The sequence below is a fragment of the Triticum urartu genome, chromosome 2A (genome assembly GCF_056163025.1).
Source record: "Triticum urartu cultivar PI428250 chromosome 2A, HENAU_Tu73, whole genome shotgun sequence".
NCBI classification, from domain to species: domain Eukaryota; kingdom Viridiplantae; phylum Streptophyta; class Magnoliopsida; order Poales; family Poaceae; genus Triticum; species Triticum urartu.
In genome coordinates, this window is record NC_141874.1 from 106,900,283 (window position 1) to 106,972,371 (window position 72,089).

At 44.3% G+C, this 72,089-nt stretch overlaps 2 protein-coding genes across 2 annotated transcripts; both read right to left on the reverse strand.

Moving 5' to 3' along the window:
* Positions 1-27,512: 27,512 nt before the first annotated feature.
* Positions 27,513-28,693, reverse strand: LOC125541168 (uncharacterized). Its single transcript, XM_048704632.2, has one exon. The coding sequence runs from the start codon at positions 28,629-28,631 to the stop codon at positions 27,753-27,755; it is 879 nt and encodes a 292-aa protein (XP_048560589.1). The 5' UTR covers positions 28,632-28,693; the 3' UTR covers positions 27,513-27,752.
* A 6,618-nt stretch (positions 28,694-35,311) lies between these two features.
* Positions 35,312-36,453, reverse strand: LOC125541169 (uncharacterized). The gene has a single exon (XM_048704633.2). It carries the CDS (start codon positions 36,391-36,393, stop codon positions 35,512-35,514), a length of 882 nt encoding a protein of 293 aa, XP_048560590.2. The 5' UTR covers positions 36,394-36,453; the 3' UTR covers positions 35,312-35,511.
* Between the last annotated feature and the right edge of the window lie 35,636 nt (positions 36,454-72,089).

Genomic DNA, 72,089 nt, shown 5'->3' on the forward strand with positions numbered 1-72,089 from the left:
GAATGACTTGGAGATGGGAAAACGCAGCAGTGGAGTCGCAGATTGAGAGGAGGAGAAGGGTTATAACTGGTTCTGTTGTGGTGTGGGGCTTTAGTCTGTGGAGAATAACATGAGGTGTTGAGGGGTGGAGGGATAGCCTGGCCGGCGGTGGGGTAGCGCTTCGCAGCGATGCGTGCTAAGCAGAGCCGCTAGCCGCCGGAGGCCGGACCAGGCGGTCCCGGCGACGCTGGAGGAAGAAGACGAGAGATTGAAGGTGCATGCCGGCCGTTGGATATAAATCCAATGGCTGTGGATGACACAATCATTTGTTGACCAAGTTGACAATGCCCTGCGTAGACTTCGACCTATTGGCCCACATGTCAGCCTGCAAAAATGTGGCATATATTTAACCCATGTTTTCTAGAATGTACAGTCCATTTGCTGGGCTGGGTGAACAAATAATTTCGTGTCAATCAGGCCCATTTATATTTTCTAAGAAATCCCAGCCCATTTGCACTTCCTTGAAATACACGTATTAGGTGGGCTCGTTATATATACTCCCTCCGTCAGGAAATACTTGTTATCAAAATGGATAAAAGGGATGTATCTAGATGTATTTTAGTTTTAGATACATCCCTTCTTGTCCATTTTGATGACAAGTATTTTCGGACAGAGGGAGTATAATGTTATGTTAGAAGGAGCAATTAATATCAAAGAATAAACCGGAGAGGCACATTTTTTATATATATAATTAAGAAATTAGCGAGTTATTGCTCAAAATAAAAATGAGCGCGTTATTATTAAATTGGTCCTTAAAATCTTCGCAAGCTTTTGTACGCAATCACCAGGATTTTCCTTGCCTGTGAGTCAAAAATAACCAGGATTTTCCTTGCCAACTTCCGTTAAACATTTACTTTTATAAGTTGGGATGTTTTTATAATGTATATATAATCCCCTATAAAATATATGATAATAGTAATAATATAAATATATATAATGTGGTTAGAAGGGAAAACATAAATTTTGACACAACATTACTTTTATAAGAGACCTGTGTTTTATACCCCATGGTAGGCATACTAACAAGTTCACACATAAATACAACGGAAAAGGTAAACATTCATATCAAACTCAGGTTCACAAGGCATGTTCATATCCATAGCCAACATTCACAATCAACAACTCAAAAGATTCATATATACACAAGCTCAGCATATCTATGCATCCAAATGATTGATAGATCACCCGACAATATTCATACATAATTTACAAAAAGATTCAGACATACACATGTTTAGTATGTTTATGCATCCAAATGATTGAGATCACAGCCAATATGATCCATGGACGAACTTTAATTACCTAGGGTACAGACTGGTAAATGGTGTTCAATCGGAGGTACTTCTTGCTAAAATTAGTTCTTATACGAGTAAACTTTCGAGTACATAAGAGGTAGCACAGACAATCTGAATTTTTCTTGTAGGTTTATCCTCAAATAGTGGCCTCGTACCGAGGGAGGTTTGAGCAACTTGGCCACTACTTTCATCCAACCAGTTTACCGGGTCATCTTGGTCCTGCATCTCGCCAAAATTCTACATTGAAGACGAGAAAGGAGGCGGTTGAGAAAATGAACCACCCAAATTTTTTGTGCAGTTCAACTGAAATGGAGCATCTTTAGCATGCAGACTGATTAAGTGCCAGATGAATATACGCGTCAACCAACTTGTCTGGAATATTTAGACTCCATGTCATATAGTTCGCTACCATATGTGCCGATAACCAAAAGGCACAAGTTGGGACCAAAGATTGGACTACGTTTTTCTGGGCTATGCACCAAGCAATATTTTTGGCGTTCACTCTCCTAACACTTGGAGTTTGACAATTGGTTGACGCCGGTTGATACTCGAATGAATATAGGCACTTCTTGTCAACATCGATGCTTTTCTGAGTGAACTTTGGAGTACATAGCAGCAGCATAAGTACCTGTCCATCTGATCATTTTGTGCAGTTCTACTGAAATCACCTGATGTAATGATTTGCCTGCGAGTTCAGGCTCCAAACTACTCCTTTATGAAATCGGTAAATAGTAGCACAATACCAAATTACCAATACATATGAATAGGAAGACATTAGCATATTACCCAACCAGTAGCATCAAATTCATGATGGACAATACGCAAAACATTGCCTCATTGAACCAATGGCAATAAATTGACATGCAAAACAATAGCACTATTATGTCATGACACTAATAATATTCCCTCCCTGCTCCACCACATGATTCACCTCCATAGACAAACATACACACGTACATGATTCAGCATAGGGTCCTACTAAAGATTTGTTTAACTCCAATAGGAAAATTAGGTAGTAATAAATTAGTGGTACTTAAGTACTCCTAATTAATTAAGTGAGACAGCAGAAGTGGAAGGCTCCCTGGAGGATTGTTTCACATGTAAGGTAGTCGTTTCCGAAGCCCTTGAATGGCCTCGACTGAGGCCTCTGGCTTCAGCAAGATCGCCTTGGCACTGTTTATTCTTCTTCTTCTTCCTCTTCATGCTCTGTTTCTCTTTCTCCTCACCAGTTGGTGAAACCAAGTACATGATTGGCCTTCTAATTCAGAATTGGTTTTGTCAGTGAGGGAGTACAAGTGTACTAGTAAAAAACAGCATTATTTTCTCATGGCAGTCGGAAAATAGAGATGAACACATGCATTAAATATCATTCTTACCTAAAGGAAGGTTATGGCACCAATATGGATGATGAGGATTGGAACACAGATCTCCCTTTGTGTAGTTCCACCAAAATGAACCAACTGTTCCATTCTGACATTCCAGTTAAACAGCACAAAAGTCACTTCTTTTAAGAAGAGTTTTGTGCAGTGCACCAAAAGGTCACAACAGCAACCAGGTGAATTGGATATCCCTGTTTACACAAAAAGGCATAGAGGAAATAGTCAGAGTCTCAAACAATTACAGGCAAAAACATTTGGCTAAACTTGTCATGGCTTATAACAGTGGGTGCACCAGCAGTCCAGCACCATGTACGTAAACAGGGGCATAAAGTGGTGATTCATAGTTTGTTGCCCTGAGAAACAAACATCCAAGAAACATATCTGGGTTGGTCCCATTTTTATTCACTCTAGCCACCTAATCCTATGTGTGGATAGCAAATCTAGTCCTGGTCATACCACTGTGTACAGCGTTACCCCTATATTTCCCTTTTCGACCAAGAGACTGGTTGGATGACCAGTTTGTACTACTTTCATCCCCTTTCCTTCATGTTTGTACCAAGTCCGATGTACATACTAAATTCCCCCACCCCCACTTTATTTCTTGTTTGAACCAAGTACTACAAGATTCGACTCCATGACATAGCTTTACCTCTAATAATAGAAGAAAAAAATTATGTGACGTTGGACCATCCGATCGAGAGGGGCTGAGAGGTAGAAAATGATGCACATGCAGCGACGTAGCGAGCTGGGGAAGTAGAGCTAAGGCGGTTTGGAATGAAGATATACCTGAAGGTCGTCGGGATGTGGATAGGTGGGCAGCGGGAGGCCGGATCTGCCCATAGGCAACGACGAAGGGATCGGAGGACCTCCCGCGTCGGCACTCGGCCAGAGATAACGGTGCGGTCGGCAGTGGGTCTCCTCCCTCACTGTCGACGACGGCCTAAACACTTCCCCTCCTCCCCTTCACCGGCGCAGGGGGATACGTCCGGATCTGTAACCAGCGGTGAGGATAGAAAGCCGGTGTTTTTTGAAGGGAGAAAGACAGTGTTACTACCCCTATCTTGTTTAAATCTGGAGAGGATGAGGGTGTGTGAATAGAGCAACCCTATCAAGCAAGCGCGGAGGCTCCGGCCTATAGATACGTAGTGAGCAACCCTAGCAAGCAAGCAACCCCTATCTTCGTCAACTCGTACAAGACCGAGAAATTTGATTACTACAACGCCCTCTCCCTCGCGGACTGAGCTCCGGTGCCTTAATGGCACCTGCCTTTAGCTGCATGACAGGAGGGCCAACCACCTATTGGTCCCACCTGTCATGGACGCAAAGGCAGGAGCAGTAAGTTGAAGCTTTCGCTATCCCTCCCGCACGAGGTGGACAGACATGCAACAATGGATTCGATATTGTAGAAGTAGGAGTAACATCATTATTGTTCGTCTTCTCGAAGAGGCGAAGAGCCAAGCGCAACCCGAACGTGGCAGTTGCGAACGCTCGCGTGGTGCGGTTCCTTGGAGTACTAGCCAGGCTCTTGCATGAGACAAAATAGCTATTTTTTAACAATTAAACTCCATTATCCATTGGTTGATACTCATTCTGCATAGGTCCACGCGCTTAGCACCGTTTCCTCCTGGGGTCACCAGTGTTTATTTGCTAATTAATAACATTGCATGCAATGAACTAGCCATTGCAAGTCATTAAAAGCATGCACACCTCTCATCTCTTATTGGTTGATATGTCAAGAAACAAGAAACAAGGTAGAAGTTAATGCACCGCGCCTAAGTATTTTGGGACTATTTGGTTTTCGTAAGATGACTTACACACCTAGACGGAGGGTGTAGTATAGCCCTGTAAACCAGAAAGGAGTATTTGCCTTTCTAGAGATTTCAACAAGTGGCTAGACTACACCGTGTGCAGTACTCCCTCCATTCCGGTTTATAGGGCTCAAATCTCAAATCTCATGAACCAAGGCATTCTGCGATTGGAGGAATGTATCTCGTACTTTACAAAACTACCCTAATTTAACTCATGCATTAATTACGTAGTTCTCTCATTTTCCTCTCCGCCTTGGTCGCGGTGCACAATATTGAGCACTCCTATATGACTATCCACTCTATCTACATGTAGGACATTTCAAAGCATCCGAGCCCGCGTGCCATCCACCAAATCACAGCGAGGTGCTACAGTCGAGATGTAGGATCGAAAGTATGTCTAGAGGGGGGGTGATTAGACTACTTGACCAAATAAAAACTTAACCTTTTCCCAATTTTAGTTCTTGGCAGATTTTAGCTATTGTAGGACAAGTCAAGCAATCATCACACAATTCAAGCAAGCATGCAAAGAGTATATTGGCAGCGGAAAGTAAAGCATGCAACTTGCAAGAATGTAAAGGGAAGGGTTTGGAGAATTCAAACGCAATTGGAGACACGGATGTTTTTCCCGTGGTTCAGATAGGTGGTGCTATCCTACATCCACGTTGATGGAGACTTCAACCCACGAAGGGTAACGGTTGCGCGAGTCCACGGAGGGCTCCACCCACGAAGGGTAATGGTTGCGCGAGTCCACGGAGGGCTCCACCCACGAAGGGTCCACGAAGAAGCAACCACCCACGAAGGGTCCACGAAGAAGCAACCTTGTCTATCCCACCATGGCCATCGCCCACGAAGGACTTGCCTCACTAGCGGTAGATCTTCACGAAGTAGGCGATCTCCTTGCCCTTACAAACTCCTTGGTTCAACTCCACAATCTTGTCGGAGGCTCCCAAGTGACACCTAGCCAATCTAGGAGACACCACTCTCCAAGAAGTAACAAATGGTGTGTTGATGATGAACTCCTTGCTCTTGTGCTTCAAATGATAGTCTCCCCAACACTCAACTCTCTCTCATAGGATTTGGATTTTGTGGAAAGAAGATTTGAGTGGAAAGCAACTTGGGGAAGGCTAGAGATCAAGATTCATATGGTAGGAATGGAATATCTTGGTCTCAACACATGAGTTGGTGGTTCTCTCTCAGAACATATGAGTTGGAATTGTGTATGTGTTCTGATGGCTCTCTCCATGAATGAAGAGGAGGTGGAGGGGTATATATAGCCTCCACACAAAATCCAACTGTTACACACAGTTTTCCAATCTCGGTGGGACCGAATCAACAAACTCGGTCGGACCGAAAAGGTAAACCTAGTGACCGTTAGAGATTTTCGGTGGGACTGACATGCAACTCGGTAGGACTGATATGGTTAGGGTTTGGGCATAACGTAATCTCGGTGAGACCGATTACACAAACTCGGTGAGAACGAGTTTGGTAATAAGCTAACCAGAGAGTTGGTCAGGCAAACTCGGTGGGACCGATTTGCTCTTTCGGTGAGACCGAAAAGTTACAAAAGGGAAACAAAGAGTTTACATTGCAATCTCGGTGGGACCGATTTGCTCTTTCGGTGAGACCGAAAAGTTACGAAAGGGAAACAGAGAGTTTGCAATCCCATCTCGGTGAGACTGAGATCCCTATCGGTAGAACCGAATTGCTACGGTTTGGCAGTGGCTTATGACAAGTGAAACTCGGTGGTGCCGGATAGAAAGAATCGGTAGGACCGAGTTTGGCTTAGGGTTTAGGTCATATGTGGATATGGGAAAGTAGTTGAGGGTTTTGGAGCATATCACTAAGCACATGAAGCAAGAGGCTCATTAAGCAACACCTCATCCCTCCTTGATAGTATTGGCTTCTCCTAATGACTCAATGTGATCTTGGATCACTAAAATATAAAATGAAGAGTCTTGAGCTTTTGAGCTTGAGCCAATCCTTTGTCCTTAGCATTTTGAGGGTTCCACTTTCACATCCATGCCATGCCAATCATTGAGCTTTCCTGAAATAGTCATCTTGGAATAGCATTAGCTCAATGAGCTATATGTTGTTATGAATTACCAAAACAACCTAGGGATAGTTGCACTTTCAATCTCCCCCTTTTTGGTAATTGATGACAACATATAGATCAAAGCTTCGACAAATGATAATAAGCATGAAATATATCGTCGCTTTGAGAAGTATGTGACAAGTAAGAGCTCCCCCTAAATTTGTGCATATTTAAAATTTGCTTTGGACTGCAAATGCACAAAGAGTTAGAGTCATGGGTTACTCTTCCATGTCACATACATCTTGGTGGAGCGCTTAAAATGATAAGAATGAAATACATGCACTCATCACCAAGAATAGTGAATGATCACATAAGATAGATAAGATGGTAATATTAAGCAAACATTAAGTGTAGCTTATGATCAAACACATGATCATCAATGTCTCACGAGCAATGACATAGTATCTCACACAAAAGCAAACAAAGTTCGAAAAACCACCAAATAAAACAAGAGAGAATAAAAGCAACACTCTCTCTCGAAGCCTATGATCTATACATTTTCTCCCCCTTTGGCAACAAGTTACCAAAAAGTTCCTAGAAAATGCATAGTGCTAAGTCAACACTCAGGCTTGATCTTCAGGTAGTGGTGGAGTCCGGAGCACTCCGAGGACGAAGCCTTCTGTAGACGTGGTCGGAGTCGAGGCTGAAATGGACGCTGGAGCTGGTGGTACTGAGGCTGTAGCTGGTGCAGACGTGGTGGCTCTGGGGTCAGCAACTGGCACTGCAGACGACCTCGGACCTCGTGGCACTCTGGCAAAGGCATCAGTTGTAGTCTTGCCTCTCCTCTCCTGCATGTCATCCTGGAGCTGCTCCACTGCAGTCTGAATCTCTGTCACTTTGACATCCAAGTCATAGAACTTTTGTTCCATGATCCTCTCTAAGCTCTGCTGATTCTGAGTGAGGGTGGCCAGTCCTTGCTCAATCCTCAGTGTGGATGCAATCAAGTAACCAAGCTGCTCTTGTTTGGTTTTCAAGAAATACTCAGATGCATCCTCTTGAGTTGGCATCTTGGCAGCTTTCTCCTTCCTTGCCTTCTCCTTCTTTTCTTGTGCTTGTGCAGATGATGGTTCATTCTCATTCATGACAACTTGATTATCTTCAAAATCTGGACGGATGGGCAGGTGTTCCTTGTCCAATAAGTATATGCCTGTGCCCATCTTGGAGTTGATTAACTCCTGAATTTGTGGGGCATATCCACAACTCCTCTTCTGATCAGCTGCTGTCCTCTTAATGGTATCTACCATGAGGCTCATCACTTTGAACTTCTGTGGCACATCAAATATATGAAGCAAATTGATCGCATGGCCTCTGATCATCTTGTGATCACCTGACTTGGGCAACAAGGTGTGCCTAAGGATCCAGTTGATAGTTGGCAGCCCTGATAGAAGATAATGCACTGAGCCAAACTTGAAAGTATCAAGTGCTTCATTTGGAATTTCCTTGTACATGTTGGACATAGAGTTGTGGTCCATCTTCTTCTTGGCATAAATGTCCAAGTCATCGTCATGCTCTTCTGGGGCATTGATCAGCTGAGCCCATTCAACAACTGTAGATTGGTACCTCGTACCTTCAGACATCCAAGTTATCCTACCATCTGGATAGAAGTGTGCCGTGGAGTAGAATTGCATAATAAGTACCTCGTTCCACTTTGTGAGCTTCTGCCCAACAAAGTCTGCTACTCCACAAGCATTGAAGCTGTCTTGCACTCCAGGATAGTGCTCTTCATTGTCCTTGATGTACTCCCAATCAACCCATCTCATGTCACAAACTATGGGCTTCTTGTCCAACAAAACTGTCTCATAGAAGTCTTGCTGTTCCTTAGTGTGAAACCTGTAATCAACAGCAGTTCTTCTCCTTGAAGCATACGGATCTGCTTCTCTCCACTTCCTCAGCCCTGAGTCTCTTCTGTTCATGTCCTCAGCCACAGGATGAGCATCATTGTGGTCTGGGATCTTGGGCTTGAGCTTTCTCAGAACATGCTCTTCATCATCTTCTTCAGCAGCTTCAGGCACTGGGGCCTTGTTCTTTTCAGTTGCAGGTATGCTCCTCGTATTTCTCTTTGGAGCTGTCTTGACCTTTGATGCAGCCTTGGGTGCTTCCTTGGTCTTAGATGCAGTAGCCCCTGATTTGATAGCATCACCCATTAGCTTGGGTGCCTTAGGTGCTGGTGCAGCAACCTCTTCTTCTTCCTCTTCTTCCATGATGGAAGCCTTTCCAAGCACTCTGGCTACGGTCTTCTTGACCCTTTCCTTCCTTTTCTTTCCTTCAGCAGCAACTGGCTCTATGGTTGCAGGCTTTTTAGGAATCTGAGTTGAGGCTCTGGCCTTTGGCATAGGCTGCCTACCTGCTGGCCTATTGATTTTCAATCCTGGCTTTGTGCCTTGAGCTGAGGCATGTTCCTTCTTGAGCACTACTCTCTTTGAAGTTGCTTCCTCTTCTGCCACATAGTCCTCATCCTCTGATTCTGAGGTTCTCTTCTTCCTTTGTCTTGTGGCAGCTTTAGGCAGATTGCTAGGGGTGCTCCTGCTGCCATCATCTGAGGAACTTGAGGGACTAGTGCCCTCACTCATCTGCACTTGCTGCTCTGACAAGTTCTGGCTATCACTTTGGTCTGACATGATGCAAACTCTGACTGCTGACCCTGTGAATAGGTTATAGATGAGATAGAGTGGATAAGCATCACAAAATGTAGAGATTTTTGCAAAAGAATAATTCAAAAACTTAGTTTTAGTTTCCCACTGAAAGCATCTCGGATCTACCGATTTCTAAACTCGGTGATACCGAAGCAGTTTTGGCACCAAAACTAGTGAACTCGGTCAGACCGAGTCACAGTTCGGTGGCACCGAGACTGCTAGGGTTTCACAGTGTTCCAAAATGGGTCACACCGATAAGTAATTCTCGGTCAGACCGAGTCTCACTTGTGCAATGGCATAAGCCAAATCGGTGGGACCGAGTTTTTCAACTCGGTGGGTCCGAGATGGTTTCGGCGGAAACATAACCCTAAAATTTTTGAATTAAACCTAATCTATGAGTTCATTGACTGGATAGAAGTTTAACAAACGTGGCAAGAATCATGATGATCACAATGTGCTAAGAATCGGATTGGGGAATAGCACAAAGATCGAGTCCATACCCTAGTTCGGCGGAGACTCGCTACGGCAGCAACGGCGGGGTTGAATTTCCGTTGACGGCGACGGAGACCAGCGACTGGAGGCGGCTGGCGGCGAGGAGACGATCAGGAGACCAAGTTGGCAGAGCAGGCTATCGCGCGGGTGAAGGGGTTCGGAGAAATTTCCAAATTTTTGCTCGTGACTATATATAGCCCGACCCTGTCGGTGTGACCGAATGGTTCAAATCGGTTGCACCGAGATCGAAAACCTAGATCAACTTAATGATCTCGGTAGGACCGAAAGTAGGGTATCGGTCAGACCGAGAATCATAAAGAGGTTTTGGAAGTTTAAGTCTATGACGAATCGGGGACTCCGAGCGCTCCTCACACAGAGTGGTTCGAATCTGACTTGATCAAATTTTGTGATGCAGCATGAATAGAGTTTGAGACGAGAAAAGCATAGATAGCTAGAGGAGGTTCTTAAGCATTCTTGTCCATCCACTTGGCAAAAGGAAATAAAACCCAACAATCAAAACAACAAGTGGATGTCCTCGAATGAGTAAAATATGCAACCAGCATGCTCACACAATAAGATGGCAAATGAAATATGTGACAAGGCATGCACAACCAATTCTAGCATCTATCAAGCAATTTGTGATGACAAGGTCATCTATATATGAGTATATTGACTTAGGAGTCAAGTGAGAACACTTGATCATAGGTCATACTCATCATTTAAGCTCAAGTGGGGTTACCACTTTTACATAAAGCATTGTTGTGTTCACATCTTTAGAGTTGCTTTAGTTCAAGTCTTAGAGTAAAGCTCCCCCTAGATGTGATATCCCCCCTTAGAGTGATGAACTAACCTTGGGTTTTGTCGATGATGACTTCATGTAGATGTTGAAGATGTGGATGCTCAATGTTGATGTAGATCACTTGGAGCTATCCATTTGAGTGAATTGCACTTTCAATACCTACATGGGTTAGTCCCACAAGCAACAAACAAGGATATCCATAGACATAGAGTGATGCACACACAAGATGATGTCCATGAAAACTTTTAGGTTACCTTGTCCCTTGTCTTACCAACAAGAGGGTTTGTGACTCCTTGAACTAGTGCAAGATGTGGAAGTTGATTGCACTTGTTCTTGCCAAAATGATAAGAGTGAAGTATGTTGGCGGAGTCACCCTCAAGAACTCTCTAGTTCTTCTTCTTTTGGATCCACACCATCTAGATGGGAATCCTTGGAGTTGTAGTCGTACTTGATGAAGTGGAACTTGAAGTAGTCTTGGGAATCCACTTGACTAAGGTCTTAGGAGCTTCTTCAAATGCATCAATTTCCTCTTGAAGCTTGTCCTTGCCTTTTTGCTTGTAGTCTTGTGGTGGAAGATCATCTTGAGCTTGTGTCCCCTTGAAAGAAGTATCATACTTCTCTTGTTGAGGAACAAACTTTGTCTTGGGGTATTGATCTTCTTCCCACTCAACTCCATTGGAATTGAACTTTCGTTCAAAACCAACACCTTGATTCTTCCGGTGCATTCCTTGCTTGCGCACAATTTCCTCGAATTGCTTACTCCCGGCAAGGCTTTTGTACACTCCTTTCTCTATAATTCCCTTCAATAAGCTATTTTCTTGCTCAAGTGTAACTTGGCTAAGAGAATCATTAGTGGAATCAAGAGAACTACTAGAAGCAACAATATTGGATTTAGCATGATCATTGTTACTGCTAGAGGAAGAATCTTTCTTGTTCTTGTTACTAGACTTGACTTGAGGCATGTAAGTGGATAAGAGTAAACGCTTGGCAATGTAAGAAGAACTTTTCTTGCGGAGATCATCATTGATTGCTTTTAAGAACTCATGCTCTTGCTCAAGATTGAGCTTTTCAAAGCGTAATTTCTCATGAGCTCTTAAAAGTTCTCAATGATCTTCGAAGATAGTTTCATGAGCTAACTTAAGAGTGTTTAGTTCTTTAGTTAGAGCCTCAATCTTCTCCTTATCATTGTCATTCGTTTTATCTTGATTAGCATGATTAATTGACGTTTCATCATAGTATTCATCACTAGAGTTGTCAACAAGCAAATCATCACCTAACAAGTCATCTTCATCACTATTGAAATCAACATACTCGGGGTGTGTTACCTTAGGACCTTTGGCCATGAAGCATCTTCCAATTCCTTCATTTGGTGAGTCAAATATGTCGTAGGAGTTGGTTGACACAAGTGCTAGACTGGCAACACCTTCATCTTGAGTATCTTCGGAGTCGGAGTGATAACTTCTCTCGGAGTGGCTGTCGGAGTCGGAGCCGGATACCCATTCACCAACATGAGCTTGATGTCTTCGTTGTGTGTAGCTCCTTGATGATTTTTCCTTCCTTTCCGAATCCTTGCTTCTCCGTGAGTATCTTCGTTCATAACGATCATCTCAACTCCTTCTCTCTCTTGGTGGTGATTCTTTGCTTCTTCTTTTTGGCGAATCTTCTCTTCTCTTGTAGGGAGCCGTACACTCATTGGAATAGTGTCTGGGTCTTCCACAACTGTAGCAGTTTCTCTCTCGACTAGAAGATCTTTTGTCATTGTAGGACCTTGACTTGAAGCTTCTATCTTTGCTTCTACTCTTGTAGAACTTGTTGAAGTTCTTCACCATTAAGCTCAATTCTTCATTGAAGTTTTGTTTCTCACTTGATGATGTAGGGGCTTCACATGAGGCGTTGTAGGCACCACTTGATTTGTTGTGAAGTTCCTCTTTATCCTTAAGTGACATCTCATGAGCAACAATTCTTCCAATCACCTCCGTTGGCTTGAGATCTTTGTAATTGGGCATCATTTGGATCAATGTGCACACGGTATCATATTTTCCATCCAAGGCTCTTAGAATCTTCTTGATGATGAATCTATCGGTCATCTCTTCACTTCCTAAGCCGGCAATCTCATTTGTGATGAGAGCAAGCCTAGAGTACATTTCAGCGACACCTTCACCATCCTTCATTTTGAACTTGTCAAGTTGACTTTGAAGCACATCCAACTTGGATTCCTTGATGGAGTCGGTACCTTCGTGCATATCAATCAAAGTGTCCCAAATTTCCTTTGCATTCTCAAGACGGCTGATTTTGTTGAATTCTTCGGGGCACAATCCGTTGAAGAGAATATCACAAGCTTGAGCATTGTATTGCAACATCTTCAACTCATCCGCGGTAGCTTCACGGTTTGGTTCTTTCCCATCAAAGAAGTCACCTTGCAAAACAACACACACAATAGCCCAAACGGTGGGGTTATGTCCAAGAATATGCATTTTCATTTTATGCTTCCAACTAGCAAAATTAGTACCATCAAAGTAAGGACCTCTACGATGATAATTTCCCTCGCTAGACGCCATACTCTCCTAGGTTGTGAAACCAAGGCTATGACCACCAAAAGCTATGGAGATCAAAGCAAATGGAGACCAAAGCTCTGATACCACTTGTAGGATCGAAAGTATGTCTAGAGGGGGGGTGATTAGACTACTTGACCAAATAAAAACTTAACCTTTTCCCAATTTTAGTTCTTGGCAGATTTTAGCTATTGTAGGACAAGTCAAGCAATCATCACACAATTCAAGCAAGCATGCAAAGAGTATATTGGCAGCGGAAAGTAAAGCATGCAACTTGCAAGAATGTAAAGGGAAGGGTTTGGAGAATTCAAACGCAATTGGAGACACGGATGTTTTTCCCGTGGTTCGGATAGGTGGTGCTATCCTACATCCACGTTGATGGAGACTTCAACCCACGAAGGGTAACGGTTGCGCGAGTCCACGGAGGGCCCCACCCACGAAGGGTAATGGTTGTGCGAGTCCACGGAGGGCTCCACCCACGAAGGGTCCATGAAGAAGCAACCACCCACGAAGGGTCCACGAAGAAGCAACCTTGTCTATCCCACCATGGCCATCGCCCACGAAGGACTTGCCTCACTAGCGGTAGATCTTCATGAAGTAGGCGATCTCCTTGCCCTTACAAACTCCTTGGTTCAACTCCACAATCTTGTCGGAGGCTCCCAAGTGACACCTAGCCAATCTAGGAGACACCACTCTCCAAGAAGTAACAAATGGTGTGTTGATGATGAACTCCTTGCTCTTGTGCTTCAAATGATAGTCTCCCCAACACTCAACTCTCTCTCATAGGATTTGGATTTTGTGGAAAGAAGATATGAGTGGAAAGCAACTTGGGGAAGGCTAGAGATCAAGATTCATATGGTAGGAATGGAATATCTTGGTCTCAACACATGAGTAGGTGGTTCTCTCTCAGAACATATGAGTTGGAATTGTGTATGTGTTCTGATGGCTCTCTCCACGAATGAAGAGGAGGTGGAGGGGTATATATAGCCTCCACACAAAATCCAACCGTTACACACAGTTTTCCAATCTCGGTGGGACCGAATCAACAAACTTGGTCGGACCGAAAAGGTAAACCTAGTGACCATTAGAGATTTTCGGTGGGACTGACATGCAACTCGGTAGGACCGATATGGTTAGGGTTTGGGCATAACGTAATCTCTGTGAGACCGATTACACAAACTCGGTGAGACCGAGTTTGTTAATAAGCTAACCAGAGAGTTGGTCAGGGAAACTCGGTGGGACCGATTTGCTCTTTCGATGAGACCGAAAAGTTACATAAGGGAAACAAAGAGTTTACATTGCAATCTCGGTGGGACCGATTCGCTCTTTCGGTGAGACCGAAAAGTTACGAAAGGGAAACAGAGAGTTTGCAATCCCATCTCGGTGAGACCGAGATCCCTATCGGTAGAACCGAATTGCTAGGGGTTTGGCAGTGGCTTATGACAAGTGAAACTCGGTGGCGCCGGATAGAAAGAATCGGTAGGACCGAGTTTGGCTTAGGGTTTAGGTCATATGTGGATATGGGAAAGTAGTTGAGGGTTTTGGAGCATATCACTAAGCACATGAAGCAAGAGGCTCATTAAGCAACACCTCATCCCTCCTTGATAGTATTGGCTTTTCCTAAAGACTCAATGTGATCTTGGATCACTAAAATATAAAATGAAGAGTCTTGAGCTTTTGAGCTTGAGCCAATCCTTTGTCCTTAGCATTTTGAGGGTTCCACTTTCACATCCATGCCATGCCAATCATTGAGCTTTCCTAAAATAGTCATCTTGGAATAGCATTAGCTCAATGAGCTATATGTTGTTATGAATTACCAAAACCACCTAGGGATAGTTGCACTTTCACGAGACTCACCTGTAACCCCGGTGTGGCCGTCATGACCCGTCATATCACAAAACCCACACATTTAACAGCAGTGGTAAGGTGGCCTCCAAGTTGGACTGGACGAAGCAACCATCATTTCACTAGAATGCTCGTTCAAGCCCTTTCTTCCCTTTCTTGAAGAAAACCTCACTCTAGGCTACTCACTTCTGCCATTTTTCTTCTGTACCAACGAAGGAAAGGTGGGCGAATCAGTTATGCTGCTATATTTTCATTCCAAGAATCTTCTTTTTGCAAAGCACCGGCCGATTCTCACATCCTATTCTTTTCCCGTTTTCATTGCGATTGTGGTTTCCTTTCGATTGTTTTTTGTTTGTCAGTTCATTGATGGATCCTGGAGCACTAGGCAAAGAGTTGCCGACGGATAACCCACTGGAGACAGCGATCTCCAGGAAGCGAACACCGACCAACGAGTTGACCATGTTGGCAGGCCAACCCATGGAGACGAAGAACTCCAAGAAACAAGCATTGGCCAAAGAGTTGAGGACGTTGGCGGACGAACTCCTCAAAGGAAGTTGGAAGAACGGCAAGGGCCCCACCGTGCCTACCCCAAGAACTCTGATTGCCACCTATGTGAGGCTCAAGACCGAGTTTGAGGAGATAGTCACCGTTGAGAAGCAGTATTCCCCTGGCAGGGTGATGGCCCCCATCGAGGACGAGGAGATGGCCCCCGGAGGGATGAGATCCCCCGGTGAGCCGCACAAGGTAAAAAATAATGGCTCATTACCATAGTTGTGGTTTTTGATTATTTGCAATGTGCTTGATAATATGTTAGGGTTGTGCAGGTGCCGGTGGACGTCCTTGATGATTCCGATGTCGTGGCCCGTCCTGTTAGCATCGCCCCGGAGATCGATTCCGATGCCGCTGTCCATCCCGTGGACATCGCCCCAGAGATCGATTCCGATGTCGCGGTCAGTCCTATGGACATCGGCCCAGAAATCGATTCCCATGTCGATGTCCGTGCTGTGGTCATTGCCCGAGAGATCGATGACAAGAAATAGTTGGCCGCGCTAATCCTTCCGGGTAGTTTGCATTGCCCTGTGTTTAATTACCAGAACAATGCGTGTTATCAAACCATCTTAGGGCTAGTGCACTGTCTTGTGTGGGAGGATCTTGCTACTTTTCTTTGATAGTGAATCATGCGATGAATCATGCGAACCCTCTCCGAGTTATGGAAATAGATGTATCCTCACCAGCTTTTGATGTAATATATGGCATGATTAATGTAAGTTTGAAGTGTTTATCATATCAGCAGGGCTTGTTTGATGATTCTTGGTGTTGGTAGGCTAGCTACTGTGCGAGCTATAGTACTTGCAAAACACTCACTGAAGTAAAACGTTGGGGCTGATGAGCTCGTGGTACGCTTATACTTATCCCTCGTCGATCGACCAATAGCCCTAGCTCCTAAAATTGTAGGCTAGCGTTCGATGACCTAGGCGGGCTAGTTTGTCCTAGTGGGTTTTAGTGATATGACGTGCAACACAAAATCATAGCAGTGCAGAGACGTACTCCCTCCGTTCCAAAATAGATGACCTAGGCGGGCTAGTTTGCCCTAGTGGGTTTCACTGATATGACGTGGTACAGTGATGTCCAGTCTTCGCGTGTGGTAGCAGTATTGCGAGTACAGTAAGTTTTCTTGAAGAAGCGGAATTCAACGAAGTCATGATGGTTCCTTCGTCCGAACAACTTACAGTGGGAAAGGTTGGGCCTGCGATACGACTGGGGTAGACCAGTATAATTTTGTGCATGGCAGGTGGACCAGGATGGTCGACGTCCCACATGTCGGCGAATGAAAGTATTCTTTCCGATATAGCGAACGAGCAACGAGTATTCATTGTTTATTTTTGATTAAAGCTATTGTCTCCACTGTTACGACGGAGGAGTGTGAAACACGTCAGCCCAGTGAACTTGGCATGTGCACCACTCCCTCCTTCCTCATGTAATGCCCAGGTTACAGCTTTTTCTCACTTTCTCTCTATCTATTTCCTCTCAAATGTTGTTTACCTTTCTTTTTTTAAGACACAATTGTTTTTATGCCTTTTTCAGAATCATTTTTTATACCTAGGAGCACGTGTAGAGGCGGGCTCTTGTAGAGCCCACTCCTTGACTTTGTCAATGCCTCTCTCTCCTCCACATAAGGAGTACTACTTGCTATGCATGCATGCGGCGGGCAGCTGGCGTCTTGAGGGGCCAGGGCGGTGAGAGCGGGCTCCGAAAGCGGTTCAGACTCTAACATAATTTTGGTTTTTACAGTATTTCTTTGTCCATTGACAGGTAGGCCCGCGTAGATAGATAAAGAACACGAGCTAATGAGGCGCATGCGGACTGTTTGACTGGTCAACCAGACAAATACGGAGCTATACGCTGAGCCAGTGACCATATAATCACCATATCTCGTATACAATGATCAAAGTGAGCTATCAAGACAAGTTCGATGACAGCCAATGCATTTTACTCGGTAATAAATGACCAGGATTGAAGGGGAATCCAAATTTGCTTCGTCTTCTGTCCTTGAGCTCTTGACAAACCAATGCACTATACGGTTGTCCGGCCACTCCACCCCAGAGCTCTCACCAAGCGTCATTCATGCCACCGTGCCACACACTAACCGGTAAGGAAGCGATGGCATCCCGCCGTGCCGAGTTCATCGCCGCTCGCGACATCACAACTATGTGGGAGGAATTTGAAGATGTCAAGGCCGAATGGGCGGTAGAGCAAGAGGCGGCCAAAGCCGCACAGAGGGAGAGGAAAAGTCAGAAAGCACTCAAGAAAAGAGAGGCATGCTGCCGCAAGAAAGAAAAGGACGCACGCGTTGCTGCGGAGAGGTCGGCGGAGATCCAAGCACGGTGGGGTGTCGCCGACAAAGCCGGGAAGGAGAACGACGGCGTCTGGCCAGCATGTGAGAAGTAGTAGTACTAGTAGTTAGTGTGTGTGTGTGTGTGTGTGTGTGTGTGAGTACGAGCATGTACCAGTACTACTAGTTACTACTGTAGTTTTTAGAGCAAATTACCAGTACATTAGCCTAGACTAAATGGAAAAATTCCTATGCTAAGAATCAAATAGCATATCTTTCTCTATAGGAATTGAGATTCATGTCATCTCACTTCCTATGATTTTCATATTCCTATCCTATGAACGAAAGGAGGCCTCTGTTGGAGTAACTACTGTAGCTAGCAGTACTGCTGGTACAGTAGTTTTCTTCAAGAAGCGGAATTCAACGAAGTCATGATGGTTCCTTCGTCCAAGCAACTTCAAAGTGGGAAGTGGGCCTGTCATTTGACGGCTCATTAGTCATTGTTACTGCGGCACGACGACCTGGGTGACTCCCTTGGAGTTCTGCGTGCATGGCAAGTGGACTAGGATGGTCGACGTCCCACATGTTGGCAAACGAAAGTATTCTTTCCGATATCGAGGAGCAAGGAAACCGCGTGGTATAGTATCACTGCTGATTGGTTCGCAAAAAATAGTATCACTGTCGATTTATAATTATTTTTTATTTCTGATGAATGCTAGCGTTTCAACTCTTATGACGAAGGGTGCCAAACACGACACGTGCTGGATGTCCCACACGTCAGCGAAAGGAGTGGGACATGAACAGCGTGGTAGAGCCCAGCGTAAAAAATAGCGTGGTAGAGCATCTCCACTTCTTCCACTTCTGGGTCGGAGACCACACGTAGTAGTACTTAGTGGTATGAACGATACAAAGTGCGACCTGGAGACAAAGACATGTCTAGTTGGAAGGTCTCGGGGCACATACACGTAAACAAATATAAAAGTTAATATGTGCCTCCAACTAATATAGTAGTAGTAGAGTACTTAGGCACGTACTCCATAACATCACCATGCATTGCACGTACAACATTTAGTGGTAGTACGTAGTAAGAGACAAATGCCGCCCAAGAGTTCCCTTCTCGACCTACTTTTGGGTGTTTGGTAGAGTGTATGGTGGGTGCATGAGTCCACACTAGTTTAGCACAAATACACTAGAAGCATGCATGAAGAGAGCATGCATGAAGAGAGCATGCATGAAGAGGGGTGTTGAGTTGAGCATGCATGAAGAGGGAACAACTATGCTGAGACGAGAACGCAACCAAACACACCCTATATGCCACGCATGTTCATACCATTTGTGCCTTTCTACTTCACTTACTGCGCTACATTACTCAAGTTCGTACGTCCACTCCTAGGCGCGCCCCCACCCTCGTGGGCCCCTCGTAGCTCCATCAATGTACTTCTTTCGCCTATATATACTCTTATACCCTAAACACATCCAGGGGAGCCACGAAAACACTTTTCCACCGCCGCAACCTTCTGTACCCGTGAGATCCCATCTAGGGACCTTTTCCGGCGATCTGCCGGAGGGGGATTCGATCACGGAGGCTTCTACATCAACACCATAGCCTCTCCGATGATGTGTGAGTAGTTTACCATAGACCTTCGGGTCCATAGTTTTTAGCTAGATGGCTTCTTCTCTCTCTTTGGATCTTAATACAAAGTTCTCCTCGATGTTCTTGGAGATCTATTCGATGTAATACTTTTTGTGGTGTGTTTGCTGAGATCAGATGAATTGTGGATTTATGATCAAGTTTATCTATGAACAATATTTGGTTCTTCACTGAATTCTTATATGCATGATTTGATATCTTTGCAAGTCTCTTCGAATTATCGGTTAGTTTGGCCTACTAGATTGATCTTTCTTGCAATGGGAGAAGTGCTTAGCTTTGGGTTCAATCTTGCGGTGTCCTTTCCCAGTGATAGTAGGGGCAGCAAGGCACGTATTGTGTTGTTGCCATCAAGGATAAAAAGATGGGGTTTATATCATATTGCTTGAGTTTATCCCTCTACATCATGTCATCTTGCCTAAAGCATTACTCTATTCTTATGAACTTAATACTCTAGATGCATGCTGGATAGCGGTCGATGTGTGGAGTAATAGTAGTAGATGCATAATCGTTTTGGTCTACTTAACACGGACGTGATGCCTATATTTCATAATCATTGCCTAGATATTCTCATAACTATGCGCTCTTCTATCAATTGCTCGGTAGTAATTTGTTCACCCACCGTAATACTTGCTATCATGAGAGTTGCCACTAGTGAAACCTATGGCCCCCGGGTCTCTTACTTATTATATTGCATCTCTTTTATTATCGCATCTTGTTTACTATTTTGCAATCTATACAACAAAAATACCAAAAATATTTATCTTATTATCTTTATCAGATCTCACTTTCGTAAGTGACCGTGAAGGGATTGACAACCCCTTTATCGCATTGGTTGGGAGGTTCTTGATTGTTTGTGCAGGTACTAGGTGACTTGCGTGTTATCTCCTACTGGATTGATACCTTGGTTCTCAAAAACTGATGGAAATACTTACGCTACTTTGTTGCATCACCCTTTCCTCTTCAAGGGAGAACCAACGCATGCTCAAGAGGTAGCACCAACCAAGATCACGATTAACCCATAGGACAAAACAGATCTACTCGAACATCAGAGGATAACCATAGATCATTGGGAAATAATATATGGAGTTGAGCACCATGTTTAATTAGAGATTACCGCGGGGAGAAGGGAGGTTATACTGCTGTATAGAGGGGGAGAGAGTTGGTGTTGACGGTAGCAAGATTGTTGATGTAGATCGTCGTCACGATCCTTGGCCCGGCGGCACTCCGGTGCCACCGGGAGAGAGGGGGAGAACCCCCCTTCTTCTTCCTTGGCCTCCCTCCTAGATGGGAGGAGAGTTCCCCTTCTGGTCCATGGCCTACATGGCGGCGGAGGGTCCGGAGCCCCTCCGAGATTGGATATGTCCCTCTGTTCCCTTCTGTTTCATGCCCCCCAGATCTGGCCGAAAACCGTTTCTTATATTCTCGGAGATCCGTAACTCCGATTGCGCTAAAATTTTAACACGATGTTTTCCCCAGATATATGCTTCCTTGCACCCGAAGTAGAGATCCAACCGACGTACAAGGTGAGCATAAGACACCTGGGCGCGCCTAGGTGTAACTTGGGGCCTATGGGCCCATGTTTGCATTGATTCCACCTCCCAAAATTCACAGATATTCCAAAAAAATTCACTGTAAAATTTTATTGCATTTGGACTTCGTTTGATATGGATATTCTGCGAAACAAAAAACATGCAAAAAACAAGAACTGGCACTGGGCACTGGATTAATAGGTTAGTCCAATAAATCACATAAAATGTTGTCAAAAGTAGGTGAAAGTTGTATAATATTGGCATGAAACAATCAAAAATTATAGATACGACGGAGACGTGTCATTCACCTTGATGGTTACGCAAGTGGATTCCATCGAGGGTGATTCATTGGATTCCCCCTTGATGTTTTGGACACACGGTTACTTTGACTTTACCACAAAACCATGATGACGTCGGGTCGGCCCCGAGAGGTACCCACGAGAGTTACTGAAGTCAGGTTGATCTGGAGGGTACCCACGAGATAATTACAAGGCACGGCCAGGCAGGTAGACCGCCCTGGAGTGGGAAGGGCCTCACCCTTGCCGTAAGTCCTAGAGACGAGGCGACAAGAGCACTGAATGTCACCGCGCGCTCCCAAGACACTAACAAGATTGGGTATTTGATCTGAGTTGGTCATTGAACTATACGCACTAACCGCCACGCGGGAACAGTTATGGGCACTCGGCGTCGTATGTATCAGTCGAAGCTCTCCAGACGTCAGCGGCTGAGCGGCGCGCGCCCGGGTGGTCCATGTAAGCACCTGCCTTGTAAAAGGAGGTTGTCAGGACTGATCCCGGTCGCCCTCGCAATGTGCAGGCGATGGGCCCAAGACCCTCGGGCGCTTAGGATGTAGAACGGCGTGCTGACCTATTTGTTGAGGCTATGTAGGGCTACGACGTGTTGATCTTCCGAGGCCAGGCGTGACCCAGGAAAGTGTGTCCTTCCAGAGTGATCAAGCGTGTTGGGTAATGTGGTGCACCCCCGCAGAGAAGTTTATATATTCGAATAGCCATGTCCATGGTAACAGGACGACTTGGAGTTGTATCCCGATCTATACAACTAGAACTGGATACTGAGATGTGAAATGCATATGATGGCTCCGGGATTGCTTTGTCGCAGGGAGTCAAGAAAGGATCACTGGGCGCTAATGCTACAACATACTTGTTAAATATAATATGCTATTCTATACTCTTCGAGATGTTGCAAGATGCTTGAGGATGCTAGTCTTTGATAGGCTAGGCCTTTCCCTCTATTATGGCATTTCTGCAGTCTAGTCCACAGATACAGGCTCATTCCTTTGATACTGACGCATACTTAGAATAGATCTGATGTAAGTCTTGTGAGTACTTGGGATGAGTACTCACGATTGCTTTGCTAACTCTTTTCCCCACACTTGATTGTTGTGATCAGATGACGGATCCCACGAGCCAGATTCCGCCACCGACGACTACTACTACCCCGAGGGTGCCTACTACTACGTGGATTAGTCGACGACCAGGAGTTGTTAGGAGGCTCCCAGGCAGAACGTCTTGCCTTTTCGGTCGTTGATGTTATTTGTGCTAGCCTTCTTAAGGAAGACTTGTTTAACTTATGTTTGTACTTAGATATTCTTGCTTCTGCTGACTCATTTGTATTCGAGCCCTTGAGGCCCCTGGCTTGTAATATGAAGCTTGTATGACTTTAATTTGTATCTAGAGTTGTGTTGTGATATCTTCCTGTCAGTCCTTGATCTTGATCGTACACATTTGCGTGTATGATTAGTGTACGATTGAATCGGGGGCGTCACACCTAAAGAGCCCTGAGGTCGGAAGCCGGACACCTGGAAGACCCAAAAACCCTTCGAAGTCGGACTCACGGGACATTCCACGGTATTCATCAAGACAAGAGGTGCCCGCCCATGTTCTCATTCCCGAAGACCAAGATTCTCAAACTCTAGACACTCTCGAGGGTTACTGATGGTGCAATACACCGGGGGTGGCTTCTCGAGGGTAAGCCTAGCAGCAGGCTTGCCCTTCGGCCCATTCGGCCTGGGCAGAGCATGGCGAAAGGAGGGAACTCAGAGGCCTGGATAAAGCTCTAGATCATCTTGGTGTGCAAGCCAAGATGGTGGTGGTATGAGCTCAGATAGATCCACATGTAAACCCTAGCCCCTATTGTCTATATCAGCTGGGCTAGCCATTCCCATCTATAACATAAACACATCTCTCGTTAGTAAAATGCACATCTACACTATAACCCCCTCGTGCGAGATGCTACACCATGAATACAAATCAGAAGCATATTGTAGGGTATTACCTCAATTCAAGGGCACGAACCTGGGTAACCCCCTTGTGCGACCTACCCTCTGGTACTTTCGTTTGTGTTCGCCACCCTACCGAGGGTACTAATGGTTTTCCGAACTGACATATCTCTTTTCTAGTTTATTAGTTCCACATTAAAAATCATAATAACTAAGGATAACTTTATTAAGTGTTAGACAACATATTAATGTTACATGTGGGATCCTCATGTATTTTCTTGATTTCAAGGTATTTTTGTGAGAAAACTTCCTATCTATTCATTCTCAATCATGACAGTGCAAAGAACACTAGAGGTAATAAAAATTACAACCAGGTCCATGAAACCACCTATCGATGACTACAAGCACTAGAGCAAGCCGAAGACATGCCACCGACATCGCCCCTCCCTCGCCGGAGCCAGGAAAACCTTGTTGTAGTAGACAGTAGGGAAGTCGTCATGCTAGGGCCCCATAGGACCAGCGCACTAGAGCAGCAACCATCGCTAATGAGGAAACTTGTAGATTGGAAGGACGAAACATGTAAACGACCAAATGAAGACGAACGAAGACTGGATCCAAATAGATCCAGCGAAGACAAACACCGACCGAATCCCGCAAGATCCGACGAAGACACACCTCCACAATCCCTCCAATGAAGCTAGACGCACCTCCAGGATAGGGATAGAATGTGGGAGACATTATTCCCACTAAGGGACATCGCCGCCGCTACATATCCCCAACCAAGATGTTGAACCTCCGAGAACAGTGTCCCTCCCATCGGTGGGGGCCGAGGTCCTCTGCACCTCCATGCCCAAAGGCCATTGAAGATGAGGCGGACCGGCGGCGCCGCCGATGGGAGGAGGAGGAAATCCTTTTCTTGTGAGAGAGGAAAGAAAAGTTGTTTCTTGATTTCAAATTGATAACGAAAATTAGAAAATTTTGTTCTACTTAAGCTAGATTTGCACATTTTCAAAAACAATATGGGTCTAACAAACCGGGGAGCATCGATGCACAATAAGCATCGAGACATTTGGACAACCTGTGATAGAAAACAAGAAGGGAAATTTTGTAGCACCACAACCTTTTCTATTTCCTTTCCGATAAATATTTGCCGCACATGCACATGCTATGAAAAATTTTCTCGCACATGTTATAACATATATTGACTTCATTTGGTAAAAGCTTCAAACTGGCCATCTCTGTAGCCCGACCTTGTTGAACAAATCTGATGTTATTTTCTTACTGATCGGTCAAATAATCATGACTTAAACTCTTCACGGTGGTGCAGTGCCAACTAGATGTACTACTTACATGAGCATTAAGTAAAACTAGGTGATTGCCCATGCGTTGTAATGGGGAGATACATATTCTAGTGGTTCAACATCAATCATGCTCGGCATATACATTACACGATAGTATTCTAGAGTTTGATAAGATTTGATTTCAATATGGGTAGGGGGAGACAACGAAAGTTTTCATTTAGTGGATGTTTTGGTAAGATTTGATTTTTTTGTATGGAAGGGCAAGGCAAGTAAGTCTGGGTTTAGTTGCGGTTTTGGTAAGATTTTTTTATTTGCTTGAGGTAAGCATGACATGATTTTGGTAAGATGTGATTGACCTTAATGCAGAACATGGTTTCCAATTGGACAAGGAAAGGAAAACACCAATTTGGTTCAGATTATTCTAAACCAAGGGGAGGGGGCGATGAAACCACATTTGATGACATACAAACACCAACTCCCCTGTAATAGTATGCATATTCTAGTTGTTCAACATCATTTGTGTCCGACATATACATTACACCCACCATATTCTAGATTTTGATAAGATTTGATTTGATTTGAGTATGGGTAGCGGAAGGCAGGTAAGGTTTTGATTTAGTGAGGTTTTGGTAACATTTGATTTGATTTAGGTATGGTTAGGGTAAGGCAAGGAATTTTTTCATTTAGTTGAGGTTTTATTTAAATTTTTATTTGATTTGATTGAGTTAATGTAGGACATGATTTTCTTAAGATTTCATTGAGTTAATGTCGAACATGGTTTCCAGTAGGACAAGGAAAAGAAAGCATCGAATTAGTTTACGCTAATCCAAACCAAGAGGGAAGGAGGACCAAACCACATTTGGTGACGTATAAACACCAACTCCCCTTAAACAAAATCACTAAGTAGGGCCATCCTTTGCAAAGGTCACACACACACCTCCTTAATTAGGTGGTGACAAGTGGTGCATCGTATGCATGCCACTTGTCGCAACCACAGAGTTTTGTTGGGTTTCCTCACTCCACGTGTGGAGGATGGGAAGTTGTCTATTTGTGTTTTTCTTCTTCTTAAATTTGTTTTCCAAAATGATTTATCTCGTCCAAATCATGAACCATTTTCACCTTGTGTTTCTCACATCAAGATTTTTAAAACTAGATCCCATGTTGATAGATTTTGACGAACTTCTTTCCTGTCCTCCAAAACTGTACTTAGCCATGCTTCGAAAATTGTACTAAACAACGGTTCAAAGTACTCAATGAAACCAGGAAAATGTGTTTTAGTTTTTTGGGAAGTACAATTGTGTTTTTGCATGCGAGTAGCACAAGTGTGCTTCATAACGAAACCCAAACAGATTAGAAACAAGGAAAAATTATAAAATCAAAAGGAAACCAGAAAACAAAAAGTGTAAACCAAAAAATCAGAGTCTGAAAAAACCAGAAATAAAAAACCAGGAAAAAAAAGAAAACAGAAAAGTGGAGACCAAGAAAGGAAAATTGAAAAAACCAGAAATTAGTAATAGAAAAAGGCGAAGACAAAATACCAGAAACCGAGAGAAATACTAAAAACTGTATAAGAAAAATTAAAGGGCATGGGAATTGGTAGAAACTCTTGAATCAATGAGAATTTGGTTCACCCCACACTTACCCATCATGGACAACATGCTTTTCCAGTTTCGGATACCGCTCCCCCATTGCATAAAGTAAACATAGGGTTTTTTGAGAAAAACCAGAGTACCTTGTCTCAAAAGGTACTCTCGTACTAGGGAAATGTTCCCTCATTGCTCTAACGCCCATGCATAATATTGACTGAATTGTCTCACGCTCACAAAATCACACCCGTGCTTCACTTTTTCATAGAAGCACAATCTTACTTTACTTTTAAAAGAAGTGCTTCAAGCCGTGGGGTTTATTTTTTTCTTTAAGAAAGCACAATTATGGTTTCACGTTAGAAGCACAACAACGCTTCACGCGGAAACATAACCATGCTTCACGCGAAGCACTAATGTGACTTTTCTGCTTCTGGCAGACACGGGAAAAATGAAGAAACAAAAAAACACGAAAACAAAAACTCCAAAAAATGATAATAAAAAACCCAAAAAACATAAAAACCGCAGAAATCATGAAACCAACGAAAAGCCGAAGAAAAAACCATCCGATGTGTGCTAGGGCAAGCCCATATAGAAACAATGTCTGCTTGGACACCCAACAAGAGGTGGAGTACCCCCAATTGGTTGCTCCTTTTAATAGTAGAGATTGAGAGAGAAACATAATACACTATAGAAAAATCACTTGTTGCCGTGTATTTCCTCGTAAGTTGAGTGTAAAAACATGGCTTAGGCCTCCCTCTCGGGTTACAGATGTGCCACGTGGCACCATCGTTGTTGGCTGTTGGCCATCATACTGCTTTTTTCGCCGAGAGCCACGTTTTTAACCCTGACTTATATATAAGCCGACCGCCCGTGAATTGACACTCAGCTTACAAGGCCTAAGCTGGAATAAATGAAGCCGGGCCATATGCCGAGTGTAACACTCGACTTATACTTCGCCCAGGTTAAATCGGGCTTCGCTGAATATGTTTCATACTCGGCCTCATTTTTTTTATGTAGCGACAAAGCGACATGTCGAAAGTAAATTGCCCTCATGAGCCCATAGTCCGGTAAATCCATAAACAACCTGAACCAAGGCAGTGTGTATGGCAAATGACCAAATAGATCTTTGCAAGGTCATTCTACAGGCAAGCCTAGTAGTATTAGCCTGAATTATTGACAGCAGATTACTAGTAATGCTTTAGGCTTGGGTCTCTGTATTAGTCTAATATGTCATTTTTTCCATTTTCCTTTCTCATAAAACTGCCACGCACTCCATGCTAGCCAAACCAGCCGCCATCCCCTACAGAGAAGGGAATTAGAGGCAACCAGAAGTCCAGATCTACTCCCGCAAAAAAAAAAGGCCAGAACTACCATTAACTTGTTTTAGAACAACCGTCAGCTAGGCATATTGCTTCGAAGGAGTAAGCAAGCACTCGGACTAAGAATGAAACATATAAGAAAACATAACATAAGATACACGTAGGTCGCCGTTACATCATAGTAGATTGCTCCACTAACTACTTAGTACTTCAACTAGAATCATGTAGCCCCTTTATTAGGAGGCGCCTAGTAAAAACCCTACTATGAATGAGGAGAAAAACAAATGATGTGAAATAGTGGATTGAAGAGACTAAAAAATGCGTGCTGGGCTCCGATTCTAGGTTGTTCGAAGAGGAAATTTAGGGGTATCCTCCACTGCCAGATCCGGATCCGCTACCTCCACCGCCGCCGGACCCACCATTGTTGCTGCCGCCGCCACCGCCACCTGTTCCAGCACCGGTTCCAGTGGCATAGCCTTGACCATAGGAGCCAGTGCTACCTGTCTGTCCGCCTCCAATGCCAGAGCCAGAACCAACTCCCATACTTGGACCTTGAGCTACGCCTCCACCTTGGCCACCACCGTTGCCGCTACCTCCTCCGCTGGCATTGCCTCCAGAAGTGTCATCGCTGGCAGCCTGTCCAGCTCCAGCGCCATTACCACCTCCATTTCCACCGTCACCGCCACCACCACCGTTACCACCACCGCCAGCATCAGAGTAGCTCACACCACCAGCAGAAGGAGCCGGTGCGGTGGCTATGCCACTCTCACCATATCCTTTGCCAACACCCTTTCCGGCTCCAGATCCGCTCGACCCATCTGCGCCACCACCTCCACCACCGCCCCCACCTTGACCATCAGCATTGGCGTACCCATTGCCACTAGGGGCTGACGCCGAGCCACTCGAACCAACAGCGTTGCCACCGCCAGAGCCGGAACCGGATCCGGATCCACCTTGAGAACCACCGCCAGCACCGTGCCCCCCTCCTCCACCAAGTCCCTTGGCAAAGTTATACTTGTGATCGGAATCTCCACCACTCTCTCCATACCCCAAGCCACCACCTCCTCCGGCCCCATGCCCCCATCCACTCCCACTCTCACCCGGCAAGCTGCCACCGCCGCCGCTTCCCCCGCCTCCACCTCCAGCACTTGAGCTAGCCAGCATCCTCGAAGCATTGGTGAACCCAATGCTCACGAGGACAACAAAGCCAAGAGCTACAAGCTTAGTGCTAGTAGCCATTGTGAATTGTGACCGAGAACTCGGTGGAGTGTGAGATGAGTTGGGTGTTGAAAGAAGAGAGGGTTTCGTGGGTATATATAGTAGTGGAAGCAGTGCATGCGTGTTTGCTGCTTAGTATTGGATCTTACACGCAGAAGGCGCGCACCGTAGCATGCATGCACACCGTTGACTGCACTGAATGCATCGATCAAGCAAATCTCTACATATCTTTCTTTAATCTCTAATTAATTGATGAGAACTGGTCAGCTGTCGAAGGGACTGAAGATACGTACTGACGCTTGGTTGAGGATTGGGATTCCATCTCCTGACAGACAGATTAATTAATTCTTCTCTTGATACGACCACCTGTAATTTAAGAACCATGATGGTATTGTTTTGATCGATACTGATGATGTGCTTTCTGGGAAAACACCCGTAATCTAGTTTTGGGTTGCCTAAAACCCTTAAGTTTTAGAAAAACCTTTAGAAAACGTCTGTGTTGTGATTTTTTTCGTGTCAGTTATTTTCATTTAGATTGGTTCTTATGTGTTGAATCATAAAGTTCAAACCCTATACTTAGGTCCCTCCGAATGCTCCGCCTTGTACAGGTGCTAAGCCTACCATATAGATGGGGAAAAATGATGTGACAAGTTAATTAAGAGGAGAGAGATGAGTGTGATGATCCATAAAAAAACAATGCCAAGCGCGTGAACCTAAGTAAAACATTTAATTGAAAGAAGACCACCAATGCATGAAGAACTTTAGTTGCTAAATCATTAAGACTACCCACAGTGGGAATAATATAGATGGTAACATCACACATATCTAGACAAAATAGATGATGTGGCAAGTAACTAATGAAGAAAAAGAGAGGCATGTGGTACTCCCTTCGTCCAGGTTTATTAGACCCCTCTTATTTTGGGCTAAAGTTTGACTTAAAAATTTAACTAACAAAATATAAATTATATGTCACAAAAATTATATTGTCGGAAAGCTCTTCCAAATACAAATCCAACAATATAAATCTTTTATATCATATTTTTAGTAGTCTATTATAGATGGTCAAAGCTTGACCCAAAATACGAAGAGGCCTAATAAATCAGGACGGAGGTAGTAACATAGCTAGTTACTCATTTATGAGTAACATCACACATATCAAGACAAGATGTGTCTATAACATAATAATTAATAAATGAAGTGTTGCATGACACCACACATATGTTACTCCAAACTGGAGGTAGTAATATATGCATGTTACTAATCTAAATTACTCCCCGTTGTGGTTAGTCTAAGACTACCCATAGTGAGAGTAACATAGATGGTAACATCACATATGTGTAAGCAAAATAGATGATGTGGCAAGTAAATAGTGGAGAAAGAAAGGCATGTGGTAACATAGCTAGTTACTCGGCTGGTTATAGTGGGACTAACATAGATAGTAACATAGATGCCATATAAGCAAGAATGATGATGTGACAAGTAGTTAATGACGAGAGAGGCAAATAGAGTAACATAATATGTTACCATCACATAATGCTTCCCAATGCAAAATGATTCTACAAAGTAATAAATGAAGACATCTATATTAACACATCTATGACCCTATCCACTATGAATGTAGTAACATAGACTAGTAACATATGCATGTTACTCGTCTAAGTTACTCTCCACTATAACTAGCCTCATAGTATGAGTAACATCACACATATCAAGACAAGATGAGTCTACAACCTAATAATGAAATATTGCATGACATCACGCATATGTTACTCTCCACTACAGAGGTAGTAACATAGACTAGTAACATATGCATGTTACTACTCTAAGGCCCTGTTTGGTTCCAAATAAGTCACCCAACTTATAAGTCATAAGTTGCTCCACCCCAACTTAAAACTTATAAGTCACCCTCTTTTGCATGATTCCCACCACCTTTACATGAAAAAACAAGGTGGGAAGATGTGCTCAGGTGACTTATAAGTCAGGTGACAACCAAACAGGCGTGACTTATAAGTCACTGGTTTTAAGAGTCGGGTGACTTATTGAAACCAAACAGGCCCTAAGTTACTCCCTACCGTGGCTAGTCCGAAGAGAGAGCTTAGCTACAAGAAGCTAAGCACTTATATGCATTGGAGAGTATAGTTGCTAAGCTATTTAATGTGTTTAACACCTCATCTAAGCACCGATGTATTGGCAGCAGCATGTGCATAGGCGAAAGGATCGGATCGCAGATACAGATTGATATCTTGCCTCGAGATTTGTCCCTCCGCCACGTGAAAGAACGTGACTTCCCTTGATCGATATTATGACCTCACGATCGATTGCACAGTGACCCATGCATGAACTGGAACCCGTGGATCCCAAAGATCGGTCTAAGGAGATGTAGATCACAGGGAATCCTTTGACATTGCAGTTATGCATGCCACTTGACCATTATCAATCATGAACGCCGCGGATCTATATAACAAGAAGAACAAGATACATACAGTACGTATACCGTTCCTAATGCATTGTCTTACTGTTAATTAGTACCAACAGAAAATGATGTATTGTATGGTTTTGTACTTTTGTTTAAATAGTGAGTAACAACTTAATGAAACAGTGACTCGCCTAAACCGTAAGGTGCATGCATTACCATAACACCAGTACTCCTACATCTTACTTCCTACAAGCACATGAACTTGGCATGCGGAAGATGGAGCTGTGCTCTGACCGTCCGACGTCGGTTTTCGCCGTCGGTGCATGCAGTTTGAGAAAGGCTCCAGCTAGCCCCACGCTATAGCCACTAGACGAGTAGAGTTAATCTTCTGGTAGGCGGCGAAGGAGAGTGCTGACTTAGATTAATTGCATACTACTCGTAGGATTTAAAGCTAACAGCGGCGACCTATGGTTTATAACACTCTAACGCGTCCTCGAAGTTCAGAAATTAGACCACGTAGTACTGTAATATACAGACAGGAACACACTTGGAATATGCTATCTCACCGAGAGTTGACCTACCATAGGCTTACGATTTTGTATTCGATTATCCACCAGCATGCGAGATCCTAATTACTAGCAAAGCCATTGTTCCTAAGAAGGCCATATTTCTTAATTGATAATTAATTCATCATCTATTATGTCAGTGCAAAGAACACCGGAGGTTACAAAAATTACAATCAGGTTGATAGATCACCTAGCGACGATTACACACCTTAGAGCGAGCCAAATGGCGTCGTCATTATCGCCCCTCCCTTATCAGAGTCGGGCAAACCTTGTTTTAGCGGGCAGTCGGGAAATTGTCGTGTTAAGTCCTCAAAAGACCAACGCACTAGAATAGCAACCCTCGACGATGGAGAGAAACTTATATCGGAAAGATCCAACCTAACACCACATGAACGGACGAACGTAGACTGGACCCAAATAGACCCATTTAAGACCAGCACCGACCGGATCCCGTGAGATTAAAGTTACCTGGAACTTCATGAGAATTAGTTTAATGATTTTCATTAGCATGTTAATACATTGCCCCTCCAGCATCTTACATCGATCTTTAAAAGTTTAGATCTTCATGTTATTGCACACAAGCGAGGTGAGTGAATGTAAGAATATTTTAAATATTAAAGTGATCCATGTAATTTACGAAGATAATTCCAATTATATGTCATCTAGCGCAATGGTTACTAGACATGAGTGTTATAATTATCGGTTTAAATACCCTCTTCTCTCCCTTCATAAAATTAATTAATATGGTGTATATGTGTGTATACATCTTCATATACAAGTAGAGCGTATATGTATATGCACTACAAGAAAACAATTCTATGCCGAGTACCAAAATACTCGGGGGAACCCGAAAAGTACTTGGCAAAGACCGTTCAACATACCCCTGCCCGGCAAAGCAGCGTATGCCGAGTGCTGTTTGTCGGGTACTCGTCAAAGGCTTTGCCGAGTGCAACATGGGGATGCTCGGGAACATAAAGCTTACCGACGACCGGCTGACGAAAACGATGGTGCCACATGGTACCTACCTTTGTCGAGAGTCTGTCAGGAATGCTGGACAAAAACAGTGCACCACATGTTTTGCCATGTGACACCAGGCTTTTCCGAGGTAATACTCGACATATATGTTTGCCGAGCACCGGTGCATGACAAACAATTCTGTCAGGGATTCCTATGGGCTACCATGTATCTCGTAGTTTGCCAAGTGTCAAGCACGAGCTGCTTGGCATATCCTCTTTGCCGGGTACCGGTGCTCAACAAGCAGTTTTGCTACGGATTCCTAGGGTCTGCCACGTGTCTCATAGTTTGCCAAGTGTTACCCATGGGCCACTTGGCATATCCTCTTTGCCGAGTGCTCTACCAAAGACCCTTGGCAAACCTCCTACACCGAGCAGTGCCATTTGGCCCCGCTTTTCCATATTGGTCTTAGCTTCATGGGTGGTCTTTGATGGTGTTGTTTGGTAGTGTGGACAGCGACGATTCGTGTTTTTTGGTTTCTTGTCTACTTCTCCGTCCGCCGAAGCATAACGAGTTTTGGCTTTCTTGGAGAGCTAGTGAGAGGCCTCAATAATTATACTCTATAGCTAGATCTGCTCACCAGTGCGTCGTCGCCAACATCTTTGTCTCCAACCGGCGACTTTTTAGAACTACGTCAACAACGACACTCTTATCCTAGCTCCGAGAGTGTCCAAAGATTCAGAGGGATGTCGGGCTTGCCCACAGCGCGCGGCCGACAAGTGCAAGAGAAAAACAACGTCGTTGTACCAAACGACTGTGTGTGTTATTTTCTAGCTTTTAATGATGGCCTTGTAAGGGTCGGATGACTATAATATATGGTGTTGGCCTTCTCTTCTTAAAAATTTGCCATGACCGGCCTTCCTAGAACGGAGACACATCTCTGCGCCCATATACACACATACCCGCAAGTATATGAAACTGAAAAATGTGCGCGGTAAAGACGACTTTGAACGCTACAAAATTTTCATGCTACATGCATGTCGCTCATGTATTTACTTGATTCCACGTTGTGAACCAAAATTAGACAGATTTACTGTATGGAAGCTAGATTTGCATATTTCCAAAACAATCAGGCTTTCAAAACAGGATTTTTTTTCCAATTTTTATATGGGTCTAAGAAACTAGAGAGGAGGGAGTACGATGCACAATAAGCATCCACATATTTGGACGGCCTGTAATAATAAAACAAAAAGGGAAATTTTGTAGCACCACGGCCTTTTCTGTTTATTTTTTCCATAAATATTTGTCGCACAAGCTCATGCTATGACAAATTTTGTTACACAACATGCAATGACATATAATGACTTCATTTGGTCAACTTAAACCTGGCCGTTTTTGTAAACCTGACTTTGTTAAATACTCCTGCCGTTCTATAATTCAAACTATAACCACGACAAAAGTTATGGAAAAGAGGGAACAGATTTGACTAGGACATACATCATCCGCGGTGGTGCATCATAGTGTAGCCACATACAATATTGCAATGTCAACTACTCCCTCCGTCTACTCTCTCAGGAAAAAAAAACACTCATGTTTTGCTGACTTGACATGGCATTAAATAAAATTAAGAGAGAAACATAAGAGTACGAGCTCGTGGGTCATCCATAAACAACCTGGATCAAGGCCATATATAAAAACAACCAGATATAGATCTTTGCAAGGTCGTCGAGCCTACAAGCATGCCTAAATTATTGTCAACGGGCTGTTGGCGCCGCCTCCATGCAGCACCGCTTCTTCTTCCTCCTCTCAACCCTCTCTTCTCTCTTTGTTTCGCTCACGAGCACACGGATGGAAAACACTCAAGAGAAACACATACACACACAAGCACCAAGAGAAATCTAATGGCTTTGCAAAGGCACTCCCTTGATGGCACACCGTCGCTACATCTTTACATGAGCCCTCACGGCTCCACTTTTCTCATTCATCAGTCCAACTTAAATACTCAGTACAGTGACCCACACGTAGCAAAGGCAGCTACCTGCCCGGTTCTCATGTCATGCACCACACGACTTGATCCACTAACCAACTAACTCACCCACTAACAAACTCCATGCGGCCACTCTCCGTCACGCACGCCCAGCTAGCTACCTGGAATATCTCCATGGCCTATGTGACGTGACTAACAAACTATGCATGCATTTGACTCGGCTAAACACACTGACCTACACACAAAATACTAGCTTGCATTAACACACATGAAAGCGTCTCTATGTATGCACATTGCCGCAGCTACTACCATATGCATGACTTGAAAAACATGAAATAATCTATCACCAAGATTAACCTAACACGGGCTACCAGTGCTTTGTGCTTTGGGTCGCTGTAATTGTGCAATTTGTCCTCTTTTTTTCTTCTTACGTTTCTCATAAAAACTGCCACGTACTCCACGCTAGCCAAACCAGCCACCATCCCAAACAGAGAAGGAAATTAGAGGCAACCAGAACAACCATTAGCTTTCTTGCTTTCTTATTAGAACAACCTTAGCTAGGCATATTGGTACGGAAGGAGTAACCAAGCACTCACATTGACAACGAAACATATCAAAAATCATAACATAACGTATTCGTAGGTAGCGATTACTCCCTCCGTTCCCAAATATAAGTCATTTTAAGGATTTCAACAAGTGACTACATACGAAGCAAAATGAATGAATCTACATTTTAAAATATGTCTCCATACATCCTTATGTAGTAGTCCATTTGAAATGATTAAAACAACTTATATTTAGGAACGTAGGCAGTACATGTTAGTAGATTGCTACTTAGTACATCCACTGGAATCATGGAGCCCTTTATTAGGAGGCGCCTAGTGAAAACTCTACGAAACACAAATGATGTGGAATAGTGAAATGAAGAGATTGGAAATGTGTGATGGGCTCCGATTCTAGCTTGTTTGAAAAGGAAATTTAGGGGTATCCGGCACTGCCGGATCCGGATCCGCTACCTCCACCATTGCCGAACCCACCATCGTTGCTGCCACCACCGCCGCCACCCGTTCCAGCACCGGTTCCGGTGGCATAGCCTTGACCATAGGAACCAGTGCTACCAGTCTGTCCGCCCCCAATGCCAGAGCCAGAACCAACTCCCATGCTTGGACCTTGAGCTACACCTCCACCTTGGCCACCACCGTTGCCGCTGCCACTTCCACTGGCATTGCCTCCAGTAGTGTCATCGCTGGCGGCCTGTCCACCTCCAGCACCATTACCACCTCCACTTCCACCGTCGCCACCACCACCGCCAGTGCCAGCACCTCCAGCATCAGAGTAGCTGACACCACCAGCAGAAGGAGCTACAGCCGGGGCAGTTGCTATGCCACTCTCAGCTTCTCCTTTGCCAGCACCACTTCCAACTCCAGATCCGCTTGACCCATTTGCACCACCACCTGCACCCCCACCCCCACCCTGACCATCAGCATTGGCGTACCCACTGCCACTAGGGGCTGACGCCGAGCCACTCGAACCAACACCGTTGCCACCGCCAGAGCCGGAACCAGATCCGGATCCGCCTTGAGAACCACCGCCAGCACCATTCCCCCCTCCTCCACCAGCTCCCTTGGCAAAGTTATACTTGTTATTGGCATCTCCACCACTCTCGCCATATCCCAAGCCACCACCTCCTCCGGCCCCATGGCCCCATCCACTCCCAGTCCCATTCGACGAGCCGCCTCCGCCTCCCCCGCTTCCACCTCCAGAACTGGAAGAGCTAGCGAGCATCCTCGAAGCATTGGTGAACCCAATGCTCACGAGAACAACAAAGCCAAGAGCTACAAGCTTAGTGCTAGTAGCCATTGTGAGTGAGCTCGGTGTAGTGTGAGATGGATTGGGTGTTGAAAGAAGAGAGGGCTGCGTGGGTTTATATAGTAGTGGAACCGGTGCATGGGTGATGCATGGATGATGAGTATTGGATCTTACACGCAGAAGGCGCGCGAGCTTTGGGTTGTGAACTGAATGAGTGATCCCATGAGAAGTTCACTAATCACAGTAGCATGCATCGTTGATTGCACTCCCACTGCATTCATCGATCATGCAAATCTGTGCATATCTTTCTTTAATCGGTAATTAATTGGTGAGAACTGGTCAGCTGTAGAAGGGTCAGAAGATACGTATACTGACGCTTGATTGAGATTCCATCTCCTGACAGACAGATTAACTACTGTAATTATTTTCTCTCCACCACATGAAAGAACGCGACTTGCCTTTACTCGATACGCACGCATGAACTGGAAGCCGTGGTTCACAGGGAATCCTTTGACATTGCACTTAATGAATGCCACTTGACCATTATGAATCATGAACACCGCGGATATATGGAGAAAAACAAGATACGTACAGCAAGTACACTTACCGTACGTAAGGCATGTGTTTACTGTAATTACCAACAGAAAATGATGTAATGTTTTTGCTTAAGTAGTGACTCCCCTAACCGTAAGGTTCATGCATTACATTAACACTGGTACTCGTAGAATCACATGAGCTTGATATGCGGAAGATGGAGCCGAGCTCTGACCGCCTATCTGACGTCGTTCTTCGTCGTCCATCGTCGGTGATGCAGTTTGAGAAAGGCTCCAGCTTAGCCCGTAGCTATAGCCACCAGGTGAGTAATCTTATGGTAGACGGCGAAGGAGAGTGTTGACCTAGATTAATTGCATACTACTCCTAGGGTTTAAAGCTAGTAATACAGCTAGCTGCGACCTAGGGTTTAACGCGTCCTCGAAGTTCAGAAATTAGACCACCTACTGTAATATACAGACAGGAACACACTTGGAGTATGCTATTGCTATATTTGGGATCGTTATGGCGACGCAAACGCCGAGAGTTGACCTACCCCAGGCTTAGGACTTCGTATTCGATTCTCCAGCTACCATCTTAACTAGCAGGCGATCTTGAGTATGGTTAATAGTATAGCCAGCTGCTGGCTATAGGCCAGTGTCATGTCATATACAGTCCATCTTATAGCCAACATGTATAATATTAGATTAAAGAGTGTATTATTTTTTTATTATGTGGCCCATCTTTCATTCTTACAAAGTGTCTAGAGCATGTGCTAGAGTTGTGAAGAGCCTGTTTACCTTCTCTCTCCTCTTTTCTTTCCTCCAACTAAGCAGAAATATATTAGTTTATTTCTTATAGCCCGCTGACTCAGTTTTATTGTACTTGCTTTAATTGACGGGATCCGATCTTTAATATTTTATGATGGATATAGGTAGATTAGCATGTTTCCATTACCGGAGATGTGGTTAATCCATTGCCCCTCCATCGTTGCAGCTCTACACACTACCATCGATGAAATGTGTGGCCTTACTGCCGTGCTCTATGGCTGGAACCCTCCTTCTATGTCATGTCAATCTTTCTCTCTCAGCGATTCTCACCTATTAGAATAATACAAGACACATCATCGATCATTCAAGGACCTAGCACTCACACGAGGAACGACAGAGAGTTAACAAGGTTCATCAATATGGCTACATACATAGAGTCTGACTATGAACACTCAACATGTTTTGCCATGTGACACTTGGCTTTTTCGAGTGTCCATGTGTAACACCCACGATGCAGCTATATCTCCAAGAGCCCGTTTCTCTTCTCTTTTCTCTTCTCTTTCCTCCAACTAAGCATAGATATATTATTCTATTCCTTATAGCCTGCCTATGTCATCCTATTATACTACTTGCTATAAGAAGACCATTTTTCTTAATTGGTAATTAATTCATCGTCTATCATGTCAGTACAAAGAACACCGAAGGTTGCAAAAATTACAACCAGGTCGGTAGATCACCTAGCGACGACTACACACTAGTAGAAAACAGGGCTATGGTCCAGGCCGGGTCAGCCCATTAGTCCCGGTTCAGTCTAGAACCGGGACCAATGTAGGCATTGGTCCCGGTTCGTGAGTCCAGGGGGGCGGCCGGGCCACGTGGGCCATTGGTCCCGGTTCATCTGAACCTTTTGGTCCCGGTTGGTGGGATGAACCGGGACCAATGGGCCTCGCTCCTGGCCCACCACTATTGGTCCCGGTTGGTGGCTTGAACTGGGACCAAAGGCTCCCCTTTAGTCCCGGCTCATGTCACCAACCGGGACCAATGAGGTGCCTATATATACCCCCTCACGCAAGAGCAGAGCACAGTGCTCTGTTTTTTCTGGCTGAGGGGGAGAGGGCTTTGTGGTGCTCTAGCTCACCTCCTATGCACATGAGGTGTTCGATGGAATGCCCGAGCCACACTACTTAAGCTTTCTCCTCTCGAAGCTCGACCTCGAAGCTCCATTTTCCTCGAGATTTGTCTAGATTTAGCGGTCCGTCACGCCCCGTCCCCGTCTTCACCGCCGTCGATCACCCGCGCCGATCTCATCACCGACACCACCGTGGTGAGCCTCTTGTTCTTATCTTCTTTCTGAAAGGAAAAATATTCTTACTTGTATGTTTAGATAGATACTTGTATCATTTTCTTACATTTATTATTGCATCTTATATAGTGCGATGGTTTTGGTATCCGCCCCCGTCGGCCCTCGTCCTGTCTATGATTCGGATGTGGTATGTATATTATCTTTATAACTATTGGTTCATTTATTGTTTATGAAAATTATGCCGACCAACATGACATAGATTTTATTTATCTAGGATGTATGTGAATCGGAAATGCCAACCGACCCTATTGTCGAGAGGTTAAATTAAGTTGAAGAAGAAAATAATTTGTTGAAGGAAAAAATAAAAAAAAATTGAGGAGGAGAAGATGATATTGGAGTTGCATGTTGCGGATGTCGTCGATGATCACAAGATCAAGATGGATGCAATGCGCTTGAAGATTAGAAAGATTAGAAAATATGCCATTCATACCGAGGCTTGGTATCATTATGCCGTTGGATCAATTGTTACCTTGGTTGCGATTATGATCGCATTTGTTTTCGCATTGAAAAGTTTTATATAGTTTCAATGTATGGTTTAATTAATTAGATGCTCTGGAGAGCTATATGTTGTTAGATGAGAACTATGTATGCACTTTGGTTTTAATGTGATGATGAACTTCTATTAATTTGGACACTTAATTATATATAATGCACGCAGATGAACCGGCAATGGATGTACAGTGACAGACACACCCGCGAGTACATTAAGGGCGTGCATGAGTTTCTCGATGCGGCTAAGGCAAACAAGCAGAATGGTTTTATGTGTTGTCCATGCACTGAATGCGGGAATACACGGTCTTACTCTAACCGGAAAATCCTTCACTCCCACCTGCTTTACAAGGGTTTCATGCCACACTATAATGTTTGGACGAGGCACGGAGAAATAGGGGTTATGATGGAAGACGGCGAAGAAGAAGAGTACGATGACAACTATGTGCCCCCTGAATACGGTGATGCTGCAACGGGGGGAGCTGGTGAAGATCAAGAGGAACCAGACGATGTGCCCAATGATGCTGCCACGGGTGAAGCTGCTGAAGATCAAGAGGAACCAGACGATGTGCCCGATGATGATGATCTCCGCCGGGTCATTGTCGATGCAAGGACGCAATGCATTAGTCAAAAGGAGAAGCTGAAGTTCGATCGCATGTTAGAAGATGACAAAAAAGGGTTATACCCCAATTGCGAAGATGGCAACACAAAGCTCGGTACCGTACTGGAATTGCTGCAGTGGAAGGCAGAGAATGTTGTGGCTAACAAAGGATTTGAGAAGCTACTGAAAATATTGAAGAAGAAGCTTCCAAAGGATAACGAATTGCCCGACAGTACATACGCAGCAAAGAAGGTCGTATGCCCTCTAGGATTGGAGGTGGAGAAGATACATGCATGCCCTAATGACTGCATCCTCTACCGCGGTGCATACAAGGATCTGAACGCATGCCCGGTATGCGGTGCATTGCGGTATAAGATCAGACGAGATGACCCTGGTGATGTTGACGGCGAGCCCCCCAGGAAGAGGGTTCCTGCGAAGGTGATGTGGTATGCTCCTATAATACCACGGTTGAAACGTCTGTTCAAAAACGAAGAGCATGCCAAGTTGATGCGATGGCACAGTGAGAACCGAAAAGAAAGATGGGAAGTTGAGAGCACCCGCTGACGGGTCGCGGTGGAGAAAAATCGAGAGAAAGTACTGGGATGAGTTTGCAAAGGACCCAAGGAATGTGTGGTTTGCTTTAAGCACGGATGGCATTAATCCTTTCGGGGAGCAGAGGAGCAATCACAGCACCTGGCCCGTGACTCTATGTATGTATAACCTTCCTCCTTGGATGTGCATGAAGCGGAAGTTCATTATGATGCCAGTTCTCATCCAAGGCCCTAAGCAATCCGGCAACGACATTGATGTGTACCTAAGGCCATTAGTTGAAGAACTTTTACAGCTTTGGAATGTTAACGGTGTACGTACGTGGGATGAGCACAGACAGGAGGAATTTAACCTTAAGGCGTTGATGTTCGTGACCATCAACGATTGGCCCGCTCTCAGTAACCTTTCAGGACAGACAAACAAAGGATACCACGCATGCACGCACTGTTTAGATGACACTGAAAGTATATACCTGGACAAATGCAGGAAGAATGTGTACCTGGGCCATCGTCGATTTCTTCCGACCAACCATCAATGTCGAAAGAAAGGCAAGCATTTCAAAGGCGAGGCAGATCACCGGAAGAAGCCCGCCATGCGCACCGGTGATCACGTGCTTGCTATGGTCAATGATTTACACTACGTAATCTTTGGAAAGGGTCCCGGTGGACTAGCTGTTCCGAATGACGTTGAGGGACACGCACCTATGTGGAAGAAGAAATCTATATTTTGGGACCTACCCTACTGGAAAGACCTAGAGGTCCGCTCCTCAATCGACGTGATGCACGTGACGAAGAACCTTTGCGTGAACCTGCTAGGCTTCTTGGGCGTGTATGGGAAGACAAAAGATACACCTGAGGCACGGGAGGACCTGCAACGTTTGCACGAAAAAGATGGCATGCCTCCGAAGCAGTATAAAGGTCCTGCCAGCTACGCTCTTACGAAAGAAGAGAAAGAAATCTTCTTTGAATGCCTGCTCAGTATGAATGTCACGACTGGCTTCTCGTCGAATATAAAGGGAATAATAAATATGCCAGAGAAAAAGTTTCAGAACCTAAAGTCTCATGACCGCCACGTGATTATGACGCAACTGCTTCCGGTTGCATTGAGGGGGCTTCTACCGGAAAACGTCCGATTAGCCATTGTGAAGCTATGTGCATTCCTCAATGCAATCTCTCAGAAGGTGATTGATCCAGAAATCGTACCAAGGCTAAGGAGTGATGTGGCGCAATGTCTTGTCAGTTTCGAGCTGGTGTTCCCACCATCCTTCTTCAATATCATGACGCACGTCCTAGTTCATCTAGTCAAGGAGATTGTCATCCTGGGGCCCGTATTTCTACACAATATGTTCCCCTTTGAGAGGTTCATGGGAGTCCTAAAGAAATATGTCCGTAACCGCGCTAGGCCAGAAGGAAGCATCTCCATGGGCCATCAAACAGAGGATGTTATCGGGTTTTGTGTTGACTTCATTCCTGGCCTTAACAAGATAGGTCTCCCTAAATCGCGGTATGAGGGGAGACTGACTGGAAAAGGCACTCTTGGAAGAGACTCAATAATATGCAGGGACGGATATTCTTGGTCTCAAGCACACTACACAGTTCTACAGAACTCTACCTTTGTGACCCCGTATGTCGATGAACACAAGAACAGTCTGCGCTCCAAACACCCGGAGCAGTGCGACGACTGGATTACATGTGAACACATCAGGACTTTCAGCAGTTGGTTGGAAACACGTCTCAGAGGTGACAACACTGTTTGTGATGAGTTGTACTTGTTGTCCAGGGGACCATCTTTGACTGTATTGACTTACAAAGGATACGAGATAAATGGGAATACATTTTACACGATCGCCCAAGATCAAAAGAGCACCAACCAAAACAGCGGTGTCCGCTTTGATGCAGCAACCGAGAGCGGAAAGGATACATATTATGGTTACATAGTGGACATATGGGAACTTGACTACGGACCTAATTTTAAGGTCCCTTTGTTTAAGTAAAAATGGGTCAATCTGTTAGGCGGCGGGGTACAGGTAGACCCACAGTACGAAATGACAACAGTGGGTCTGAAAAATCTTGGGTACACTGACGAACCGTTCGTCCTAGCCAATGATGTGGCACAGGTTATCTATGTGAAGGACATGTCTACCAAACCGAGAAAAAGAAAAGATAAGGAAGCGAATACATCATACGATGAGCCAAAGCGCCACATAGTTCTTTCAGGAAAAAGGGACATCCTGGGAGTGGACGGCAAGACAGACATGTCTGAAGATTATGAAAAGTTTCATGAAATTCCTCCCTTCAATGTCAAGGTTGACCCAAGCATCCTGATAAACAATGAAGATTATCCATGGTTACGGCGCAATAAGCAAATGACACAAGCGAAGAAAAAGTGAAGACTTTCTCCCGCAACTATTATGATGATACCATGCCAAATTTGTAACAGACGAACATGCTACCATTGTCTGTTTTGTACATGCACATGCTATGTGGGTGAAATTATGATACCATCCCAACTTTCAACTTTTTCAGAGTTCATTTGAAATGCTTTCATGTATTATGGTTCAAGGTTTTATGTGTTGAGGAAAATGGATCAATATGTCAGGAGGCGGGGTACAGATAGACCCACAGTACGGTATGACAATAGTGGATCTAAACAATCTTGGGTACACAGACGAACCATTCGTCCTAGCCAATGATGTGGCGCAGTTATTGTCCAAAACTTTGATACTTCGAAACTAATTGTCCATTTTGTACACGAAGTGCATCAAGTTTTTGTCGTAACCCTCTCTACTTTTTGGAACATGCTTTGTGGATGAAATGATGATACCATGCCAACTTTCAACCTTTTCAGAGTTCATTTTTAAATGCTTTCCAATTTCAGAGTCATTTAGCTCAAAGAATGAATTAATAGCAAACAGAATGAACTACAAAACTTTTATGAAAATAAAAACAATCAATTAAAATATTATGTTATGATCAACTAAAATAAAACTATAATATTCTTCAATAGCAAAAAGAATATAATTTTTGTGACCTAAAATCAAACTATAAGTATTTAATTGTAAGTATAAATAAAAAATAAATAGCAAAAAAGAAAAAAAATTCTATTTTTATAGTAAAGTTATTCATAAACTAGTGATTCACAAAATTTTTAAAAAATACAAATTTAAACTATTCAAAATTTTAAAACTAATGGCACTAACAGAAAGTTTATAATTTTTGTGACCTAAAATCAAAAAGAAATCACTAGAAAACTATAAGTATTTAGTTGTAAGTATAAATAAAAAATAAATAGAAAAAAAATTCTATTTTTATAGTAAAGTTATTCATAAACTAGTGATTCACACAAATTTTTAAAAATTCAAATTTAAACTATTCAAAATTTAAAACTAATGGCACTAACAGAAAGTTTATAATTTTTGTGACCTAAAAGCAAAAAGAAATCACTAAAAAACTGTAAGTATTTAGTTTTAAGTAGAAATAAAAAAATAAAAAACCAATAAAAATGTAGAAATAAAAAAGAAAAAACCAAAAAAAATGCCTCCTACTGGGCCTCCATGGCCTGAATACGACTAGAAACCCTACATGGGCCAGGATTCAGGCCCGTAGAAGGCCCAATAGGCCCACAGGCAGTAGCAAGTTTAGGCCCGAAAGCCTACATTAGAGAGGAGCTCGAATGGGGAGGCACACCCGCGCTTATAAACAAGTGCCGGCGCCCTTCAGCTAGCGATGTGGGACTAAACTTTTGGGTGCGGGGCAGCACAAGGCCATTGGTCCCGGTTGGTGGCACCAACCGGGACTAAAGGGGTTATTGGTCACGGTTCGTGGCACCAACCGGGACCAATGCCCCCCTTTAGTCCCGGTTGGTGCCACCAACCGGGACCAAAGGCCGCCGCTTCCCGCCCTTTTGGACTGCTGAAAATTGGCCTTTGGTCCCGGTTCGTGGCACCAACCGGGACCAAAGGGGGGCATTGGTCACGGTTCGTGCCACGAACCGGGACCATTGCTCTGGGTATATAAGGTAGCACTTGTGAAAATTTCGCCAACCGCTCCCATTCGCCCCCGACGCCCCCAGGCCGTTCGTCGTCATCGTCGCCGCCCCGATCGAGCCCGTCGTCGCCCGCTCCCCGTCGCCGTCGCCCCGCGCCGCCGCAGGCCTTGTCCCCGTCGCTGCTTGCGCCGTCGCCGGCCTCCTCCTCGTCGCTGCGTGCGCCATCTCCAGCCCCCTGCCCGTCGCCCCGTGCCGCGTCGCCGGCCTCCCCCGCGCCGTCGCCCCTGTCCTGCCCGTCGCCGTCGCCCCTGCCCCGCCCGTCGTCGTCGCCCCGCCCCGCCCGTCGCCATCGCCCCGCCCCGCCCGTCACCGTCGTCGCGGCCTGCCCGTCACCGTCGCCGTCGCCCTGCCCGTTGGTCCGGCCGGCACCCCTCCCCTGTTTTTTTATATATTATATATGCTTGTGTATATTGCCTCTTTGTGTATATTATGCATATATGTATTGTGTATATTGCTTCTTTTCAGATTTTTTTTCATATATATGTTTTTATTTTGTATTTTTCTTTTTTATAAAAATGTATATATGTTTTTATGTTCTCTGTGTATATATGTTCATATATGCAAAAGTTAGGTTTAAATATTTAGAAAAGGATTATCTATATATGTTGTCTGATTTAGTACATTTTAGGTTACTTTCATTTTTAGAAAAGTTTTATATATTTAGGAGAGGGAAAAGGAAAATAAGAAGAGGAAAAAGGAGAAGAAGAGGAGAGGAAGAAAAGGAAGAGGAGAAGAAGAAAGGAATTGAGGAGAAGAAGAAAAAATAGAATTTTTTTTCTATTTTTTCTTCTTCTCCTCTATTCCTTTCTTCTTCTCCTCTTTTTTTCTTCTTTTTTTTCTTCGATCTTCTCCCCCTCCCGATAGGAAAGTTTTATATAGAAAGTTACAATTTTAGAAAAGTTTTATATATGCAAAAGTTACAATTTTAGAAAAAGAAGGATAGGAAAGAAGAAAATAAGAAGAGGAAAGAAAGAAGAAGAGGAGAGGAAAAGAAGAGGAGAAATAAATAAGAAGAAGAAAAAAGAAGAAAAAGAAGAGGAGAAGAAGAAAGGAATAGTGGAGAAGAAGAGAAAATAGAACATATTCTATTTTCTCTTCTTCTCCACTATTCCTTTCTTCTTCTCCTCTTTTTTTTCTTCTTTTTTTTCTTCGATCTTCTCCTCTAGCCATTCCTTTCTTCTTCTCCTCTATTTTCTTCTTCTTCTTCTTCTTCTCCTTCTTCTTCTTCTTCTTCTTAATTTTTATCGGGAACGAGGGTGTCGAGCATCGCCGAGGGGTCGAGGGTCGGGAACTAGGGTAGAGGGTCGAGGGTCGTTAAGGGGTCAAGGGTCGAGGGTTTCAGGGTCGAGGGTTCGAGGGTTCTATAGGGTCGAGGGTCGAGGGTTCCAGCAGGGTCGTCTGGGGGTCGAGGGTTCCAGGGTCGTCGAGGGTTCAAGGGGTCGAGGATCGCCGAGGGGTCGAGAGAGGTTTCCTAGTGTCAAAGTATTGAAGAAATCCATGCCTTCATCATTAGCTGGAAGTAATCAGGGCATGTTGGTACGAAGTTCTGCAAAGTTGTTCTGGAATGGAGTCCCGGATAGAATAATCCGCCTTTTGGTACGAATTCAGAAAAGGCCTTCCAAATAGCGATATTCGGAAGGCTCTTGCTGAACTTTGTACCAAAAAGCGAATTATCCTATCTGGGACTCCGTTCCAGAACAACTTTGAAGAGCTTCGTACCATCATGCACATGTTACTTTTTCCTAATGATGAAGACATGGTTTTGTTGAATCCTTTGACACTACGCAACCTCCCAAACCCTCGGCGATCCTCTCGAACATGAGAGGAAGAAGAGGATCAAAAAAGAAGAAGAAGAAGAAAAAAAAGAGGAGAAGAAAGAATAGAGGAGAAGAACTCCTCTATTCTTTCTTCTCCTCTTTTTTTTCTTCTTCTTCCTCTTTTTTTTATCGGGAACGAGGGTCGTCGAGGGACATAGATGTAGTGTCGTTGTTGTCGATATATACCCCCTCCCGATAGCTTGCTATGATTAGGTAGCTAGTTCTACGTTTGGCACTAATATATCCATCTGTCATGTTTGAATAATAATTGCCATGTTGTAAATATTTGTAGAAACTATGGACACCGCCCGAGACGAAGCAAAAGAAGCATTGTTGAGGGACATAATCGCAGAAGGAAGTGATGCCGTCTCGTTGTTTCTCAACAACACCGATGGTCTGGAAGGAGAGGGTGAACAAGCTGGCTACGGTGACCTAATGCCGGTGCAAGAAGAAGAACATGAGGACGGCTCCGGTGACCCAATGCCGGTGCAAGAAGGAGACCGTGATGACGGCTCCGGTGACCGAACCGAGTCCGGCCAGGTATATATATTAGTTAAGCCTGTGCTGACTAGCTGATTGATGCATTCATTGTTTTGGTATGTACACATATTAATTAAGTCTTTGTTCTTTTTTCTAGCCCTTCGGATCGAGCACAACTTCCGTAAAGAGACGAGGCCCGAAGAAAAAGTTGAGCTCGGATGAAAAGTTAGAGATCATAGCAATCGCGCCCGACGGCCAACCGGCTGAACCCCTCTGGACAAAGAGCGCATTTGTTGCTCAGTGTGGGGTTCTGGTTAGGGACAAGATCCCGATAAGCATCCAGCAATGGTTTAAGCCGGCTACAGAAGACCCTGAGGTGTCTTATGTCAATGATATGCAGAAAAATGATCTTTGGACTGAGCTGAAGTCAAATTTCACCCTACCCGCAGAGGATGATCTGGAGAAGCCAGTTAAAGAACAATTAATCAAGTCTTTTGCTCTTAAGAGGATGGCAGATCTATTCAGGAGGTGGAAGAAAGAGCTGAATAGGTTTGTCGATAAAAAAGAGACACCAGAATTCAAGGGCAGATATGAGAAGATCAGAGATCACTGGCCCGCATTTGTGGCCCACAAGACATCGGAAAAGAGTAAGAAGATGTCGGCGACAAACAAGAAAAATGCTGCGAAGAAGATGCTTCACCATCGCACGGGGTCAGGTGGCTACCTCGTAGCCCGGCCTAAGTGGGCCAAGACTGAGAATGATCTGGTTGCTAAAGGGAACGAACCAGAGACAATTAGCTGGCCAGACCATTGCCGGACTTGGTTCTTCAGGGCTGGAGGAACCTTGGACCCTGTAACAGGGAAGTGTATTTGGACGGACGATCAAATGGACATACCAGTCAGGAAGCTTAAGCAGTATATCGAAGCAGCGCAGCAAGGGAAGTTCTTTCCAGACAGAGAGAACGACGAGCTCACAATGGCCCTCGGGAATCCTGAGCACCCTGGACGGACACGAGGCACGCCAGGCTCCATTCCGTGGAAGGTTGGGTTTCCGGACGCAGGCGGTTACAAATCCCATGAGAGGAGGAAAAAAATGCAGCAGACCCAAATGCAGGCGCTGCAAGCAAGGGTAGACGCGATAGAGGAACGAGAAGCAAATCGCAGCAAACGTACTGCCGAAGCTTCCCCCGAAGCTACCCCGCCATCTCAGCGCAGAAGCAGCGTGGCTTCCACCGAGCTGCTTCAGCCGGAGCATGCCTTGACGGCTCCTGCCAGCTATCCGGTGGATGCTATAATGGAGTCTCAAAATTGCCACCTTATGATGCAATGGATGAATTTGAAGGTCAAGGCGGCTGTTGGCTCTGTTTATCCTACTGAACCCGGCGCAACTTTTCACTGCCGGCCGATTCCAGAAGGATATGCTAGGGTGATGGTGGATGAAATAACGGAGGGATTTGAGGACCTCCAACTTGACCACCCTACCGGTGAAGGGGAGACTCGGCTGGGGTCTGCTCTGAAGACTCCATGCCTATGGCGGAAGGAGCTCATCAACGTTCCGAACTGGATGCCTCCGCCTCCTCCTCCTCCTCCGGCAAGTCAGGGCACTCCGCCTCCTCCACCGCCTCCTCCTCCGACGAGTGACGATCAGGGCCCTCGGCCGGCTCCTTCTCCGGCGCGTGGTGGCACTCCACCTCCTTCTCCGCCTGTGCCGACGCGCCCGAGCAGCCAGCCTCCTCCTTCTCTGCCTCGTCAGCAAGGGCGGAAGAGACCTGCCGTCGCTCCAGCTGCTCCGGCGCGTCGTAGTCCTTCTCCTCTGCCTCTTAATCAAGTAAAGAAGACAACCGCTCCGTCTGCTCGGTCGGTGTCTAGCAGTACAACCAGAGGCGGGAGGACATACAGATTCGGTCCTTCTCTGAAGACTCTAGAGAAGTTACCATATGAGAGGACCCCGGAGGAGAACGCTGAGATCGCGCGAACCGAAGTGGATGACTGGTTTCAAGGGTTGAGAGCAAAGAGACATCCACCTCCGGAGGAGAAGGTAGATCCGGTGAAAGTGAAGCGCACTCTAGCTGCCCTGACAAAACCACCGAAGTCTCCGCCGAAAGGAAACTATGAGCGCATTATTGGAACGGAATTTGCCGAAGCGGAGCAGTCGGGAAGTACTGTCAGTGATCAAAGGCTGAAAGAACGACGAGCTGGGAAACAAATTGCCCAGCTCGGCGAACAAGCGAAGCAATCGTGCCCCTCGCTCAAGGTGCCTAGCCACAATGTCGCTAATGATCCGAGGATGGTGCCCGGTTATAGCAATCTTGCAGATTACCTGCCCAACGATGTACATTATGAACCCATGGACATGCAGATAGAAAGATATGAGTACGGGAAGCCTCTCGTCAAAGATGAAAGATCTCTATCAACGATGATGCGAAGATTGCATGATTGGTACTTGAAAATCTACAGAGACTCTGGGGGGAGGAGTACTTTGTATGTGAAAGTTAAAAAGGAGCATGACCTCGTTGGAATTGAACTGTTGCCTGTTCCATTTGAGGAGTTCTATTAGTTTTTCAATCAATTGGCCCTCGATAAAACAACGGTAGCGACCTACTGTCTGTAAGTAGTACTACTTCTGTCATTAAGTTTCTCTATATAGCTTAGCTCTTTCATTGCATGTATTTATAATCATCCTCACTATATTATGTAGATTGAAGATCGCCGAATTGAAGAAAAGACAAGTCGGTGATATTGGGTTCATTAACACATATCTCATAGATGCAACTCAGGTTAAATTTCATGGCGCAGCTACCGAGGCCAACTTGCTACGATCGTTGGTAATAAATGAAAACAAAGATATAATACTCTTTCCTTACAACTTCAAGTGAGTGTTACTGTCTTGTGCGTATTCGGTTTCCCTTATATATTAGTCAAGGTTATAGTAATGTAATTGATGAGTTATGCATGCGTGTGCAGTTTCCACTATATTCTCCTAGAGATTAAGCTTGAGCAGGGACTAGTAACCGTCTTAGACTCAAGACGAAAAGATCCCCAGGACTATGCAGACATGACTCAAATACTCGAGAAGTAAGTTAAATCGATCATTATCCACCATATCAGCAACTTTGTTCATTTCCTGATATATCAAGTAATTGTTTTCTTTGTCCGGCAGGGTTTGGAGAAAATTCACCAGAAAAGCTCCGGGACTGCCGAAGGAGCTGCAATTTAGACACCCGAAAGTAAGTACTATAGTAGCATTTTAAGCGCATCTACTAGTCATTCAAGCGCTAGTTTCATCAATACCATTTGGCATTCTTACTTATCAGTTTGATTAACCTCTATTTCTTGTAAAGTGGTTGTGGCAGGAAGAAGGGAATGATTTCCGTGGATACTACGTTTGCAAGTCCATCCGCCACACGACCTGTGAGCGGGGCTACACTGACGAACAATATGAAGTACGTAAATAACAACATTCACAATTTTATTTTATTACCATCATTTGTGTTGAGTTTCATTCATTCATATATATATGTATTGACCCCCTTCTTTAAATTAGATGTTTCGGAAGCGGGATGAACTCCTAGCACCAGCTCGCATGCGAGAAATTCAAGAGGAATTGGCGGCATTCTTTCTTGACCATGTGATCCCTGAAGACGGAGAATTCTATGTAGACCCTGAGTCCGTATGATTATATTTGTAAGAGATAATTATTGTATATATGTAGCCGGTAGTGTCAGATAGATATACGAGAACTTGTTGTTCGACCAATCTCTCGGAGAAGGAGAGGTGGTCGATATCACTTCTCTCTGTATGCATATATGTTCATGACGATCTTCTGTTTCCTTCGTTTGCTTACTAGCTAGCTAGCGTGTCTAGTCCTCTCTATACGTATGTATAGTACGTAGCGTCGACCAAGCACGGACATAAGAGAGGACACTTCTCTCTATTAATTATGGCTAGCTAAATTAACACAATATATGAAACACCTAAATTAACCCCCCAAAACCCCCAAACCCCCCCCCCTTTCAAAAAAAAACAAAAACCCCAGCCATAGAAATACTGACGCATGGATGCCTATTGGTCCCGGTTGGTGCCACCAACCGGGACCAAAGGGTCTCCTGCCTGGGCTCTGCGCACTGCCCACGTGGAGGCCCATCAGTCCTGGTTCTGGATTGAACCGGGACTAAAGGGTCGGGGCATTAGTACCGACACTTTAGTCCCGATTCAGGAACCGGGACTAAAGGCCCTTACGAACCGGGACTATAGGCCCTTTTTCTACCAGTGACACACCCTAGAGCGAACCAAAAGGCGCCGTCATCTCGCCCCTACCTTGGCAGAGTCGGGCAAACCTTGTTTTAGTAGGCAGTCGAGAAGTTGCCATTCTAAGTCCTCAAAAGACCAACACACTAGAATAGCAATTGTCGCGGATGGAGAAACTTATATGGGAAAGATCCAACTTAACACCACATGAACGAGGACGAATGTAGATGGACCCAAATAGATCCAAGACCAACACTGACCGAATCCCATGAGATTAAAATCACCTGGAACTTCATGATAATTACTTTAATGATTTTGATTAGCATGTTAATACATTGCGCCTCCAGCGTCTTAATTGACAGGATTGATCTTTAAATGTTTCGATCTTCATGTCATTGCACAAGCCAGGTGAGATGTACGAATATTTTAAATATTAAAGTGATCTGTGTAATTTACGAAGACAATTCCAATTATATGTCATCTAGCGCAATGGTTACTTGCCATGAGTACTATAATTATCGGTTTAAATACCCTCTTCTCTCCCTTCATAAAATTAATTAATATGGTGTATATGTGTGTATATATCTTCATATACAAGTAGAGTGTATATGTATACGCACTAAAAAAACAATTCTATGCCGAGTACCAAAATACTCGTCGAACCCAAAAAGTACTTGGCAAAGACGGTTCAACATACCCCTGCCCAGCAAAGCAGGGTATGCCGAGTGTTGTTTGTCGGGTACTCGCCAAAGGCTTTGCCGAGTGCAACATAGGGATGCTCGGAAACATAAAGCTTACTGACGACGGCTGACGGAAACTATGATGCCACATGGTACCTACCTTTGTCAAGTGTCTATCGGGAATGCTCGTCAAAAACAGTGCATCACATGTTTTGCCATGTGACACTTGGCTTTTTCGAGTGTCCATGTGTAACACACACGATGCCGCTATATCTCCCACGTGTCGAGGCACGACATAGAGGCATAACCACCTGGTGGTTTAGTCGCAAATGGGATAATCTTCACACAATCTCATGTACTTAATAAGAAATGGATAAAAAGTTGGCTTACAATCGCCACTTCAGACAAATAATAAGTTAAACATACATCATATAGAGTATAATCAAAGGTCCGATTACGGAACCAAAATAAAGGAAGACAACCCCAAATACTAGATCCTCGATCGTCCCAACTGGGTGTTGGAGAACGCAGTAATTTTTTTAAAAAAATCCTATGCACACGCAAGATCATGGTGATGTATAGCAACGAGAGGGGAGAGTGTTGTCTACGTACCCTCATAGACTGTAAGCGGAAGCGTTATGACAACGCGGTTGATGTAGTCGTACTGTTGGGGAACGTGGCAATTTCAAAATTTTCCTACGCACACGCAAGACCATGGTGATGCATAGCAACGAGAGGGGAGAGTGTTGTCTACGTACCCTCGTAGACCGACAGCGGAAGCGTTATGACAACACGGTTGATGTAGTCGTACGTCTTCACGGCCCGACCGATCAAGCATCGAAACTACGGCACCTCCGAGTTCTAGCACACGTTCAACTCGATGACGATCCCCGGACTCCGATCGATCAAAGTATCGGGGAAGAGTTCTATCAGCACGACGGCGTGGTGACGATCTTGATGTTCTACCGTCGCAGGGCTTTGCCTAAGCACCGCTACAATATTATCGAGGATTATGGTGGAGGGGGGCACCGCACACGGCTAAGAGAACGATCATGAAGATCAACTTGTGTGTCTAGAGGTGCCCCCTGCCCCCGTATATAAAGGAGCAAGGGGGGAGGCCGGCCGGCCCTTGGGGCGCGCCAAGTAGGAGGAGTCCTCCTCCTAGTAGGAGTAGGACTCCCCTCTTTCCTACTCCTACTAGGAGGGGGAAAGGAAGGGGGAGAGGGAGAAGGAAAGGGGGGCGCCGCCCCCCCTCTCCTAGTCCAATTCGGACCAGAGGTGGAGGGGGCGCGCGGCCCACCCTGGCCGCCCCTCTCTCTCTCTCCACTAGGGCCCATAAAGCCCATTACTTCTCCCGAGGGGTTCCGGTAACCCTCCGGCACTCCGGTTTTCTCCGAAATCACCCGGAACACTTCTGGTGTCCGAATATAGCCGTCCAATATATCAATCTTTATGTCTCGACCATTTCGAGACTCCTCGTCATGTCCGTGATCACATCCGGGACTCTGAACAAACTTCGGTACATCAAAATATATAAACTCATAATGAAACTGTCATCGTAACGTTAACGTGCGGACCCTACGGGTTCGAGAACAATGTAGACATGACCGAGACATGTCTCCGGTCAATAACCAATAGCGGAACCTGGATGGTCATATTGGCTCCCACATATTCTAAGAAGATCTTTATCGGTCAGACCGCATAACAACATACTTTGTTCCCTTTGTCATCAGTATGTTACTTGCCCGAGATTCGATCGTCGGTATCTCAATACCTAGTTCAATCTCGTTACCGGTAATTCTCTTTACTCGTTTCGTAATACATCATCTCGCAACTAACTCATTAGTTGCAATGCTTGCAAGGCTTATGTGATGTGCATTACCGAGAGGGCCTAGAGATACCTCTCCGACAATCGGAGTGACAAATCCTAATCTCGAAATACGCCAACCCAACATGTACCTTTGGAGACACCTGTAGAGCTCCTTTATAATCACCCAGTTACGTTGTGACGTTTGGTAGCACACAAAGTGTTCCTCCGTCAAACGGGAGTTGCATAATCTCATAGTCATAGGAACATGTATAAGTCATGAAGAAAGCAATAGCAATATACTAAACGATCGGGTGCTAAGCTAATGGAATGGGTCATGTCAATCACATCATTCTCCTAATGATGTGATCCCGTTAATCAAATGACAACACATGTCTATGGTTAGGAAACATAACCATCTTCGATTGACGAGCTAGTCAAGTTGAGGCACACTAGTGACGTTTAGTTTGTCTATGTATTCACACAAGTATTATGTTTCCAGATAATACAATTCTAGCATGAATAATAAACATTTATCATGATATAAGGAAATAAATAATAACTTTATTATTGCCTCTAGGGCATATTCCCTTCAGTCTCCCACTTGCACTAGAGTCAATAATCTAGATTACACAGTAATGATTCTAACACCCATTGAGCTTTGGTGTTGATCATGTTTTGCTCGTGGAAGAGGCTTAGTCAACGGGTCTGCTACATTCAGATCCGTATGTATCTTGCAAATCTCTATGTCTCCCACCTGGACTAGATCTCGGATGGAATTGAAGCGTCTCTTGATGAGCTTGGTTCTCTTGTGAAATCTGGATTCCTTTGCCAAGGCAATTGCACTAGTATTGTCACAAAAGATTTTCATTGGACCCGATGCACTAGGTATGACACCTAGATTGGTTATGAACTCCTTCATCCAGAGTCCTTCATTTGCTGCTTCCAAAGCAGCTATGTACTCCGCTTCACATGTAGATCCCGCCACAACGCTTTGTTTAAAACTGCACCAACTGACAGCTCCACCGTTTAATGTAAACACGTATCCGGTTTGCGATTTAGAATAATCCGAATCAGTGTCAAAGCTTGCATCAACATAACCATTTACGATGAGCTCTTTGTCACCTCCATATATGAGAAACATATCCTTAGTCCTTTTTAGGTATTTTAGGATGTTCTTGACCGCTGTCCAGTGATCCACTCCTGGATTACTTTGGTACCTCCCTGCTAGACTTATAGCAAGACATACATCAGGTCTGGTACACAGCATTGCATACATGATAGAGCCTATGGCTGAAGCATAGGGAACATGTTTCGTTTTCTCTCTATCTTCTGCAGTGGTCGGGCATTGAGTCTTACTCAATTTCACACCTTGTAACACAGGCAAGAATCCTTTCTTTGCTTGATCCATTTTGAACTTCTTCAAAACTTTGTCAAGGTATGTGCTTTGTGAAAGTCCAATTAAGCGTTTTGATCTATCTCTATAGATCTTAATGCCCAATATGTAAGAAGCTTCACCGAGGTCTTTCATTGAAAAACTCTTATTCAAGTATCCCTTTATGCTATCCAGAAATTCTATATCATTTCCGATTAGTAATATGTCATCTACATATAATATCAGAAATACTACAGAGCTCCCACTCACTTTCTTGTAAATACAGGCTTCTCCAAAAGTCTGTACAAAACCGAATGCTTTGATCACATTATCAAAGCGTTTATTCCAACTCCGAGAGGCTTGCACCAGTCCATAAATGGATCGCTGGAGCTTGCACACTTTGTTAGCTCCCTTTGGATCGACAAAACCTTCCGGCTGCATCATATACAACTCTTCTTCCAGAAATCCATTCACGAATGCAGTTTTTGACATCCATCTGCCAAATTTCATAATCATAAAATGCGGCAATTGCTAACATGATTCGGACAGACTTAAGCATCGCTACGGGTGCGAAGGTCTCATCGTAGTCAATCCCTTGAACTTGTCGAAAACCTTTTGCGACAAGTCGAGCTTTGTAGACAGTAATATTACCGTCAGCGTCAGTCTTCTTCCTGAAGATCCATTTATTCTCAATTGCTTTCCGATCTTTGGGCAAGTCAACCAAAGTCCACACTTTGTTCTCATACATGGATCCCATCTCAGATTTCATGGCTTCAAGCCATTTTGCGGAATCTAGGCTCACCATCGCTTCTTCATAGTTCATAGGTTCATCATGATCTAGTAGCATGACTTCCAGAACAGGATTACCGTACCACTATGGTGTGGATCTTACTCTGGTTGATCTACGAGGTTCAGTAGTAACTTGTTCTGAAGTTTCATGATCATCATCATTAGCTTCCTCACTAATTGGTGTAGGTGTCACAGAAACTGGTTTCTGTGATGTACTACTTTCCAATAAGGGAGCAGTTACAGTTACCTCATCAAGTTCTACTTTCCTCCCACTCACTTCTTTCGAGAGAAACTCCTTCTCTAGAAAGTTTCCGAATTTAGCAACAAAATTCTTGCCTTCGGATCTGTGATAGAAGGTGTATCCAATAGTTTCCTTTGGATATCCTATGAAGACACATTTCTCCGATTTGGGTTCGAGCTTATCAGGTTGAAGCTTTTTCACATAAGCATCGCAGCCCCAAACTTTCAAAAACGACAACTTTGGTTTCTTTCCAAACCACAATTCATAAGGCGTCGTCTCAACGGATTTTGATGGTGCCCTATTTAACATGAATGCGGCCGTCTCTAAAGCATAACCCCAAAACGATAGCGGTAAATCAGTAAGAGACATCATAGATCGCACCATATCTAGTAAAGTACGATTACGACGTTCAGACACACCATTACGCTGTGGTGTTCCGGGTGGTGTGAGTTGCGACACTATTCCGCATTGTTTCAAATGTACACCAAACTCGTAACTCAAATATTCGCCTCCATGATCAGATCGTAGGAATTTTATTTTCTTGTTATGATGATTTGCAACTTCACTCTGAAATTCTTTGAACTTTTCAAATGTTTCAGACTTATGTTTCATTAAGTAGATATATCCATATCTGCTTAAGTCATCTGCGAAGGTGAGAAAATAACGATCTCCGCCACGAGCCTCAACATTCATTGGACCACATACATCTGTATGTATGATTTCCAACAAATCTGTTGCTCTCTCCATAGTACCGGAGAACGGTGTTTTTGTCATCTTGCCCATAAGGCACGATTCGCAAGTACCAAGTGATTCATAATCAAGTGGTTCCAAAATTCCATCAGTATGGAGTTTCTTCATGCGCTTTACACCGATATGACCTAAACGGTGGTGCCACAAATAAGTTGCACTATCATTATCAACTCTGCATCTTTTGGCTTCAACATTATGAATATGTGTGTCACTACTATCGAGATTTAATAAGAATAGACCACTCTTCAAGGGTGCATGACCATAAAAGATATTACTCATATAAATAGAACAACCATTATTCTCTGATTTAAATGAATAACCGTCTCGCATCAAACAAGATCCAGATATAATGTTCATGCTCAACACTGGCACCAAATAACAATTATTTAGGTCTAATACTAATCTCGAAGGTAGATGTAGAGGTAGCGTGCTGACCGCGATCACATCGACTTTGGAACCATTTCCCACGCGCATCGTCACCTCGTCCTTAGCCAATCTTCGCTTAATCCATAGTCCCTGTTTCGAGTTGCAAATAATAGGAACAGAACCAGTATCAAATACCCAGGTGCTACTGTGAGCATTAGTAAGGTACACATCAATAACATGTATATCGTATATACCTTTGTTCACCTTGCCATCCTTCTTATCCGCCAAATACTTGGGGCAGTTCCGCTTCAAGTGACCAGTCTGCTTGCAGTAGAAGCACTCAGTTTCAGGCTTAGGTCCAAATTTGGGTTTCTTCTCCTGAGCAGCAACTTGCTTGCTGTTCTTTTTGAAGTTCACCTTCTTCTTCCCTTTGCCCTTTTTCTTAAAACTAGTGGTCTTGTTGACCATCAACACTTGATGCTCCTTCTTGATTTCTACCTCCGCAGCTTTCAGCATTGCGAAGAGCTCGGGAATTGTCTTATCCATCCCTTGCATATTATAGTTCATCACGAAGCTCTTGTAGCTAGGTGGAAGTGATTGGAGAATTCTGTTAATGACGCAATCATCTGGAAGATTAACTCCCAATTGAATCAAGTGATTATTATACCCAGACATTTTGAGTATATGCTCACTGACAGAATTGTTCTCCTCCATCCTGCAGCTATAGAACTTATTGGAGACTTCATATCTCTCAATCCGGGCATTTGCTTGAAATATTAACTTCAACTCCTGGAACATCTAATATGCTCCATGACGTTCAAAACGTCCTTGAAGTCCCGACTCTAAGCCGTAAAGCATGGCACACTGAACTATCGAGTAGTCATCAGCTTTGCTCTGCCAGACGTTCATAACATCTAGTGTTGCTCCAGCAGCAGGCCTGGCACCTAGCGGTGCTTCCAGGACGTAAATCTTCTGTGTAGCAATGAGGATAATCCTCAAGTTACGGACCCAGTCCGGGTAATTTCTACCATCATCTTTCAACTTTGCTTTCTCAAGGAACGCATTAAAATTCAACGGAACAACAACACGGGCCATCTATCTACAATCAAACATAAACAAGCAAGATACTATCAGGTACTAAGTTCATGATAAATTTAAGTTCAATTAATCATATTACTAAAGAACTCCCACTTAGATAGACATCCCTCTAATCCTCTAAGTGATCACGTGATCCAAATCAACTAAACCATGTTCGATCATCACGTGAGATGGAGTAGTTTGATTGGTGAACATCACTATGTTGATCATATCTACTCTATGATTCATGCTCGACCTTTCGGTCTCCGTGTTCCGAGGCCATATATGTATATGCTTGGCTCGTCAAGTATAACCTGAGTATTCCGCTTGTGCAACTGTTTTGCACCCGTTGTATTTGAACGTAGAGCCTATCACACCCGATCATCACGTGGTGTCTCAGAACGAAGAACTTTCGCAATGGTGCATACTCAGGGAGAACACTTCTTGATAATTAGTGAGACATCATCTTAAAATGCTACCGTCAATCAAAGCAAGATAAGATGCATAAAAGATTAACATCACATGCAATCAATATAAGTGATATGATATGGCCATCATCATCTTGTGCTTGCGATCTCCATCTTCGAAGCACCTTCATGATCACCATCGTCACCGGCGCGACACCTTGATCTCCATCATAGCATCGTTGTCGTCTCGCCAATCTTATGCTTCTACGACTATCGCTACCGCTTAGTGATAAAGTAAAGCATTACAGGGCGATTGCACTGCATACAATAAAGTGAAAACCATATGGCTCCTGCCAGTTGTCGATAACTCGGTTACAAAACATGATCATCTCATACAATAAAATTTAGAATCATGTCTTGACCATATCACATCACAACATGCCCTGCAAAAACAAGTTAGACGTCCTCTACTTTGTTTGTTGCAAGTTTTACGTGGCTGCTACGGGCTTAAGCAAGAACCAATCTTACCTACGCATCAAAAACCACAATGATAGTTTGTCAAGTTGGTGCTGTTTTAACCTTCGCAAGGACTGGGCGTAGCCACACTCGGTTCAACTAAAGTTGGAGAAACTGACACCCGCCAGCCACCTGTGTGCAAAGCACTTCGGTAGAACCAGTCTCGCGTAAGCGTACGTGTAATGTCGGTCCGGGCCGCTTCATCCAACAATACCGCCGAACCAAAGTATGACATGCTGGTAAGTAGTATGAATTATATCGCCCACAACTCACTTCTGTTCTACTCGTGCACAACATCAACGCATAAAACCAGGCTCTGATACCACTGTTGGGGAACGTGGTAATTTCAAAATTTTCCTACGCACACGCAAGATCATGGTGATGCATAGCAACAAGAGGGGAGAGTGTTGCCTACGTACCCTCGTAGACCGACAGTGGAAGCGTTATGACAACGCGGTTGATGTAGTCGTACGTCTTCACGGCCCGACCGATCAAGCACCGAAACTACGGCACCTCTGAGTTCTAGAACACGTTCAGCTCGATGACGATCCCCGGACTCCGATCCTGCAAAGTGTCGGGGAAGAGTTCCGTCAGCACGACGGCATGGTGATGATCTTGATGTTCTATCGTCGCAGGGCTTCGCCTAAGCACCGCTACATTATTATCGAGGATTATGGTGCAGGGGGGCACCGCACACGGCTAAGAGAACGATCACGAAGATCAACTTGTGTGTCTAGAGGTGCCCCCTGCCCCCGTATATAAAGGAGCAAGGGGGAGGCCGGCCGGCCCTTGGGGCACGCCAAGGAGGAGGAGTCCTCCTCCTAGTAGGAGTAGGACTCCCCTCTTTCCTACTCCTACTAGGAGGGGGAAAGGAATGGGGAGAGGGAGAAGGAAAGGGGGGCGCCGCCCCCTCTCCTAGTCCAATTCGGACCAGAGGGGGAGGGAGCGCGCGGCCCACCCTGGCCGCCCCTCTCTCTCCACTAGGGCCCATAAAGCCCATTACTTCTCCCGGGGGGGTTCCGGTAACCCTCCGACACTCCGGTTTTCTCCGAAATCACCCGGAACACTTCCGGTGTCCGAATATAGCCGTCCAATATATCAATCTTTATATCTCGACCATTTCGAGACTCATCGTCATGTCCGTGATCACATCCAGGACTCCGAACAAACTTCGGTACATCAAAATATATAAACTCATAATGAAGCTGTCATCGTAACGTTAAGCGTGCGGACCCTACGGGTTCGAAAGCAATGTAGACATGACCGAGACATGTCACCGGTCAATACCCAATAGCGGAACCTGGATGCTCATATTGGCTACCACATATTCTATGAAGATCTTTATCGGTCAGACCTCATAACAACATACTTTGTTCCCTTTGTCATCGGTATGTTACTTGCCTGAGATTCGATCGTCTGTATCTCAATACCTAGTTCAATCTCGTTACCGGTAAGTCTCTTTACTCGTTTCGTAATACATCATCTCGCAACTAACTCATTAGTTGCAATGCTTGCAAGGCTTATGTGATGTGCATTACCGAGAGGGCCCAGAGATACCTCTCCGACAATCGGAGTGACAAATCCTAATCTCGAAATACGCCAACCCAACATGTACCTTTGGAGACACCTGTAGAGCTCCTTTATAATCACCCAGTTATGTTGTGACGTTTGGTAGCACACAAAATGTTCCTCCGTCAAACGGGAGTTGCATAATCTCATAGTCATAGGAACATGTATAAGTCCTGAAGAAAGCAATAGCAATATACTAAACGATCGGGTGCTAACCTAATGGAATGGGTCATGTCAATCACATCATTCTCCTAATGATGTGATCCCGTTAATCAAATGACAACACATGTCTATGGTTAGGAAGCATAACCATCTTCGATTGACGAGCTAGTCAAGTAGAGGCACACTTGTGATGTTTAGTTTGTCTATGTATTCACACAAGTATTATGTTTCCAGATAATACAATTCTAGCATGAATAATAAACATTTATCATGATATAAGGAAATAAATAATAACTTTATTATTGCCTCCAGGGCATATTTCCATCACGTACGTCTTCATGGTCGACCGATCCTAGTACCGAAAGTACGGCACCTCCATGATCTGCACACGTTCGGCTCGGTGACGTCCTGCGAACTCACGATCCAGCAGAGCTTCGAGGGAGAGCTTTGTCAGCATGACGGCGTGATGACGGTGATGATGTTGCTACCGGAACAGGGCTTCGCCTAAGCACCACTACAATATGACTGAGGTGGATTATGGTGGAGGGGGGCACTGCACACGGCTAAGAGATCAGTGATCAACTTGTGTGTTCTAGGGTACCCCCTTGCCTCCGTATATAAAGGAGCAAGGGGAGGGGTCGGTAGCCTCATAGGGTGCGCCCCAAGGGGGAATCCTACTCTTACTAGGAGTATATTATCCCTTTCCTAGTCCAACTAGGATGGGGAGGAAAGAGGAGGAGGGGAGAAGGAAAGAGGGGGCCGGCCCCCCTAGCCCTAAACCAATTCGGTTTGGGCCTAGGGGGGCGCGCCCCACAGCTCCCTTGCTGCCCTCTATTTCCACTAAGGCCCATGAAGGCCCATTGACCCCCTGGGGGGTTCCGCTAACTCCCCGGCCGGTACTCCGGTATTTATCCGAAATCACTCGGAACGCTTCCGGTGTCCGAATATAGCCGTCCAATATATCAATCTTTATGTCTCGATCATTTCGGGACTCCTCGTCAAGTCCGTGATCATATCCGGGACTCCGAACAACCTTCGGCTCATCAAAACAGATAAACTCATAACACCGATCGTCACCGAACGTTAAGCGTGCGGACCCTACGGGTTCGAGAACTATGTAGACATGACCGAGACTCACTTTAGGTCAATAACCAATAGCATAACCTGGATGCTCATATTGGTTCCTACATATTCTACGAAGATCTTTATCGGTCAAACCGCATAACAACATACGTTGTTCCCTTTGTCATCGGTATGTTACTTGCCCGAGATTCGATCATCGGTATCTGAATACCTAGTTCAATCTCGTTACCGGCAAGTCTCTTTACTTGTTTCGTAATGCATCATCCCGCAACAAACTCATTAGTCACAATGCTTGCAAGGCTTATAGTGATGTGCATTACTGAGAGGGCCCAGAGATACCTCTCCGATACTCGAAGTGACAAATCCTAATCTCGATCTATGCCAACTCAACAAACACCATTGGAGACACCTGTAGATCACCTTTATAATCACCCAGTTATGTTGTGACATTTGGTATCACACAAAGTTTTCCTCCGTATTTGGGAGTTGCATGATCTCATAGTCATAGAAACATGTATAAGTTATGAAGAAAGCAATAGCAACAAACTAAATGATCATCCTGCTAAGCTAACGGATGGGTCAAGTCAATCACATCATTCTCTAATGATGTGATCCCGTTAATCAAATGACAACTCATGTCTATGGTTAGGAAACATAACCATCATTGATTCAATGAGCTAGTCAAGTAGAGGCAAACTAGTGACACTATGTTTGTCTATGTATTCACACATGTACTAAGTTTTCGGTTAGTACAACTACAGTATGAATAATAAACATTTATCATGATATAAGGAAATATAAATAACAACTTTATTATTACCTCTAGGGCATATTTCCTTCAGTCTCCCACTTGCACTAGAGTCAAAATCTAGTACACATCGTCATGTGATTTAAAGAATAGTTCACATCTTTATGTGATTAGTTCACATCTCCATGTGACTAACACCCAACGGGTTTACTAGAGTCGATAATCTAGTTCACATCGCTATGTGATTAACACCCAAAGAGTGATCATGTTTTGCTTGTGAGAGAAATTTAGTCAACGGGTCTGCCACATTCAGAGCCGTATGTATTTTGCAAATTTTCTATGTCTACAATGTTTTCCACGGAGCTACTCTAGCTAATTGCTCCCACTTTCAATATGTATCTAGATCGAGACTTAGAGTCATCCAGATCGATGTCAAAGCTGGCATCGACGTAACTCTTTACGACGAACTCTTTGTCACCTCCATAACCGAGAAAAATTTCCTTATTCCACTAAGGATAATTTTTTACCGCTGTTCAGTGATCCACTCCCGGATCACTATTGTACCCTCTTGCCAAACTTATAGTAAGGTACACAATAGGTCTAGTACACAGCATAGCATATTTTATAGAACCTATGACTGGGGCATAGGGAATGACTTTTCATTCTCTTTCTATTTTCTGCCGTGTTCTGGTTTTGAGTCTTTACTCAACTTCACACCTTGCAACGTAGGCAAGAACTCCTTCTTTGACTATTCCATTTTGAACTACTTCAAAATCTTGTGAAGGTATGTACTCATTGAAAATATATCAAGCGTCTTGATCTATCTCTATAGATCTTGATGCTCAATATGTAAGTAGCTTCACTGAGGTCTTTCTTTGGAAAACTCCTTTCAAAAACTCCTTTATGCTTTACAGAAAATTCTACATTATTTCCGATCAACAATATGTCATTCACATATACTTATCAGAAATGTTGTAGTGCTCCTGCTCACTTTCTTGTAAATACAGGCTTCACCGCAAGTCTGTATAAAACCATATGCTTTGATCACTTTTTCAAAGCATATATTCCAACTCCGAGATGCTTGCACCAGTCCATAGATGGATCGCTGGAGCTTGCTCACTTTGTTAGCACCTTTAGGATTGACAAAACCTTCTGGTTGCATCATATACAACTCTTCTTTAAGAAATCCATTAAGGAATGCAGTTTTAACATCCATTTGCCAGATTTCATAAAATGCGACAACTTCTAACGTGATTCGGACATACTTTTAAGCATCGATACGAGTGAGAAAATCTCATCGTAGTCGACACCTTGAACTTGTCAAAAACATTTTCGACAATTCGAGCTTTGTAGATAGTAACACTACTAGCAGCGTCCGTCCTCCTCTTGCAGATCCATTTATTCTCAATGACTCACCGATCATCGGGCAAGTCAATCAAAGTCCATACCTTCTTCTCATACATGGATCCCATCTCAGATTTCATGGCCTCAAGCCATTTCGCGGAATCTAGGCTCATCATCGCTTCCTCATAGTTCGTAGGTTCGTCATGATCTAGTAACATGACTTCCAAAAAGGATTACCGTACCACTCTGGTGCGGACCATACTCTGGTTGTCCTACGAGGTTCGGTAGTAACTTGATCTGAAGTTTCATGATCATCATCATTAGCTTCCTCACTAATTGGCATACAAATCACTAGAACTGATTTCTGTGATGAACTACTTTCTAATTCGGGAAAAGGTACAATTACCTCATCAAGTTCTACATTCCTCCCACTCACTTCTTTCGAGAGAAACTTCTTCTCTAGAAAGGATCCACTCTTAGCAACAAAGATCTTGCCTTTCGGATCTGTGATAGAAGTTGTACCCAACAGTTTCTTTTGGTTATCCTATGAAGACGCACTTTTCCGATTTGGGTTTGAGCTTATCAGGTTGAAACTTTTTCACATAAGCATCATAACCCCAAACTTTAAGAAACGACATCTTAGGTTTCTAGCCAAACCATAGTTCATACGGTGTCGTCTCAACGGATTAGACGGTGCCCTTTTTAACGTGAATGTAGCTGTCTCTAATGCATAACCCCAAAACGATAGTGGTAAGTCGGTAAGAGACATCATAGATTGCACTATATCCAATAAAGTACGGTTATGACGTTCGGACACACCGTTATGTTGTGGTGTTCCAGGTGGCATGAATTTGTGAAACTATTCCACATTGTTTTAGTTGAAGACCAAACTCGTAACTCAAATATTCGTCTTCGCGATCAGATCGTAGAAACTTTATTTTCTTGTTACGATGATTTTCCACTTCAGTCTGAAATTCTTTGAACTTTTCAAATGTTTCAGACTTATGTTTCATCAAGTAGATATACATATCTTCTCAAATCATCTGTGAAGGTTAGAAAATAACGATACCCGCCGCGAGCCTCAATACTCATCGGATTGCATACATCATTACGTATTATTTCCAATAAGTCAGTTGCTTGCTCCATTGTTCCGGAGAACGGAGTTTTAGTCATCTTTCCCATGAGGCATGGTTCGCAAGAATCAAATGATTCATAATCAAGTGACTCCAAAAGCCCATCAGCACAGAGTTTCTTCATGCGCTTTACACCAATATGACTTAAACGGCAGTGCCACATATAAGTTGCACTATCATTATTAACTTTGCATCTTTTGGCTTCAATATTATGAATATGTGTATCACTACGATCGAGATTCAATAAACCATTCACCTTGGGTGTATGACCTCAGAAGGTTTTATTCATGTAAATAGAACAACAATTATTCTTTGACTTAAATGAATAACCGTATTGCAATAAACATGATCCAATCATATTTATGCTCAACGCAAACACCAAATAACATTTATTTTAGGTTTAACACTAATCCCGAAGGTAAAGGGAGTGTGTGATGGTGATCTTTAACAACCTTGGAATCACTTCCAATTCACATCATCACCTCGCCCTTAACTAGTCTCTGTTTATTCTTGCAACTCCCGTTTCGAGTTACTACTCTTAGCAACTGAACCAGTATCAAATACTGAGGGGTTGCTATAAACACTAGTAAAGTACACATCAATAACATGTATATCAAATATACCTTTGTTCACTTTGTCATCCTTCTTATCCGCCAAGTATCTAGGGCAGTCCCACTTCCAGTGACCATTTCCTTTGCAGTAGAAGCACTTAGTTTCAGGCTTGGGTCTAGCTTTGGGCTTCATCATGGGAGTGGCAAACTTGCTTGCCATTCTTCTTGAAGTTCCCTTTCTTTCCCTTGCCCTTTTGCTTGAAACTAGTGGTCTTGTCCACCATCAACACTTGATGCGTTTTCTTGATTTCTACCTTCGCCAATTTCAGCATCACGAAGATCTTGGGAATCATTTCTGTTATCCCTTGCATATTATAGTTCGTCATGAAGTTCTAGTAACTTGGTGATAGTGACTAGAGAACTCTATCAATCACTATCTTATCTGGAAGATTAACTCCCACTTGATTCAAGTGATTGTAGTACTCAGACATTCTGAGCACATGCTCACTAGCTGAGCTATTCTCCTCCATCTTGTAGGCAAAGTCTTTGTCAGAGGTCTCCTACCTCTCGACACGGGCATGAGTATGAAATACCAATTTCAACTCTTAGAACATCTTGTATGCTCTTTGGAATTCAAAAACATTTTTGAAGTCCCAATTCTAAGCCGTAAAGTATGGTGCACTAAACTATCAAGTAGTCATCATACCAAGCTTTGTCAAACATTCATAACGTCTGCATTTGCTCCTACAATAGTTATGTCACCTAGCGGTGCATCAAGGACATAATTCTTCTGTGCAGTAACAAGGATAATCCTCAGATCACGGATCCAATCCGCATCATTGCTACTATCATCTTTCAACATAGTTTTCTCTAGGAACATATCATAAATACAACGGGGAATCTATACGCGAGCAATTGATCTATAACATAGATATGCAAATACTATCGGGACTAAGTTCATGATAAATTTAATTTCATTTAATCATATTACTTAATAACTCCCACTTAGATAGACATCCCTCTAATCATCTAAGTGAGCACGTGATCCATATCAACTAAACCATGTCCGATCATCACGTGAGATGGAGTAGTTTTCAATGGTGAACATCACTATGTTCATCATATCTACTATATGATTCACGCTCGACCTTTCGGTCTCCAGTGTTCCGAGGCCATATCTGCATATGCTAGGCTCGTGAAGTTTAACCCGAGTATTCTGCACACACAAGATCATGGTGATGCATAGCAACGAGAGGGGAGAGTGTTGTCTACGTACCCTCATAGACCGTAAGTGGAAGCATTATGACAACGCGGTTGATGTAGTCGTACTCTTCATGATCGAACGATCCTAGTACCGAAAGTACAGCACCTCCGCAATCTGCACACGTTCGGCTCGGTGACGTCCTGTGAACTCACGATCCAGCAGAGCTTCAAGAGAGAGCTTCGTCAGCACGACGGCGTGATGATGATGATGATGTTGCTACCGGAACAGGGCTTCGCCTAAGCACCGCTACGATATGACCGAGGTGGATTATGGTGGAGGGGGCACCGCACACGGCTAGGAGATCAATGATCAACTTGTGTGTTCTAGGGTGACCCCTTGCCCCCGTATATAAAGGAGCAAGGGGAGGGGCCCGCGGCCTCATAGGGTGCGCCCCAAGCGGGGAATCCTACTCCTATTAGGAGTAGGTTCCCCCTTTCCTAGTCCAACTAAGAGGGGAAGGAAAGAGGAGGAGGGGAGAAGGAAAGAGGGGGCCGACCCCCTGTCCCTACACCAATTCGGTTTGGGCCTAGGGGGCGCGCCCCAAAGCTCCCTTGCTGCCCTCTATTTCCACTAAGGCCCATGAAGGCCCATTGACCCGCCGGGGGTTTCCGGTAACTCCCCAGTACTCCGGTATTTATCCGAAATCACCCGGAACACTTCCGGTGTCCGAATATAGCCGTCCAATATATCAACCTTTATGTCTCGATCATTTCGAGACTCCTTGTCATGTCCGTGATCATATCCGGGACTCCGAACAACCTTCGGCTCATCAAAACACATAAACTCATAATATTGATCGTCACCGAACGTTAAGCGTGCGGACCCTATGGGTTCGAGAACTATATAGACATGACCGAGACTCACTTACGGTCAATAACCAATAGCTGAACCTGGATGCTCATATTGGTTCCTACATATTCTACGAAGATCTTTATCGGTCAAACCGCATAACAACATACGTTGTTCCCTTTGTCATCGGTATGCTAATTGCCCGAGATTCGATCGTCGGTATCTCAATACCTAGTTTAATCTCGTTACCGCCAAGTCTCTTACTCGTTTCGTATTGCATCATCCCGCAACTAACTCATTAGTCACAATGCTTGCAAGCCTTATAGTGATGTGCATTACCGAGAGGGCCCAGAGATACCTCTCCGATACTCGGAGTGACAAATCCTAATCTCGATCTATGCCAACTCAATAAACACCATTGGAGACACCTATAGAGCACCTTTATAATCATCCAGTTAGGTTGTGACGTTTGGTAGCACACAAAGTGTTCCTCCGGTATTCAGGAGTTGCATGATCTCATAGTCATAAGAACATGTATAAGTTATGGAGAAAGCAATAGCAACAAACTAAACGATCATCGTGCTAAGCTAACGGATGGTTCAAGTCAATCACATCATTCTCTAATGATGTGGTCCCGTTAATCAAATGATAACTCATGTCTATGGTTAGGAAACATAACCATCATTGATTCAACGAGCTAGTCAAGTAGAGGCAAACTAGTGACACTCTATTTGTCTATGTATTCACACATGTACTAAGTTTCTGGTTAATACAATTATAGTATGAATAATAAACATTTATCATGATATAAGGAAATATAAATAACAACTTTATTATTTACTCTAGGGCATATTTCCTTCACTGGGCTCCACTACTGATCATCAGGAAATGAAACATAGTAAAGACCCAAGTCCTCGTCGAACTCCCACTTGAGTTCGGTAGCATCACCTGCATTGGTATGGTGGGCACCTACAACTGTTTGGAAGTATCCGTGAGTCATAAGGACTTAGCAATCTCACACCCGCGAGATCAAGACTATTTAAGCTTATGGGTAGGATGAGGTATTGAGGTGGAGCTGCAGCAAGTGCTAAGCAAATATGGTGGCTAACATACGCAAATAAGATTAAGATGAGAAGCTACGCAACGAACGAAAAGGTATAAGTGACCAAGAAGTGATCCTGAAACTTCTTATGTTCAAGCATAACACAAGACCGTGTTCACTTCCCGGACTCCATCGAAAAGAGACCATCACGGCTACACACGCGGTTGATTCATTTTAATTAAGTCAAGTGTCAAGTTCTCTACAACCGGATATTAACAAATTTCCATCTGCCACATAACAACAGGCACGGCTCTCGAAAGTTTATACCTTGCAGGGGTGTCCCAACTTAGCCCATCACAAGCTCTCACGATCAACGAAGGATATTCCTTCTCCTGGGAAGACCCGATTATACTCGGAATCCCGGTTATAAGACATTTCGACAATGGTAAAACAAGACCAACAAGATCACCCGACTGTGTCGACAAATCCCGATAGGACCTGTACATATCTCGTTCTAAGGGCACACCGGATGAGCAATCCGTACAACTAAAATGAGCCATCAAGTTTCCCGAGGTGGCGCTGCAAAGGGCTCTAGTTTGGACCAACACTTAGAGGAGCACTGGCCCGGGGGGTTAAAATAAAATGACCCTCGGGCTCGTGAAAACCCAAGGGAAAAGGCTTAGGTGGCAAATGTTAAAACCAAGGTTGGGCCTTGCTGGAGGAGTTTTATTCAAAGCGAACTGTCAAGGGGGTCCCATAACCCCAACCACGTAAGGAACGCAAAATCAAGGAACATAACACCGGTATGACGGAAACTAGGGTGGCAAGAGTGGAACAAAACACCAGGCATAAGGCCGAGCCTTCCACCCTTTAACAAGTATATAGATTCATTAATTAAATAAGAGATATTGTGATATCCCAACACATCCATGTTCCAACATGGAACAATCTTCAACTTCACCTGCAACTAGCAACGCTATAAGAGGGCTGAGCAAAAGCGGTAACATAGCCAAACAACGGTTTGCTAGGAAGGTGGGTTATAGGCTTTACATGGCAATATGGGAGGCATCATATAACAAGTTGTAGGTAGCGCAGCATAGCGATAGAACGAACAACTAGCAAGCAAAGATAGAAGTGATATCGAGGGTATGGTCATCTTGCCTGCAATGTTCTCAGAGTTGTCGAAAGCTTGATCCTCGTTAGCGTACTCAACAGGTTCCTCGTTCACGTACTCGTCTCCCAGCTCTACCCAAGCAAGAACACAAGCAATGGAACGACAATCAATCATGGTGTAATGCACAAGCAACATGATGCAATACAAGGCATGATATGCAAGATGTGATATGCAATGCATATGCGTGCTCCAGAAGGGAAAGAATGATCAAGGCATCAACTTGGCAAACCAAGTATGCCACTGGAAAGATGACGTGATTTAGGTCAAAATCGATATAAGGATCACCGGAATCGAATGCACGGTTTGCAAATGACAAGCAACACAAGAATGGTGCAAAACTGCGATTAACAGCATGATAGCACTTAGAATGCAACAAGAAACTGAGTACTGCACTCCAACATATCAACAAAGTATATGACAGTGATGTACAGGAGATGCTTGACAAAACAAGAACACTGTGCTACGACTGCATCACACTATAACAGGTTTAAACAAGCATGGCAAAAGTGCAAAAGATATCAGCTTCACAGACTTAGTGAACATACTAACATGTCAAAAACAACATCAGGAAGCCATGTTTAGAGCAAGCAAACAACATGCTATAGGCACATATAATGGCAAAAAAAGGCATGGCATGTTTAGAGCTGGTCTTCCAAGTCGTAACGGGCTAGCCATTTCTCAGGAGAGAGGCCCGTTGTCGGTGTCAAAACCGGTGGATCTCGGGTAGGGGGTCCCGAACTGTGCGTCTAGGCAGATGGTAACAGGAGGCAGGGGACACGATGTTTTACCCAGGTTCGGGCCCTCTCGATGGAGCTAAAACCCTACATCCTGCTTGATTAATATTGATGATATGGGTAGTACAAGAGTAGATCTACCACGAGATCAAGGAGGCTAAACCCTAGAAGCTAGCCTATGGTATGATTGTTGTCCATCCTACGGACTAAAACCCTCCGGTTTATATAGACATCGGAGAGGGCTAGGGTTACACAGAGTCGGTTACAATGGTAGGAGATCTAAATATCCATATCGCCAAGCTTGCCTTCCACGCCAAGGAAAGTCCCTTCCGGACACGGGACGAAGTCTTCAATCTTGTATCTTCATAGTCCAGGAGTCCGTCCGATGGTATAGTCCGGCTATCCGGACACCCCCTAATATAGGACTCCCTCAGTAGCCCCTGAACCAGGCTTCAGTGATGACGAGTCCGGCGCGCAGATTGTCTTAGGCATTGCAAGGCGGGTTCCTCCTCCAAGTACTTCATAGAAGATTTTGAACACAAAGGTAGTGTCCGGCTCTGCAAAATAAGTTTCCACATATTGCCATAGAGAGAATAATATTTACACAAATCTAATCTGCTGGTGTATTCCGTAGCATGACATCACACCATGGCCAAGTCTTTATTCGAATCGTTTTACTATCCCACCTCAGCGCGTTCAGCGAGGCGGTTTCCTTGGCACGTCTTGTCAAAGCAGAGATCGTGTCCCCTTATTCCGGGATTCTCATCAATACGGGCGTGGGTAACCCAACCGCGCCATTGATTACGGCGCTTGGGAGATAAGCGAGTTTTACCAGGCTGGTGGGGACGCATAGTCGCGTCCACCCATATAAGGGGATAAGGATCCACGTTTTCATCCATGCCTTCTTCCTCCTTTGCCTATCCATTTCCGCGCACTCGAGCTCCAGCGCCCAAGTCCGCACACCCCACCTCAACCTTCTCGAGCCATGTCTGGAGCGGGAGGCAAGTGGATGGTCTCCTCCGTTACGGAGGGACACATCAAAAAACTGAGGAAGGCCGGATACTTGTCTAACGACATTGCGCACCAGCTTCCCGAAGAGGGGCAGCTCACCCCACCCCTAGGCCCCATGAGAGGGTGGTGTTCCTCCCCCATTTCCTCCGCGGACTGGGTTTGCCTCTCCAACCATTTGTCCGGGGGCTCATGTTCTACTATGTCCTGGATTTCCACGATCTGGCCCCGAACTTTGTCCTC

Coding starts and splice junctions, on each gene's coding strand:
- LOC125541168 (XM_048704632.2), bottom strand. CDS start 28,631: ATGGCTACTAGCACTAAGCTTGTAGCTCTTGGCTTTGTTGTCCTCGTG.
- LOC125541169 (XM_048704633.2), bottom strand. CDS start 36,393: ATGGCTACTAGCACTAAGCTTGTAGCTCTTGGCTTTGTTGTTCTCGTG.